Source organism: Mus musculus, chromosome 15 (genome assembly GCF_000001635.26).
Source record: "Mus musculus strain C57BL/6J chromosome 15, GRCm38.p6 C57BL/6J".
Classification (NCBI taxonomy): domain Eukaryota; kingdom Metazoa; phylum Chordata; class Mammalia; order Rodentia; family Muridae; genus Mus; species Mus musculus.
Genome location: NC_000081.6, coordinates 38,188,064 through 38,248,950, shown reverse-complemented (window position 1 = coordinate 38,248,950; position 60,887 = coordinate 38,188,064). Strand labels below are relative to the sequence as shown.

General features: G+C 45.9%; 1 protein-coding gene, 1 long non-coding RNA gene and 2 pseudogenes across 2 annotated transcripts in view; 2 read left to right on the top strand and 2 right to left on the bottom strand.

Annotated features, from left to right (window-relative positions):
- Gm8705 (predicted gene 8705) lies at window positions 4,704-5,663 on the top strand (annotated as a pseudogene).
- Window positions 10,128-11,049, bottom strand: Gm5213 (predicted gene 5213; annotated as a pseudogene).
- Window positions 22,216-29,748, bottom strand: Odf1 (outer dense fiber of sperm tails 1). The gene is made up of 2 exons (NM_008757.3): window positions 29,244-29,748; window positions 22,216-22,815 (listed from the first exon to the last, which is right to left on the bottom strand). The coding sequence occupies exons 1-2, from the start codon at window positions 29,519-29,521 to the stop codon at window positions 22,347-22,349; spliced, it is 747 nt and encodes a 248-aa protein (NP_032783.2). The 5' UTR covers window positions 29,522-29,748; the 3' UTR covers window positions 22,216-22,346.
- A 19,521-nt stretch (window positions 29,749-49,269) lies between these two features.
- The window catches only part of Gm35167, a 15,673-nt gene continuing 4,055 nt past the window's right edge, over window positions 49,270-60,887 (top strand). The window contains exon 1 of the long non-coding RNA XR_383954.2: window positions 49,270-49,467. This is a non-coding gene — a long non-coding RNA (predicted gene, 35167). The remainder of the gene's footprint in view (window positions 49,468-60,887) is intronic.

Here is a 60,887-nt window from a genome sequence, read left to right as displayed (position 1 = left end):
TACGTGCCGTCACTTAGCTGCAGTAGTCAACAATAGCAAAAAGTAGGCACTGGAAAGTCTCCAGAGCTGGGAGAGGTTTATGGTCACCGCATACGGCAACTACGTTGGATGGCACAGACTGGGGTGGCTTCATAGGAATGGTCCTGATTGACGTGTCTGAATGCTTGACAATAAACGAGGGGTACTGTTAGGAGGTGTGGCCTTGTTGGCAGAAGTGTGTCTCTGTGGAGGCAGGCTTTGAGGTCATATATACTCAAGCTACATCCAGTGTGGGCCACAATGCCCTTTTGATACCTGTGGATCAAGATGTAGAACTCTCGGCTCTTCCCAAGCATCATACCTGCCTGGACGCTGCCGTGCTGCCCACCAAGACGATAAGGAACTAAATCTCTGAAACTGTAAACCAGCCCCAAACACATTTTTCTTTGGAAGAGTTGCCTTGGTCATGGTGTCTCTTCACAGCAGTAAGACCCTAAGACACAGATTGTTTCTGTCACTGTAACAAATTCCATTTCATGGTGGCCTTCAAAATAAGCATGGTGGCTCACACATCTAATATGAATACTCTGGAGGCTGAGGCAGGAGAATCACTGGGAGTTCCTAGCTTACTTGGACTACAAAGAACAAAACAAAAGCAACCAAGCAAAATACACTAACTACAGTTGTTGTAGCCGTTTCCATGAGAAGTATGTAGGGGGTGGCCTGTGGAAGGATTTAGATAGCTGGGGACAATATTCCTTCTGCTCTCAACGGGACCCATCCCTCTCTTGCACAGTGACCTCCTTCCCTAACCAAGGCCTCCTGGGTTCTTTCTTGAACCAGAGGTTGGGGTGCAGATAACCTGCCTGCTGTCTGTCCCCGGGTGTTGCAGCACACCTCCCGTTCGCCAGCGTGGTGCCTGGCCCGAAGGAGACCTGGGCTCACCGCTAGGGGGTGATGGAGCCCTCCTTTAAATTCTAAATAAAGCCAGAGAGGCTGAGAGCTCCCAGGTCTCTCTTTGCTCCATCCCCCACAGCGTCAAAAACAACACAAGAAACATTCAAGAAGGAAAGCAAACCATGCAGACAGCATTGCCTCTCCAGATAGCAGGGTTTGCACCCATTTCCAGGTAGGGTGAACCAAAAAACCAAAAAAATCAAAGCAGAACTCCCACCGCAAAGGTGAGAAATGGCGCCTCTGTTATAGTCTGTTCTGCATTACTCTGCATTAAAATACTCCTCTAATAATGGGCCCGCTATTCTCTAGGAGGCATTTGACAAAACAAAACAAAAACCTGCGGCCTTTTCTAACTCCACTTGACAGTCTCTTTTTTATTGTATTTGTCACATGCTTTAAGGTCTAAATTAAGAAATAGAAATGCAGTCACGGGGGCTGGTGAGATGGCTCAGTGGGTAGGAGCACCCGACTGCTCCTCCAAAGGTCCAGAGTTCAAATCCCAGCAACCACATGGTGGCTCACAACCACCCGTAACGAGATCTGACCCCCTCTTCTGGAGTGTCTGAAGACAGCTACAGTGTACTTACATATAATAAATAAATAAATAAATCTAAAAAAAAAAAAAAAAAAAAAGAAATGCAGTCACTGGCTTACTTCTTGACAATTAGCATGGCTTCCTGCTCTCGGAAGCCCTCTGCGTTCCCGCACAGTGGTGCCCCCTAGTGGCGGAGCCACTGCCTGCGCTATGACAGCTCCTTTACCCCTTTGGCAATGCTTTATCGGAATCAAAAATGTCCCCATTTTCCTTGGATCTCTCAGATCTTTCCGTTCACTGCTCGATGCATTCGGTTTATCTCGTCTTCAAAAACTAAAATATTCCGTGTGTCTTCATATCGAGCCAGGAATGGTGGTGGTTCATTTAAAAAAAATCAAAAAACAAAACAAACAAAAAAACTCGCCGGGCCGTGCTGGCGCACCCTTTTAATCCCAGCACTTGGGAGGCAGAGGCAGGCGGATTTCTGAGTTCGAGGCCAGCCTGGTCTACAGAGTGAGTTCCAGGACAGCCAGGACTACACAGAGAAACCCTGTCTCGAAAAAAATAAAATAAAATAAAATAAAAAAACAAAAAACTCTTCCTGTCTCTATGAGGGCCTGCCTGGACACAGGCAATCCGAGTCCTGTCTTACCTTTCCCCTCGCACCTCTCTGTCTTATACCACACTCTGCTTCTATGTGCAGGGAGAAGGTGATGATGGGTGATAGGTGGGCAGAAAAGGCCTTGCTTGAATCCTATGGTTCTGGCTTGCTTGGCAGACACACTACCTAACCCCTCTGGCCCCTGGTAGAAAGGAGGCACTCTCAGGCACTCTTGCCTGTTGGAAATGGGGCTGTTTGAAAGCAGCGCCATTCTCCTACAGTGCAGGCCCTCAGAGCATTCCCTGAAAGCTTCCTTGGCCTGCTGATGTGCTGACAAGGGAGTGTTTCAGATTGCCACTAGCCACTTCTACCAGAGTCCTCCTTGCATGAGGGCTATGGGCAGACGTGGTTCCTTGGTCTTTCAGCCACATGTGTGTCACCGCTCCAGCTTGAAACAAACAAACAAACAAAAAACAACAACAATGTCCTGGGGAATTCAGGTCCTTTTGCTTGAGTGGCAAATGCTTCATTGACTATGCCCCACCCTCTCAGAGTTTTACCAAGTTCTCTTCTGCTAGTCCCCCGCTTTATCCTAGGCTGTTGCTTACAGTCTTAGTTTTGTGTGATTATGAAATGAATTATACCTCACCCCATCTCACATATTCAAATCCAAACTCCTAATATTTCAAAATATAACTGGTTTTGAAGATAAGCTCTACCCCCACCCCACCCCTGCTCTTTGAGACAAGATCTCATGTAGCCCAGGTTGTCCTGGAATTCCCTGCCAAGCTGAGCCTGGCCTTGAATTATTTATTATTTTTTATTTAAAAAGTGTTTATTATTTTATGTATGTGGATGTTTTGCCTGCATACATTTCTGTGTAGCACCTATGTGTAATGGTCTGGGAGGCCAGAAGAAGGCACGAGATAACCTGGGACCAGAATTACAGAAAAGTAATTCATGTACTTTTAGCCTCTGCTTCTGTCCCAGACTCCCTCCCAAAACTAATGTCAAGTTGTCTTGTGGACTGCGGTCATCTAGAAATCCTCCTGAAGAGAATCTACTCCCAAGCTCACTCTGTGGCTGTCATTGGTGGCCCCTACTGATGGGTGGGTAGAGGTGATGTCAATTCCTCACCATTGAGTGTCTCCATGGGGCAATTCTTGGTGGGGTGGCTGACTTCACAGTGAGCAAGGAACGGATGGGCTCAGTGGAACACAGCCTTTAAAATTTTTATTCCTTATTTATTTTATGAGATGAGTATGGACTTGTGCATGCTGGGAAAATACTACCGAGCTACAGAACCAACCACAGCCCAATCTTCTTATAACCCAGCCATGACATTTGGGGTATTCCATTCAGTAGAGGCAAATCAAGAGGCTCAGCCTACACACGAGGGGAGGGAACTGCACACACACACCCATGCCCGTTCGTGCACACACAACTTTTAGACAACTCTGATCCCTGGGTGCTGGCCAGAGGGGCTCCCCAGCAGAGCAGTCTAGCATCCTTCTTAGGGGCTCCTTAGCTTGCTTAGCGCTAAGCTTAGTTTTGACATCTTCAATCAAAACAGAGGATTAAGAAGGAGCCTGTAACATTCCATTGCACTAGCAAGAGAGAAGAAAGAGTGTGGGCTCACAGCTTGACAGATTTGGCAGGGAAAAGATAACAGGATGTCTCAATGGCTCTGTTTTCCAGTGAACCAGGAATTGTGGTTGCTAGCTAGAATTGAGTCATCGAGGGTGTGGCAAAGATTGCAAACTGAAACACAAAGCCACATTTCCTGGGGTTCCTTTTCCAGTTTATAGAGTGGCCCGGCCAGGAACTACATTTCCCAGAATTCCTCAAACCTGGGGCACCACGTGAGTAGTTCTTGCCAATAGGGTAGGGGAGAAGCAAACCAAGGCATTTCCTAGGCAGGGAGCCTAGCAAGAGGCTTCTCTTTCTGAGCATAAAGCATTTCGAGACTCCAGGAAGGAGTCACAAGATTAAAAGGCACCTGGACCACAGAAAGACAACAATTAGGAAGACCTGCTCTGGGTTTGTGCATGAGCAAGGAACACGAATTATTTCTCAAGCCACTGAAAATATAGTTTGATGACGGCAACAGGTAGGGGTTACCATAACAATCCGACCTCATGGGCTCGAAACTTGACAAATAGCACACGACTGTCAATGAGTGGACACAGGGCAGCTGGTAGTGGGCCCGGCCTGAAGAGTCTCCCTGACCTTGGCAGGACACTGGATGGTGGTGACCCATTATATAGTTCCATTGCCCGGGTTGGGCAGAGCTGCCTAACTGTGACCCCAGAATCTTAATACGACCCCAAGAGAAAGGTACCCTGAAAATGGCTGAAATCGTTCTTACTGCCACACTCTCACAACTGGGTTTGAAATAAATGACTGTGGCTCGGTAGGAATGCCGACAGCAGCATTTATTTGTACTTGTTGAAGATTACGCTAGTCTCCAACTCTCCACCCTGACAAGTCAATAGGATGTTAGTCTCAGAATTAAGGGTGCTGCGAGTTTCTTCCTGCTGTGAACATCGGGGGTGGGGGTGGGGTGGGGGTGGGGGTGGGGTGGGGGTGGGGGGGACTGGCCTCTGCCTCCCGGCCACCTCCCTCACTCCATGGCCCTGAAGCAGTAATCTGCGATCCTGCCTCAGCCCAAGAAACCCATACTGGCTGCTGCCCCGAAGCTGAAGGACAAGTCGGCCTCTCCCGGCCTGCCAAAAGGAGAAAAGGAACAGCAAGAAGCAACTGAACGTATTGATGAAGTACAAAATAAAATAGACAGACTTAATGAACAAGCCAGCGAGGGAATGTTGAAAGTAGAACAAAAATATAACAAACTCCGCCAACCATTTTTTCAGAAGAGGTCAGAATGGATCTCCAAAATCTCAAATTTTTGGTAACAACATTCGTCAACCATCCACAAGTGTCTGCACCGCTTGGGGAGGAGGACGAGGAGGAGGACGAGGAGGAGGACGAGGAGGAGGACGAGGAGGAGGACGAGGAGGAGGACGAGGAGGAGGACGAGGAGGCTCTGCATTATTTGACCAGAGTTGAAGTGACAGAATTTGAAGACATTAAATCAGGTTACAGAATAGATTTTTATTTTGATGAAAATCCTTACTCTGAAAACAAGGTTCTCTCCAAAGAATTTCATCTGAATGACTTTGTCCGTCTTCAAAGTCCACCGAAATCAAATGGCAATCTGGAAAGGATTTGACAAAGCGCTCAAGTCGAATGCAGCGTAAGGCCAGCAGGAAGAGGCAGCACGAAGAGCCAGAGAGCTGCTTTACCTGGTTTACTGACCATCCTGACGCAGGTGCTGACGAGCTAGCAGAGGTCATCAAAGATGACATTTGGCCAAATCCCTTGCAGGACTATTTGGTTCCTAATAGGGATGATGAAGAAGGAGAGGCAGGTGATGATGATGAGAGGAAGGGTTGGAAGATATCGATGAAGGAGTTGAGGATGAAGGTGAAGATGATGAGGGTGAAGGGGAGGAGAGGATGACTAGCACTGATGGACTCCAACCTTCCTTTTTCTTTTTATTTATTTTTAAAATTTTCTCCAGTCCCTAGGAGCAAGTTACAGCTCTTTTCTCCCTGCCCCTCTATGGTCAGTCACCCTGTTTTTGAGGTCTCAACATCATGATTCTCAACTAATTTTGGGGAAAATATCTTGAGCAAAATACAACAGGAGAAGAATCTAAAAAAAAAAAAAAAAAAAAAAAAGAGTGCAGCCTCCTGTCCTCTATGTCTTATGTTTCAAATGCAAGCAGGCCTGACTTGTGATCAGGACAGACGGGCAGACCGACCACCTGAAGGAGCCAACACGGTTCTTCACTCTGCTTTATTTTAGGTCAATGCTAAGAATCTGTCCAGTTCCTGACTACTTGGGAAACCTACCACTTTAGGACAAACACACACACACACACACACATACACACACACACACCCCTCCTGCCCAGTCTGAGCATTGGTCAGAGAGCATCCCACATCTTTTGGAATAACAAAGGATGGTAAAGCAACCTTGGTAAACAGCTTCTACTCTAGCAGCATAAGGCTCTTTTGGAACAAAGGGTGAGAGCAAGTGACCTGTTCCAGGGGTAATAAACAGCCGTGTGGGTAGCAAAGACCAGCAAGCCTGTTTGGTTACTGTTACCTGTGAAGATCTTGCCACGCAATGAAGTTTATTCTCTATCTTCCTCATGCCTTGACCTCATCACACAGAAACTGAGAGGAGTTTAGTCCAACTTTCTGAAGAGTGCTAGAGAAACTGTAACACCTGTCCTGTTTACTCTCCACCCCACCCCCAACTCCACCCCCACTTACTTCTTATCCTCTCACCAGATAAGAGATGTCTCTAGTTTCCAGACAGTTGGCAGAGCTGAGAGTTATAGCATCTACACCACCCCACCGCACCCCCACCCCCACTGGCTGACACTTTTACACTGAGGCCACATGCAGAGTTATGGAGGTGACAGAGGATGAGGAACTTCCTGACAGATACGGGTCCTGCCCAGCATCCTCACTCAGCCTTGCCTGCCTCCCAGGCTCCACTCTGAATGCCCTGCTCATGCATGTCACACCTGCATCTAGGTCTGATCTGCTCTCTATTCCATGTCTCCTAAAAGTAACATAAATGATAGCTAACTGCTTGCTCCCTGTATGTAAACACCAGATAAGAAATGTTTCTTTTTTTTGTACAATTTATTTTGGCCGGTCGTAAACACATCAGTGTAACCAATGATAACGTCCATGATCTTTCTTCCTCCACTTCCAAAGTTCTGTGGTTCCGGCTTGAGCTGCCACACCTGGTTTATGCTATGCTGGGGTTGAACTCTGAGCAGGTTAGGGAAACTCTACCAACTGAGCTACACCCTGACCTTGTTATAAGAATATCTTAGGAAATGATAACTCAGCCAGGCGGTGGTGGAGCACACACCTTTATTCACAGCACTCGAGAGGCAGAGGCAGGTGGATCTCTGTGAGTTCAAGACCAGCCTGGTCTTGAATATCAGGTAATAGAGGACTACAACGAGAAATGCTGTCTCCAAAACCCAACTCAACCCAACCCAACCCAAAAAGAAAACCCAACAAAAACAAAATAACAATGAACTCTTATGGGGTATGGTACCACCATGCCCAGGTGAGAAGGTTGGTTAATATCTGTCAGTGATAGGCCTGAGGCACTGGCTCTCAGCCTTGATGTGTCACCTTCTGAGGATTTAAAAACATCTGAGTTCCCAACCTGAGTGATGCATGTTTTTGGCTGGAGAGTTGGCTCAGTTGTTAAGAGCACTGGCTGTTCTTGCAGAGGACCCAGGTTCAGTTCCCAGTACCCACATGGGGGGTCGTAACCATAATACCAGGTAACCAGACACCCTCTTCTGACCTCTGCAGGCACCAGGCACGAATGTGGTTTGTATACACATAATTAGGCAAAACACTTATACACATAGAGAAACACATCTTTCCTTTTGGTGAAGCCACCAGAACTGCGTGGCTCAGATTTCTGGAATGTGATGCCCAGGACTTTTGCAGTGCCTGGCTCCTTACTTTACGGATTATATTCCACCCCCCTTCTCCCCCCCACCCCCCGAGACAGGGTTTCTCTGTGTAGCCCTGGCTGTCCTGGAACTCACTTTGTAGACCAGGCTGGCCTGGAACTCAGAAATCCTCTGCCTCTGCCTCCTGAGTGCTGGGATTAAAGGCATGTGCCACCATGCCCAGCTTCTCTCTCTTTTGTCCTCATCTTCACTCTTAGTCCTCCGCTGTGGGGAGCTCCATGGATTTGATACATATCTGAGATATGCATTGATCCTTTTTCCTTTCTTCTTCTCCTCTTGGTCCCAAGCCTGGGAAACCTAAACCCCACCTATGTCTCTTCTCCCCAGCTATTGGCTGCTGGCGTCTTTATTTACCAATCAGAATTAACTGGGGGCAGGGTCCCTCAGTGTCCTACATATGGACTCTCTCATCTTTGGGGCAAACAATTTTGGGGGACCCAAATTAGCATTGGAATACAAGCCGCATTAGGCCAACCTACTACACAAGCCTGTTAGTGTTCCACAATGCTCTCCATCATGAGAATCACAGGCAAACCCTCTGAAACGATAAGCAACCTCCTAACTAAATGTTTTCTTCTAAAGGGCGTCTTGATCACGGTCTCTCTTCACAGCAGTAGAACAGTGACTGAGACAGTCACCATTCCTGGTTTTAGGCTGGGGAGCTAACCCAGGCAGAGAGACATGCTGGGAAAGCACTGTTCCTTGTTTCTTACCCCTTTCTCCCTCATGTTTGCTTAAGCTTCCTTCATTGTGGGTGAATAATTCTCTTCTGGTCATCTAATGTCACTTCCCACTCTAGTAACAATGCTGCCCCTGGGCCTGCAGCTCTGCCCAGCTGTGATGCTTGTGCAGTGAGCACCCAGTCTCATGAGACCCCAGGCGGGGTGGGGCAGGGGACGACTGGTTATAGCAGTCCTTGGTTGTTCAGGACACAGAATCAGTGTTATAGATCGTGTCCTTCAAGAGGTGTATGATATTTAAAATTTTTCACAGACTTCGCAGTGGGACTGGCCCCTGCCTAGCTGAAATCTGAAGTTCTCTTAAAGTGGAAATTTCTGACTTCTTTGAAGACTTGGTTGTGTTCTGTGATATTTTTCTGGAAATTGTCTTATGAAAGGTTGTTTTGCTGAGGCAGACACTTGAGAGGGTGTGTGATGTTTGGAAAGGGTGTAAGTAGGACCGAACAGACAGTGAATAACGCCCTTGCATTGGTTCACCTTGAAACCCTTTGCTGGTCTTCACTGATCTTCGCTTGTAGTGACTTTGTAGAGACAGACATGCCGAAGAACTTCTCATGGTATTCTGGCTGCTTCTTCCACTTCCGCAGATTCGTGCTGATTCTGAGTTGCCGCTGCTACTGATTTGTGTTTGGCATTTGCTGATTGGACTGGACTGCCTCAACTGATTCATGGTCGATGTCTTGGACTGGACTGTGGATATCCTGACAATGAAGCTTAATATTGCCCCAAAGAACTACTTCTAAACAGGTCCACATCCCCTTGTCCTATTAACCATCTTTCTCTCCTACAGTCGGAGGGCTGGAAGGAGGTTTGAAGTGTTTAAGAACCCCTATTAAAGTAGGTTGTGAAAGATCTAAGCCTACAGTCTCTGATTGCTTCTACCTCACACAGATCTCCCTTCTAAGGCTCAGAGCTGCTAAAGAAGAAATGAGGTCCTATTGCAAGAAATATTAAATATGAGTCTTTTCTATCTAGTACTGTAAAACTTGTATTTAGGAAAAATAATTCAAACCTATTTATCTCCCCACCTAGTAAGATTTCCATGCAAATGTGTTAGCCCATCCCATCCTAGTAAAACTTTGGTTTATACAAAGGCCGCGTCTGTACTCCTGGAATTTGATAGCCTAAGACAGACTCTTCCTGCTTCATCTCTATCTTGTCAGACAGGCCGGCTGAATTTGATTGTGAGATTGGACCCCAGCCAGTGGGGAAAAGATACAGCTACCACCTAAGTTAGAATAAAAACCAAGTGTGCTTCCAATCTTCCAAGCATACCCTCTGGATCAAGAGTAAAGTTTGCCTTGTCTAAGGCATTTCCACTGGAGTGGTGGTCTTTTCTCTTTTCAGTTTTGAATGTATTTGCTTTACTGTGACTGTGTCTTAAATGATGCCTTGTATTCATTTTCTGTTGTTACTGTTACAAAATGCCACAAACTTAGCTTAAAATGACACTAATCATTTTCTTCTATTTCCAGACATTAGGAGTTCTAAATCAATAAGCCCACAGGCCTGGGTTCCTTTGCAGATTCTTGGTGGTGGGGTGCATTTTCTTGCTTTTACCGGATGCTAGACTCCACCTCTGGTTGGCGAAACTTTGGCTGGTATTGCTTCAATCTCTGCTTGTTGTCACATCCCTGCCTCTAAATGTGACCCTTCATCTCCCTTCCTTTAAGGGAGTAGCTCTACTCGAATCATCCCCGGTAGCCCTGTCTTTTATTTATTTTTTTTTCTTTTCTGTCTCAAAAAGCTTTATTTTAACTTGGTCCAAGACTTGAGAGAGGCTCCAGAGCGGTTACAAAGCTGTCTAGTGGCTTGAGAGATTCATTCAGGTGGAGGTCCCAAGGCGGGCTGGTGCAGAGCAGAGTGGGGAGCCCCTTGGAAGGCACAGAGGCCTCCTAGTCGTGCTTGAGAGTGAGGCGCTCAGAGAGATACTCACTCAGAGATCCCTGGGGCGCGCCAGTCTGCGCTGGTTGTGGTCCTGCCAGCCTACGGAGGTTGGTCAGGTGGTTACCCATCTTCTTGATGCGCTTCACCCCCATATCCAGGAAGTGGCTTTCCAAGAAGTAGCAGAGATGAGGGTCTGTGCGGGCAGAGCCCAGGGCATGCAGATCCAAGAAGGCCTGGTTCAGGTTCTTCTCCAGGGCCAAGGCAGCTTCCATGCCTCCTGGGTTTTACCCCATTCACCTTGAGCCGGCTTCTGCACTTCCTGAAGAGTGCACGCCCCTCCTCCCATCCCGCGATCTTTCTGCAACTTGAGAAGCCGCTAGGTACCCTCACTCTTCTCAGCCAATTCACAGAAGTGGCCTACGCCCTCCAGAGCCACGTCATCCAGATCAAAAATGAAGCCCAGAGATCTGTAGGTGGAGGAGGCCCGCAGGTGCAGGTTGACCAGGCGGTTCAAGGCAGCTTCCACTTAGGTGGAATAATTCTGACGAATCTGAGAGGTCATGGCAGATCTGGGAGTATGAGCTAACCGTGAATAGATGGTTGCAGACTGGTCCTAGGAGCTGAAGGCAGCAAGGAGATGGTCCCGGGGACTGCGACTGGAGACACTTGTAAGGCGGCTGGAAGCCAGTACCTTAGGAATCCCCGGGTCTGTTCCTTCCAAACACTGTTGACAAGACACAGATCCACGGGACCTCCAAGGCGCTGCTCTGCCCTCAGTCTTAAAATCCGTCAACTAGTATGTGGGCATCTTGGAGGAGGGACTTGGGTCTGTCTGTAAACTGGATCAGCACCTGGTGTTTCTCGCCTTTGCTCCTGTGAGTCTGTCCATTCAGTGAGGCATTTTGATAATTTGTAATGTAGACTTTATCTTGACAGCCCTGCGAGGGAGTCATACAGACCCTCTGACAGGCAGATAGGGCGCATTTACACAACACTTACAGGCCAATGAGCCATCCTGTCTTTCTTCAAACTGACCAACTCTAAATTAGGGAAGGAAGACCCTTGAGAGACTTAAAAACCCCATCCCTCAAGAAGACTTCAGCTTCCCAAGTCCCCACCTGCCTTGTGGAGACTCTATCTCTGTGTGCCTACTGCGCGTGTTCCCTCACCTCAACAAAAGGTTTTCTTCAACTGCTCATTCTGTTGGCCCCTCTTGGCTGTGTTCTCCATCTCCCAGAAGCTGCCCGTCACACTTTTTCCTGCCTTTTAATTTTCACTGGCAGAGAAAACAAACCCAACCAAGAATCCTTCATGGTGGTACCCGAACCCCCTAAAATGACTGTGTGTGCACTGTGTATGCAAATGTATATTTATGTGGGTACATGTATGCATGTGTGCATATCGAGACACTGAGTGTCTCTGTCAATCACTCTATAATTAATGAGTCATAATTTCTTATTAAATCTGGACTTACTGATTCTGTTAGTATAGCTACCCAGCTTTCTTCAGGAATGCCCCCCCCCATCCCCACCCCCATCTCGCTTTCTGAACACTGAGAATTCAGGCTGGCTACCACACAGCCTTGGCGTCTCTGTGGTACTAGAGATCCAGATTCTGGTGTTCATCTTTGAATGGCAAGCTCTTTAACCACAGAGCCATCTTGCCCATCTCTAAATGACTTTTTAAAAGTTTATACATGGTAAGTTAGTCTATGCTATAAAGTGTGTGTGCATGTATACTTGTGCATGTTTATTCTTATCTATGTATTTAGAGGCCAGAGGAGGGTCTCAGGCATCCTGAGCTATCACTCTCCACCTTATTCCCTGGGACCTTCTTGTCTCTCCCTACTCTCCAGAGTTGGGGTTGCAGACTCGTGCAGATTTTCCATATTGACACTGGGAATTCCAACTCAGGTCCTCTCGCTTTGGAGCACATGTCCCTACCCGACCGAGCCATCTCTACAGTCCCTGTATGGGTTTTGATAAATGCTGTATCCTATAGAAAAGCTTCGTTACCCTAAAAGTATACTGTCTTTACAGTTTAGCCCTTCCCAGAATGCCATACCATTGACATCATAGGCCACCACCCTTCAGATCAGCATCTTTCATTTAACAGCATGGCTTTTGGTGGCTTGGCATCTCATTTCCTTGTCATATTGCCCTACCTAGTAATATGACCATTTTGTTAACCATTCAGCCAATGAAGGACATCGTGTTTGCCTCGAGTTTCTGGAGAATGACAGAAACGCAGTGGACAATCTTCTGATCCATTGTAAAGTTGGTTTGTTTGTTTTTTTTCCCCCCTTCAAATGGCCTACTAATGGTATAGACTGAAATGTCAGCTGTCTTTGTTCGTAATATAAGATTATTCTATTGACTTTATGAGCTCATGGTATAAGCAAGGTGCAACAAGACCACTGACCCTCCCCGCCTCCGGGCGTATCTGGCTGATACCGGTCCGTGGACGAGGGGATCAGAATCCCTGTGAGTATGTGTGGTAAATGATGATAACAGGAAACGGCTGCCGAGAGGCAGATAAACTTTACTTGGGATCATTCAGGGCTTATATAATTTTGGGGACTGGGGGTCGGAACATCCAAGATGGGCAAAGGTCATTGGCTGAAGGCATAGGAACCAAAGTGCCTCTTTAGCTTGGGGAAGCAGTTAACATATCTCAAGTTTTAACTGAATGGGTTCTTATCAGGAGAAAGGAAGCTAAACAAGAAATTTGTTTGTTTGTTTGTTTCCTCGAGACAAGGGTTTTTCTGTATAGCCCTGGCTGTTCTGGAACTCACTCCGTAGACCAGGCTGGCCTTGAACTCGGAACTCTGCCTGGCTCTGCCTACTAAGTGCTGGGATTAAAGGCGTGCACCACCACTGCCCAGCATGAGTAATCTTAACCAAGGCTACATGACATTCTGCAGGTAGAGACATGTGTGTGTGTGTGTGTGTGTGTGTGTGTGTGTGTGTGTGTGTGTGTTGGAGGGGAGTGTCCCCATATTGTCCTCCATATTGCACTGAGCCCCAGAAGGCTATCTGGACAATGGCAGACTTCAACCTTAGCAGGACAGCACTGGACAGCTCAGTGGGTAGAAAGAAAAGTTTCTTTGGGGAATCAAACTGCCAGGCTCTCTCTCAGGGGAGCACAGAGCACCAATCGGGTAGCATGGAAAGTCTTGTTAGTTTTAAGAGGACGGGTAAGTTAGGCGGAAGGGGTGTGAAGGAGGGGGTGCAGGCCAGAACAGCCTGGGATTTATCATGGGCGCTTTGGTCTGTAGTAGGCTGTTCAAGGACTAGATGCCCTGGCCAAGGTAGTTGGTCACTGTGGGTGGATAAAGGAAGTGGTGGTTTTTCTGGTAAACAGAAATTTGACTTCCTTCTGTTTACTCAGTAACCATCCTTCTGCTTACCTGGTCAGGCTCTTTCTGTTTAGGATACTGTCCCAAGCACTGCCATTTGGGGGGCCTGCTTTGGACCTAACATATGGCAGGAAGAAATGAAATTTTCTCCCACAGATGAGTTGTCTGTGCCTGCCCTTTTAGAATCCATATTCTTATTAGGATACAGAACCTCCTCAGAGGCCCACAGTGAGGCCATAGAGGCTAGCAGGTCCTTGACACTGACGATACAGGAAGGTAGGGACGCAAGGAGACTTCTTCACTGGGTATAATGGATGGTATACACCTATAATTGCAACTACTTGGGATGTTGAGACAGGAGAACAGTGAATTAGAGCCCAGTTTGAGCTATATACTGACACACACACACACACACCTTAAAGCAAAACAAAAACCAAGCTATTGTGGCTAACATTAACTGGACAGAATCTAGACTTACCCAGGAAGGAGCTAAGCCTCTGAGCATCTGTGTGAGCGAGTGCATCACCTAGGTTAGTTGAGGTGGAAAGAGCTCCCTTCACTGTAAGTGGCACCGTTCTGTGGGCTGCAGGCCTGAGCTGATTGAAAAGGAGAAAACGAATCCACCATTCACTGCTTCAACCATGGACACAGCATAAACAGCTGCTTCAGGCTCCTGCTTTACACGGCCCCACCAGGACTGACTGCACACTCAACTGTGAGATAAAACTTCTTCCTTCACTTGCTTTTATCAGGGAATTTATTGTAGCAACAAGTAACCGATGCAGAGCATCAAACAGGGGAAACAACCTTCGGAACCACCCTCAAGTAGTTTTGCTTTGATGTTTCTGACAGTTACTTTCTATTATGTGGTCTTCCTTAGGCTGCCGGTGGATCTCAAGTGTCTTTTGTCCAAATGGGGACTACCCTTCCTCCTGTTGCTCTCAGAACTCAATAATGGATCTATGCTAGCTCCTTACTACCTCCCTCAAACAATCCTGACCTCACACAGTTGACATATGGACCCCAGGTTCTTTTGTTTGTTTGTTTTTGTTTGTATTTTTTTTGAGACAGGGTTTCTCTGTATAGCCCTGGCTGTCCTGGAACTCACTTGGTAGACCTGGCTGGCCTCGAACTCAGAAATCTGCCTGCCTCTGCCTCCCAAGTGCTGGGATTAAAGGTGTGCATCACCACTGCCCGGCGGACCCCAGGTTCTTGTCCCTAATCACCATGCCACAGAAATCTGAGTCATTCCAGAAAATCTGGGATGTTCATTATATCTATAAAACCATCTCAATGAAAATGGATTTAATAACTATAAACGTAGTTTTAAAGAACAAACTTTGTAATTATTTCCACAAGCCTGGTAGCCATTTTCCTTCTAAAGAGATATTAACTTTGAAGATTGTTAGTGAAAGTGGTTTTAATACTGAGTGTTTGTTGTGATTCTTTCTATTTTCTCTCTTAAATAAAAATGCACTCTCTCTCTGTGTCTCTCTCTCTTTCTCAATAGGACTTTGTAGACCAGGTTGGCCTTGAAGTTGAATTCTCCTGCTTCAGGTTTCCCAAGTATAGGTTTACACACACAAACCCCTATACCCAGCAAAAGTCAGTGTTTGTGTACACAATGCAGTCTGTGGTTGTTGCTTGTTTTTGTACCATGGTTAGATTTTTTTCATTGAAAGTCTCAAGCCAAAGGACATCTCAGATACAAGCAGGGGCCAGATAGTGAAGATGTTGCCTTAAGAATCTAGGTACCCAAATCTACCTTTAAAGGATACAAAGTAACTGACCAGAGTAAAATGCTGTTTATCTGGCTCTACTAAGCTTGATGTGTGAAAGTGCAGTTTCTACTCGAATTTAACAGGGTGCTTCCCAGAACCATAACATTACAGCTTGGTGGTCCCCAGTCCAAGAGTGGAACTTGTTCCGACCACAGGGGCTGCTCTCTGCTGTGTACGGAAAGGGGACCCCGTAGAAGAGGACCCACCCAGGGGATCACTTACTTGCTTGAGGAACAGGGACAGATGGATTTCAAGCATCATTCCTGGCATCTTGGCTCCAGGACCCTCTGACACAGACACTTTGAAGCACACTTGAGGACTTGTGCTGATCACAGGCATTGCCCTGGCTGAAGGCCAGGCTTCTGAGCTGCCAGTGTGTGGTGGGATGTGAGCCATGTTTGCTGGTGTTTGTGCACCTAATGCTAGCATAAGGGCTTGTTGTAGCTTAGAGGGAAGAATATTTAAAACTGATAAATTGTGCATATTGTTTAGACACCTATGAAATAGATGTGTTCTGGCTTTGTGTTGTATATTGTTTTGTTTATTGAATGGGTTTCCATATATAGCTCAGGCTGATCATGAAAGCTGGATCTTCAGCCTTAGCTCTTTAATGGCTGGTGCACTGGCTAGTTTTGTGTCAACTTGACACAGCTGGAGTTTTCACAGAGAAAGGAGCTTCAGTTGAGGAAATGCCTCCATCAGATACAACTGTAAGGCATTTTCTCAATTAGTGATCAGGGGAAAAGGCTTCTTGTGGGTGGAACCATCTCTGGGCTGGTAGTCTTGGGTTCGATAAGAGAGCAGGCTGAGCAAGCCAGGAGAAGCAAGCCAGTAATGACCATCCCTCCATGGCCTCTGCATCAGCTCCTGCTTCCTGACCTGCTTGAGTTCCAGTCCTGACTTCCCTGGTGACAAACAGCAGTATGGAAGTGTAAGCTGAATAAACCCTTTCCTCCCCAACTTGTTTCTTGGTCATGATGTTTGTGCAGGAATAGAAACCCTGACTAAGACAGCTGGGTTTGTTGGGAGTACCCCATGTCTCGCTTGTACTTACCAAAGTTCTTCAAACTGGAAAGATGTATTTCCAGCATAGGCATGCAGTTATGCCCTAAGGGTCATGTTCATTCTTCTCATGACCACAGTCATGTAACAACAAGCCTCTGAAGGCCCAGGGGAGTCATGGAGTTAATCTGGGTCATCTACAGCACCTTCTCCCATACACACTTCTCTTAAAAATTACACCTTTATGATTTTAGTATGAACTTTTGACATAATTTCCTTAGGTAAAGGGTTAAATCAGACTCAAAAACTTAGTTTGTGACTATCATGTGCAGAAGAGAGGAAGACAGACAGAGAAATGGAGGCAAAAAAAAAAAAAAAGAAAGGAAAAGAAATTTTGTGTAGAGCGCTACATCCCCAGCCCCAGAATTTAGATAATTTTTTTCTTCACTAAGTTCACTAATCCTAGATAGAAGAACACTTTCACTAAATCCAACTATTTTAGGAGTGGAGAATAGTCAACTAATAAGGATTGTTGATATTTATTTTAGATCTATTCTTGTGTATATAATTGGTTACTTCATGTATGTATGTGCATACCTGTGCAATGCTTTGAGAGACCAGAAAAGGCTGATGGACCTCATGCAACTGGAGTTAATTGTAAACTGCCCATGTGAGTGCTGGGAATTGAACCCGTCTTCTGAATGAGCAGAAAGTGTTCTAAATGGCTAAGCCATCCTCTGGCCCTTTGATATTTAAGACATTTTATAAAACTATGTAAGTTCTGAAAGAAATCAAGCAGTCCCTGATGGTCACTGGTTTCCTTCAGTACCATGCCTGTGAAAATTCTTATGATTCAGTTAAACAAAAGTTAAAAAACCTCTTTTGGCTCTAGAATATATTCCATGGACACCGAGCAGTTCAAGCAACTTTATCTCTAACCTTGACGATATTTAGTGAGTGTGGTGGTAGTCTTCCCATAGTCTGACCATCAAGAACAGCAGCAGCCGTGGAGTCGACCAGACCATGGAGTGCTACAGAGGGCAGAGCTGAAGATGTGACCTTTACAACCCCTTTGGAAGCTCAGAAGGTCATGCATGGATCCCAGACATTGGAACAAGAAGCTGTAATGTTGAGGTTGCCTTGGGGACCCCAAGATGTTAGAGATGCCAGAGCCATGGGATACCTGCTGAGGAAAGCTACTAAAACAAAGTAGAACTGTCCTAAGAGAAAGAATCGGTTTGCAGTCAGCAAAGCTGAAAGCAGCTGGACATTAGACAGGGGTGACACAGAGTTTGGAGTTTGCCAGCTGATTTTTGGTCTTGCTTTGGTTCAGTATTTCTTAACTATGACATTTTGGAATGATAACATACATCCTTTGATGTTGGAAGAATGTGATCTGCTTTTTTTATTTTGATTTTATAGGGAATACAATTAAAATATTGCATGAACCTCAGAAGTCTTAAACATTGTTGAGACTGTGATAGACTACAGGGACTTTTGAAGTTGAACTAAATGTGTTTTGTACTATGTGATGGCTAGGTATGGCTTCCAGAGTGTTCCTTATAGGGGCCAGGAAGTAGAGTGTGGTGGTTTGAATATGCTTGGTCCATGGGAAGTGGCATTATTAGGAGGGGTAGCCTTGTTGGAGGAAGTGCATCACTATGGGTTGGACTTTGAAGCTCTGCCCAGTCCAGAAGAGTTTCTCCTGGCTGCAGTCAGATCAAGATGCAGAGCTCTCAGCTTCTGCTCCAGCACCATGTCTGCTTGGATGCTGCCATGCACCCTGCCATGATGATAATGGACTAAACCTCTGAAACTGAAAGCCAGCTCCAATGAAATGTTTGCCTTTATAAGAGTTGCTTGGGTCATGGTGTCTCTTCACAACAGTAAAACCCTAGCTAAGACAGAGACCTTTGTTTATTAAAACATAAAATAGCATGTTTCCCTGATTCATACATCCACTCATTGCACACACATGGAACTAGCACCTCTCTCTTTCACTTTCATCTGTGACCATTCCTGTAGTGAATTTGACAGAATCTTGAGTCATCTGGAAGATGGGCCTCTTGGCCATGCCTGTGGGGAGTTGTGCTCATTGAGATGGGAAAATATGTCCACTGTGGGCACCACCATTCCCTGGCTGGGATCCTGGGCTGTGTAAGTGGAGAAAGGGAACCTACCCGGAAGCATGCATTCATCTTTCTCTACTTCCTGATTGTGAGTGTGATATGACCAGAGGTTTTAAGCTCCTATTGCCTGGAGTTTTCATCTATGATGAACTGTATCCTTGAAGTTTGAGTTGAAACAAACCTTTTCCCCTTAAGGTACCTCTATCTGAGTACTTTATCACAGCAACAACAACAACAAAAAGAAACTAACATACTGTCCATGCTTCTTTCTTCCTCTGTCCATAAGAGTCTTCTTTGTTCTCATCTCCCCTCCAGGTATAGGAGGAGTCGAGTATTTAAGATTGCACTCTCATCTTCAGAACTTCATTCAAGGCCATGGTAGAGCTGTCCAAGCACAGGGATTCATGCAACATCCAAATACAACTTTGGAAGTGGCAAGTGTTTTTCTTCTTTTCTCCATTAGTCATTTCCTCTCTGGTCTCCACTAATTAGTGGAAAAGACCCCACTGTATGCCTTTCCCTGAAGCCCCAGATGAGGCTCATACTTTTCTCCTCCTCCTCCTCTTCCTCCTCCTCCTCTTCCTCCTCCTCTGACTTCACCTCATACATTCTTCTCTGATATCAGAGGTACAGAGATAATGAATTTCTGACTATACACAGTCAAGCAATTTAAAATTATACTGTGAGCATCAGTCTTGCCTTTCTCCACAGAAATTTCTGGAAAGTTCTCTATTGACAGTAGCTCCTGACAATGTACCTATGCATAGGGCAAGTACTCAGTCAATAAACACTTGTCATTTTAACAATTTGTTTCATTACACTCATTTAGTATGCGTGCACTCCATGGTACATGTGTCTCTCAGGGATTGAACTCAGGTTGTCAGACTTGGTGGTAAATTTCTCATGAACCATCATGCCTGACTCAGCCTTGTTTATCAGGTTATTTCCCCTTGCATGTGGTAGGCAAACAAAAGCGTCCTACCTGACCACGGCAATGTGGAGGACCAGTCTGGATGGCCACTCTGGCCTTTCCTACTCACCAGAAGTTTAATTTCGTTGCCATCTCCCCCATTCTCCTCTGTGCATTCTTCCTTATCAGCCCTCTTTGAGTTGAATTTAACAGACCCATGAAAGAGTCTCCATTCACTGTGGAGCAGTACCTCGTGTTTCAATATGAATGTCCAGCTGTTGGGTTGGTGGATGCATGGGTGGACTACTACACTAGTAGAGGGATGAAAACATGACTGGTACCTAGGGGCTCTGGAAATGGTGCCCTTGGGAGGCCCAAGGTCCCTAATTGTTCAAGAGTCCATGGGGTAGGCTTGATAGGGTTAATCTCTTTTCAAAGTCATTTTCTAAGTTTATAACTTAGAAACTAGAATGTAGTGAAAACTTGGCCAGACAAAAAGGTGAGAAATGTAGGGTTTTGGGGGACCCACTTGAGCTCAAAAATGAAGACATGGAAGCACCTGTATAATTTGCTGGAGCAGTTCCTCAGCTGGACCAGCTAATCTTTTTTTTTTTTTTTTTTTTTGAGACAGGGTTTCTCTGTATAGCCTTGGCTGTCCTGGAACTCACTTTGTAGACCAGGCCAGCCTCAAACTCAGAAATCTGCCTGCCTCTGCCTCCCGAGTGCTGGGATCAAAGGCATGTGCCACCATGCCCGGCTAAAAAAAAAAAATTTTTTTTCAGCCACACTCTGAACTCCTGCAGTTGGCCTTGGGGTTTACACCACCCTCCCCCTGACAGCTTACCTTTCTCTCTGAGCAGGTGAGGAAGACACAAACATTTGCATATCCTGCAAGCCTGTTGCCACCAACCCAGCAATTAACAACTGAGAACACAGGGACATACCTTACAACTTGTGTCAGGGTGGGTTATCCGTATAGGTGAAGCTACAGTTTGGTGTAAGACCCAAATAGCTAGATGCTAGGTAATTCATTTTGGAAAGGGCTCAATGCTTTTACTTGGCATCTCTATTAGAGGGTCAATACTTCCCTCAATTAAAAGCCAAGTGTGTCTGCCATCACTGATAGCACTATCAGTATTCTCAAACCTTGAACTTGAAGCACCCTATTTCTACCCTGGAGTACATATAGCTGCAGTGTGTGTGTGTGTGTGGACTGTGGTGCTGCATATGGTATGATGTGGTGTGTATTGTGCACACATATGGGTGTAGGGATGGGTGTCTATATATACAGAAGCCAGAGGAAGATGATGGGCATCTTATCACTTGAAAAGCGTGTGTCTGGGCTCACTCGCAAGGGCTTTTCTTGATCTGTTATATGAAATGGGAGCCCTCCCTACATGGTGCAATCCAGATGGTGGTGCAGCCCAGATGAAAGGTCCAACAAAGATGCTCTGCTTTCACATGCTCGCTTTTGCTCTGGGCAGCAAAGTCATTTGGTGGCTGCTGTCATTGCTGTGCTCCATCACACGTCAGAATCCAGCCCTGGGGACCTTCCAACCCGGACTAAAGACAAGTGGAGCCCTCCTGGCCTTTGGCATCAGACTGGGACTACTGACACACCAAATCGTGTGGACTGAGAAACTACCGGGTGTTCTGCCTTTCTGGTGTGAGGTAGTCACTGTTAGACAACCCAGACTGTATTGTGTCTTTAAATGTTTCGACTAGGCTAGCTGGCCAGCAAGGCCCAGGACCCACCATCTCCATCTTCAACGCTGGGGCTACAAATATGAGCAGTCATGCCCGACTTCTACTGGTACAGGGAATTTGAAGTTGAGTCCTCACACTTGCACAGACATCATCATTTCTACCCACTGAACTGTCCTCTCAGCCTGGCATCCATATGTATACAGTTCCTCAATTCCCAAATGCTGCCCATACTGAGAAAACTAATCCACACATAGCTAAGACCAAAGAAAGGACTTAACTGTGCAAACAAGAGTTCTGTTCTCAAAGAGTCTGAGACCAGCTGCAGCCGGTCAGTTCCCAGCATCCCTTCATTTTGCCTGTATACCTCCTTGCTTTTTTCCCTGGCAATCAAGAGCCATTCTGGAGGACAGGCATGGTGGCATATGCCTTGCCTTTAATCTCAGCACTCTGGAGGCAGAGGACATAGATTTCTGTGAGTTTGAGGCCAGCCTTATGTACATAGTGAGACCCAACCTCAAAAACAAACAGGAAAATCCAAACTCAAGTGAACTACACTATCACTTTGTGGAAGCTGCAGTTTCCTACACTATATCTCACTGACCTTCTGTGCAGAAAACCTGTTTCAAGAGTTGGGAAAGGGGAGATAGTTGCAAAAAACAAAACAAAACAAAACACCCAAGAAGCTGCAAAGTACCCTGGGCCAGAGATGGAGAGTCAAAATCACAGGAATGCTGTCCTGTTCTTCATGGCTGTCCCGTCCTTGGGGCTGTGAACACAGTCACTGCCCCATTCTTTTAAGAATTTTCTGATCCCCCAGTAAAATCCACAGTCCTCTTGGATCGGCATCGCCACTACAGTATTATCTTCCTAAACTCCTCTGACAGAGTGGTTTCTAGGCTGGGCCATTTCACAGAGTCACTTAGTGTCCTGGAATGCTTCTGGGGGCTTGGAGATGGTTCGTATGAAGGACATCTAATATCCCACCCCTATCCCTTAATTCTTAAATTAGCTAACTCTGTAGGGAGTCAAACCAAAGGACACAATGTCATCAGATGCAATTCTGTATTAAGTTTCCTACACACTGGAACTACACGGGCTCTGGGAAGGGGACGAGAAATGCTGAAGAGCTGCCTGGCTGGAGTACTGACTTCTGCTAAGACATAAGTTCTTACATACACCTTATAAGATCATCTTCCTACAGGAGAATCGGCTTCCACAGGGATAGCAGGGGTTGCAAGGGTCGCAGGGGCCGCAGGGACCACAGGGGCCACAGGGGCCACAGGGGCCGCAAGGGCCGCAGGGGGCACAGGGGCTGCAGGGGCTACATGGGTTGCAAGGATTACAGGGAGACGTGCAAGGGTAACATGGAGACTCGATCTTGACACAGCTGCCGAGCCCGTAGGAGTACGTCACGTCCTTCTCATCCACACATGGCGGCAGACTGAACTCTTTGCAGATGTTCATGTAACTGTACTTTTTGGATCCGAGGCAGTCGTACCTGTTTTCCCTCTCGGCCGACACGCAGACCTTCCCATCTTTCACGCGCACTTTGACTTGATCAGGTTCAAAGCCGCACACATTCACCGATCCCAGTATGTTACTGCTGCAGCAAGACGAGGCCAGAATTCTATTTGTCGTCCTTCTGAGTCTGTAGTAGAAAAGAGAGGAAGGGAGAAAAGAGATTAGACTTTAGCAAGACTAAAAGAGCCCCGCCCCCACTCCACCCCGTGTCAGTCACGGTGCCTCAACGGATCAAAGTCTGCTGGCCTTTCAAATCTTTCTCAGGTTTAAGTCCAGCAGCTCCTGTTTAGTTATGGAAACTTGGCATGTTCCTTAACCTGTGACTCAGTTTCCTTACCTGTGATGATGGTGATACATCATAGCACTGGTGGATGGTTAAATGAGACGATGTTTTACTCAATACTATGTTGGTTCATTATAAATCTTGCTAAATTACTACCATTAGCATTACTTTTACGATCATCATATGGAGACAGTTTTGTTTTCGTTTATTTTCTGATGTTGACGTTTGAACCTAGAGCCTCAGGAACTCAGGGAAGTACATGACTAGGTTACAGTCCCTTCTCGAGGCTTCTCTTCTTTTTTAACTCAGACACAACCAACGAGCTAGCATTTGAACTCTGCATCTTAAAGACAGGTACCAAAGCCAGGGATAATTTCGAGTAGCCTGAAATGGGTGCTGGGAACAGAACTCCAGGAGGACAGCGAGTGTTCTTACTGCCGAGTTATCTCGTTAGCAGAGTCATCTCTTTATGCTGAATTTTATTGAAACATGTTCTTAAGTTACCCAAGTACATTGCAGAAGATATGAGGTTTTTTTTTTTATTCTGTGTGTGTGTGTGTGTGTGTGTGTGTGTGTGTGATTTCCTCATACATGTAGGTAGACCTATAACATGTTTATCATGCTATATATGGTACTTTTAATTTGTATTTCTCACTTGATAAGACTTTATGGGACTAGCTTTAAAATGTGAATTATTACCCTTGTATTAAAAATTACAAACTATGAGTTGGCCAATTAAACAATGGCCAGTAGAACTCACTCCTAGAAGACACTGAGGCAAACAAAGACAACTTGAGCAATGGATCAGATGATGTGGTAAGAGATCTTCAGCCTTGTTATACCCTAGCCCTGGGGAAACAGAGTAGTGGGGTAGTCCTCCTTTCTCTGTTTGTGCTGGGGTACCTTAGGTCATACCAAAAAGAAAGAAAGAGAACTGGCGTCTTTAAAAACACTGGCTCTGTTGGAAGTAGACTTAGCCCTGTCTCAAAGAGTGTGGGCAGAGAAGAACTCACAAAGGGGTGGAGAAGTAGACACCAGCTCACTCTAGCTGGATCATGACTTGAAGAAGCAGACAAAGGCATGTGTGAAAGACCTCCCAAAACTCCCTTATGGTGTGTGTGTGTGTGGGGGGGGGGGTTGTGAGTACAGACACACAACACGGGAGAGTCAAAATCTTGTTCGCATGAGAAACATTAAATCCTGATATCAAAGATAGTAAGGATGGACGGAAACTAGCAAAAGGCACAGACGCTCAAGCAGGATGCCTGCTGCTGATTCTTCCGGGGAAAGCTTAGACTGTTCTCCACAGGAGCTAGAGACTAGCCTGGGAACCTGATTTATCAATCAAAGCCATCTTTCAAATCCACTTTCTCTTAGACACCTGAGTCTCAGGTACAGTCAAATGTATTCTATTGCTAGCCCCTCCTCATCTTCCTCTGTTCCTGTCATCTTGGCTCCTTGGGCCCTGCATTAGCTCATTTAAGGGTCTTCACACTGCTCAGGGGTCCCACTCTGTCCAGGGGTCCCACACTGTTTGAGAATCCCATACTGTCCAGTGGTTCCACACTGTCCAGAGGGCCCACACTGTCCAGGGACCCACACTGTCCAGGGACCCACACTGTCCAGGGACCCACACTGTCCAGGGACCCACACTGTCCAGGGACCCACGCCATGAATCTTCAGAAGATTCATGCCTAAAGCTCTCATCCAGGTCAGATTTCTTATCCCTTCTACATTAATAGCTATGAGCAAGAATATGTAGTTGTAGAAGAACTTGTTGGGACCATATTTGGCTCATCCAACAACTCTGAACTTGGAACTTGCCTTTTGCCTGATGGGTTACCCACAACCCCAAATGGGTTTCTCCATGGCTACAAGGTTCTGAGCCAAGAAAAATGGCTTCCTGTGTCTCAGTCCCTTAGAGTGAGGGAAGCTGGCCAGCTATGGTGGAGACTGTGCCCGTGCCCAGTTTCCCATTTCTCTCCTGGACAGAGCTGTGCTCACTCTCATGTCCAAGCACCCTGCCTGCCCTGTAACAAGTTATAGATCCAGCTGTTTTCACAAAGATAAAGTTCAAGCTGTGAGGAAGAAAGCTGTGAGGAACACAGACAAGACTCTGAGCTGCAGACAGGTGGAGCTCCCTCTAGACTTCATGGGGATAGTCTTTTTCTCTTCATTTCAATTTCAAAGAGCTGGCTAAACTTCACTGCTCACCAACACATATTTATCTTCATCTACTGCCTTCTGCCCTGCTCAGTGTATGTTTGTGTAGCTATACACGTATGAGTGAATGGAGGATACATCAGGCAACCTTAGCTCCTGAGACTGGGTCACTCTCTGAACCTGGACCTCATCAATTAGACTACACCAGCTGCCAGCAAACCCGAGATCCCCCATCGCCACCTGATAAATGCCACAGCACCCAACTTCTTTATGTGGGTGCCGGGATCTAAACTCAGATCTTCATGCTTGTGGGGTAAGCACTTAAGCAACCAAGCCAACTCCTCAGCCCCCTTCCTGCCTTCTTTTCTTGCTCTCTCTTTTCCTCAGACTTTTAGAGTAGACAAATGTCACTCTGCAACAGGGACCAGGTTGTGGGGTGTGTAGGTGCATCTGATATCCTTCTCTCAGTGGGGTTCAGGAGACACAGGCATCTGGTTCCCATTTCTAGATTCACTAGGTTGGTGTAAAGCTGAGACTTTGCCTTTCTAGTAAGTGCCAGGTGATGCTACTACACTGGTTCAGGGGCCACACTGGGAACTACACGGATGTGCACATGTCCTTTAGACTCAGGCAAATGTTGCTTTGCTCTTCATCTCCTAGTCAACAGGAACATTGCTCTTTAATGCTTCACTGTCATAAATGACTAAGATAGGTTACTGGGATATTCGATGGGGATTGCTAGATGTCTAGTTTTTACTCTACGAGCGGCAAGTCATCTTTATAAGGCTATGTAGGCTCTACCTTAAACAGGCTTACCCTAAGTTTGAGACCTTTAGTGAACAAGTGTAAAGTCATTAAACAAAAAGGTTAAACCAATTAACAAACACACACCTGAGACCAGAGGTGTAATTTGGTGACAGAGTACTTATTCAGCATAACAAGGACCTGAGTTTTATTTCTAGCACTAAAAATAAAATAAAAATGCATTTGAGCATTTTCATTGAGCCTCTTGCCTAGGCAGACGGATCTGTTTGAGTTCCAGGGCAGCTAAGGCTACCCTGCCTCTAAAACAAAAACAAACAAACAAAAAACAAAAATTCAATTGAAATACTTGGGCACATCAACTGTGTACAGTGATGGTGGACCCTAAGACCCATGGGTTTGAATGGGTATAAAAGACATCAAAGAGGCAGCTTACTTCTACCATTCTGTGGATCCAGAAGAAGCTAGGAGTTCTCATCTGTGGGAAAAAATAGCTTTTTTGGTAGCCATTAAAAACCTCTGCTCTACATCAGCCTGGTTGATTGAGTAGATTCACTGAAAACCTCAGACTCATAGCATGAAAAGTAAATGAGAAGAGACATTTTAGGTTTTAAGATGGCGTCTTTGTGTGTGTGTGTGTGTGTGTGTGTGTGTGTGTGTGTGTGAAAGAGAGAGAGAGAGAGAGAGAGAGAGAGAGAGAGAGAGAGAGAGAGAGAGAAGGAGAGAGGGAGGGAGAGAGAGAGAGATTTCCCAGGGAATTTCTTATTAAGAGTCAAGCTAACCACAGACTCTTGGGTGAGAGGATGGAAGCCAGTCTTGAGATTGGTTTCTAGGTACCAGTAAAAGGTACAGAGGTTGAGCTCAGTGCAGCTCACGGGTATAATTGCAAACTAAGATGCAGCTGGTTGCAAGGAGTCGAGCAGAAGTCAATGTCGCCATGGGCATCCATTACGTAGACAGGACTGAGGAAGGACAGAGTTTTGTTGGTTTCTCTAGCTTTAGTACAAGAGTCAAGGAAGCCTGTGAAGTGTGGGTGAATGAGCGTAACTTGGACTGGTTGTGTGGCTTCATGAGAGAAAACAGATTCTACCCTCTCCATCCCTTTGAATCCAAAAGTAAGGGAAAAGTCAAGCGACTGCTGGAGCTTGCAGCTGCAAAGGTAAGAAGAAAAGGAGAAAACTGAAGCAGCTAAGGAAACAGAAGAGCTAAGTCTGGCACCACTAAGGAAGACTCAGGCTTAGCTTTTTGAAGCAGCTACTTAAGCAAAATGCTAGTGGGTCGGACTTTTTAATCCGAGTCTAAAGAAGCCCAGTGTGCACACATATCAATCAGTCAAACCACAGACACTCGTGGAGGGGATTTAAAATTTGTTACTAAAGTCTGGGCAACACTTGAAAAGACCAGTGCCCAGACATTCTTTAAAGGAATGAAAGGTCATAAAGATAGGAATTTGAAACTCAGAAAGCCTTGAGTACAGTTTCATTCTAAAGATGGTGTTAAAAAAAAAAAAAACCTGAATGGAGATTATTTCTAGATCTATTCAGTCATGTGTCAGATGCTAGATTAAAGATAAGAAAAAAAGAAAGCATTTAATTGAAAGAAAAAATTAGTCATGAGTCCTTTGGGATTAGAGCTCAGATCTGGGCTTAGCATTTTCCTATTCAGGAAAACTAAAGCTGTAGTTTTACACATGACACTGAGCCCTTTCAGACAGTGACAGTGTCAGGCTGTTGGCAATAGAGTGCAGACACTTGGTAAGGTGGTATGAATTGGAAGAAAAGTGCTGGGGGAGAGATAAAGAGCAGGCAGGTCTGAGATTCGCAGATGCAGAAATTAAGGACACTGTTCGCCTCACACACTAAGGCTGGGACTGAGGAGACCTAGACACTACCAGGAAAGGTGCCACAGACCAGAGACAGCAGTGCTCTTTCTGAACTTATATGGGAATAAGGCATGAAGTCGAGTCTACTGTGGCCTTGTGGCAGGAGGCAGGAGGATACAGACAGAGAGAAAAACATCTTCCCTGCGAAGTGGAGAAGTGGGAGGCACCAGGTGACCATGTTAGAATTTAGAGCCACGGAGAGAGGACACAGACCCGCTCCCAAAGACACTTAATATTTGAACCAAGTATTAATTGTTATTTCACAATGTAAGTTAGATAAACTTGACATCCTAAGGAGTAAAAATAAACATTGGTTCAAAATATAGATAAATTCGTAGGTGACTATTCCATTCCAGACTGTCAGGTAGGTCTGATCCTGACCCTTAGTGACATCGTCAGTAATTGTCCCATTATCCTTCTCAGTGAAACATCACTGTTGTCAAGGGACTTTGCCCATCAACCCTCTCACCCAATAATTCTTCCATTCATCCATCTATCTGCCTGGCCATCCTCCCATCCATCGAATTTGTGTCTGGCTTATCTGCTGCTGATCTTTTCATTGAACATATCATACATAAAAACTTTCCAACTTTTCAATCCCCTTTTAAAACCTTTTGAGACAGTCTCACAGAGCACAAGCTGGCCTCAGACTCATTCTGTATCAGAACCTGTGAGCCTCCTGCCTCCACCTCAGAGTCGGCTACTACACTCAGTTCTTTAATCCACTGGATGGGTGTACAGTCATTTATATAACCAGGGGACAATGCCCACTTCCACCATTTCTCCCCTGTATACAGACTGTATATGTTAAAGTGAGGAAAGGATAGGAAAAGAAACTAAAGAAATATTACCCTCCCCCCAATTATATTATCCAATTCCATTGAGATCCCAATCTACTATGCTGGCTGCAACCTGTGATGTCGCAAATCCCTTCTGAGGTTGGAGGGGAGGCCAGCACAGCAGCCCTAGCTATAGATCAACTCTGCCTGAGACTCGGTGGGAGAACGATTCCCACACACTGGGGAAACGCCTCCAGTGTTCAGCCTCTGCTGTGGAGGCTTCTGGCCCACAGTAAGGATTTGACTGATTTTGACTTTCTTCTCCTGCAGTCATTTCTGCAAGCCCAAATACACTCAGATCACCTCAGTCATTCCCAGATTTGTTGAGTTTGCTGTTTCCAACAGCTTTTTAATGACACCCCTATTTTACCTTCATTAAGGCTACCCTATTTACCACACTGCCCCTCTAGACCTCTCTATTCCCACTGCTGGCCCACCTACCCTTCTCTTCTTAAGCCTCTCCTGGTCACCCTGAGTCACTATCTAGATCCCTTTTCACATCCATTCATCTGTCACTTTCCCCATGTCCCCGCCTCTTCCCACCGATGTGGCAGCTACACTGATTCTCAGGTCACACCCTCTCCCTTGGCCAACACTCTTTCTTATCAATGGCGCAGATTGCTTTCCTCTCTAAACTGCGGAGCGATGGGCGAAGGCAGTACAGCTTGTAGTCACACAGGCAGCACGGGTAGTAGAGGTCACACAGGCCACAGGAGCGGGATCGCTTGGAGTAGCAGAGGCAGTAGGGATAGGGATGCAGGTCGCAGCAGCAGTACGGGTGCATGTATAAGTCACACAGGCAGCGGGAGCTGATTTCGTCGATACATCTCAATTGTCTTAATTCTCTGTCCACCTTCTTTATGTCCCTCCTAACACTGTCCAAAAGACAACTCAGTGCGGCCATTATGGTCACACCTTATTGTTCTGTGAGTACCTTTGGGAAATGGCACTCAGAGGAAAAAATTGTTCTAAGCTCTTCTCAGAGGCCTCCTTTAAAATTAAATGAGCCACACATGATTCACTTACTTTAAAGCTTGTGTTCTGTGACCTCACCCACCCTTTAAGTATGTCATAGTCTCTTGGTTACCATGCCAACCACAAACAGTTATGGTCCCCTGAGACCCTCCTCAGGGTTTCTCCCAGGAAGGTATTCCTACCAAGAGCTCGCTCACCCTGGGTGCTGGTGGACCTTGAGGGCTTCCCTTTAGTGTCCTTGACTTGTAGGAGTTAAGACAGTCATGGCTGTCATTGTGGAAAGGGCAGGAGCCACTTGGCTCTAGTCTCTGTGTCCCCATTAAAGGCCTGAGCCTCGTTGTAAGATTCTTTTTGGCTGTTGGCCCTTCTTTCCCACCAAGTCAGTCTCAAGTCTGCCTTTGTCATTGGCTTTCTCAGTCGCACATCTCTGAGTCCCACCCATTATTATTATTATTTCCTGGTGCCAGGGATCAAACCCAGGGTCTCATACATCACAGACAACTGCCCGTCCTCTACCAGCTAGGGTTCTAGCTAGCCAGGAACATCAGTTCTCCACTAGCTGGAGCCCAGAAGCTCTTGGCTTCTACTGCTCAGGGTTTCTGTCTACAGTCATCGCCCCACAACAAGGACCTGAGGTCTTGTTTCTAAGCCTCCAAGTGTCCCCGAGTGGCCCTAAACATTGGTCCCTGACCCTCTTCCACTCTCCGGAACCTTTTGCTTCAGCCATGCCCCATTCTCTAACATGGATCAACCTCTAAGACTGCAAACTCACCTCAGATTTGACTTGTACTTCTTAATCTGCTTCTATCTCTCAAACCTCTAGTCCCTTCTTCCTAGACTAAGTCCTAGGGAGGACACATGAGGACAAATGGATGCGACACCAGAGAGGCAACTAAGAGCTGGGCTTGAAGGCCACAGTTAGGGGTTTGACCTTTTATTTTCATTTCAATAAAGGATCATCGATTATCCCTCCTCCCCTATTGATAAGTGTTAAATGTGGGCCAGACCCAGTGAAGAGGCAAGGAGGGTCCAGGCTGGCGGTCACAGCTCAAGGGAGCATAAAAGGGAAGCTGGCAAGATGGTTCAGAGATAAGAGCTTTTGTGCTCTTACAGAGGAGGGCTGGATACTCAATCCTGATGAGGTGGTTCACAGCCACTGTAACTCCAGTTCCACTGTAACATCAGATCCATGGACAGGGATCTGATACCCTCTTTTGACCACCACAGGCCCCAAGCACGAACATCTTGCACATACATACATGCAGGCAACACACACATAAGATAAATCAAAACTTAAAAAGCAAAGAAACCAATGGGCTCATTGTCCCACACTCAAGCTCCACCCACTCTGTCCTTTCCACAAGGTAGCCAAAGTGATTTCAGATATAAATTTCTCCTACCTACTTCTCACCTTAAACATCGGTCTTCCCTAATTTTTTTTTGTTCTTGTTTTTGGAGACATGGTTTCACAAGGTAGCCCTAGCTGGCCTGGAACTTACTGTGTACAGCTGGCTAGCTTTGAACTCAAAGAAATTTGCCTGCCTCTGTCTCCCGAGTGCTGAGTTGAAAGGCAGACAGCACCACACCCAGTTTGCTTTAGCCTGTTGAAAGAAGTATTAAGCTTCTTTGAAGGGTCTGACAACAGGATCTCTGCCTACTCTTCCTGCCCATATTACCACTGGCATTTGTCCCCCCTTGGCCACAATGGCCTTCCCAAAGAGAAGTGGCCTTCTCACTCACTCTGGGGGCGGGGGCCAGGGGGCATGCCTCATTCTTTCCATCTCATTTGGAGGTAAACCCAGTTGTTTTGCCTACTTAGAAGTTGATATCTCTGACCTAGTCTTGGATCTAGTTCATTACTGGGCTATCTCACATGGCTCTCCTTGGGGAAGCCTTCTCTGTCCCATCACCAAACATTTATAACATGCCCCCCTCCCCTCTCTCCTGACAAGGTCTCATATAGCTCAGGTTAGCCTTCAACTCACTGCACAGCTGAGAAGGACCTTGATTTTCTGATCCTCCTGTCTCTGCCTCCTGAGTCTGAGATTACAGATGTGTACCACCATGCCTCAGTACTGAGGTGCTAGGATCTGAGCTAGCCACATGCATGCCTGACAAGCTCTATTCAGCCCCGACACATTGCTTATATGACATAGGTTTTCTATTTCCAATATTAGACTAAACGGCATAGTGACTGGTTTTGCTCCCCAGTAACTACCCAACTTGATGACTGGTACATTGTTAGCATTTACACATTGAACTACCCAATGAACAGACTAAGCAGAACTCAGAGGACAGAATGAAAACGGAAGACAGGAGGAGTCAGTAATGACTCCCAAGTCTGCAGCTGGGCATGCTCAAATGGGGTCACTGAGACGTGAAACATGGGAATGGGAAAGAGCTAGGGGTGGAATGTAGAAAACAGGAGAGTAGTGGCAACCTCTGGGAGGAGCTGTGGAGGAGGCCTGTGCATAGTGACCTAAAACTCAGAGAGACAAAGGAGATGCAAACCAGGGAAACAGATGCCATGAACAGCTCACGGGAGAACAGGGTGGAGACAAACTATGGTGGTAAAAGCAGCAGAAGTAGAGTGAGGGAGCCCATCAAAGTCTCTCACCAGAAAGGCCATAGCCCCTAGGCCCAAGGTGCTGTGTGTTATCAGCCTGGCTTTCCCAATTAATGCTCAGCACTCCCCAGCCTTGACCTACAAGGGCCCCCTCTGTGAAGATGAAGTGGTGGGGATGCTTAGCCAGAATCCACAGAGGCTGGAGGAGAAGCTGGCCACCTGGGTCATGTGGGATGAATCAAACAGCAAGGTTGAGCTATCCTTTTCTAGGGACACAAGCTAATGCCCTTCAAAGATGGCTCTGTACATTTCTGAGGGGTAGGTGGCCTCCATCACCAGGGCCGAGGCCTGTGGAAGTGTCTGGATTTCTCTAGCTCCAAGTGAAAGACTACTGAGTGCGCATACCCCTATGAACTCCTTGCTTAGCAAATGTCAGCAGAGGTTTGATCAGGCAGCTGGCAGTTTTAACTTATTAAATACACATTTTTCAGAGCTTAAACACACGTCTAAATCTCTATAGCATGTTATTAAGATAGTCCTGGCTTCGTTTCAACTAGGATTTCCTCATTTTCCCACCTTCCCTAGTAATTTTACTCTTCCATCGCAAAATACAGTTTTTACATGCTGTCAGAGACTGGATATGTATATTTAACAGTTTGATGGAGCAGTCATGCTGGCAGTACTGGTAGAATATGTTGAAGAGGATGTATGTAGAAGGATCATGAGTTCAAGGCCAACTTGGGCTACATTTTTGCTGGGTGTGGTGATACAAATCTCTAAGCCCAGTAGCTGGGAGGCAGAGATAGGTAGATATTTGGTGGAATTGTGGTCCATTCACACCAGAAGGCTGAAAATCATTAGAGTCTTCTAAAATCCCTTAATGACAAGCTGCAGGCACAACCCCTTGACCCATTAACACAAGCATACATTGGCTCTCGCAGAGGTGGGGTCATTCCTTACCCAAGATTACAGTCATGGGAATACCTACTCACCTTGGCTGGTGCCCAGACAGAAACTCTTCTGACAGAAGTCAGGAGGTAGCAACTTCCCAAGCCACACAGTCCCTACCTGGTCCCCAGTGTTAGCAGTAATATATGCCAGAGGCAGTCTCTGTGGCTTCCTCCACCAACTGAGACAGGTACAGGACAAGTCCATTCACTAAGCCAGTGTGTTACAAAGGTATCCATCTAGAGGATACCTTTGGGATCAACACCCAGTGAGTAAATATTAAACCCAAAATTATGCCCTCAGCATGGCTTTAATTCATTTGAAAAGAATCCTTTGAAGGAGAGAATGAACTTTATAAATGACTGTGGTTATCTCTGAGATGTAGACTTTTAAAAGTCTCTCTTCTAGGGCTGGGAGTATAACCCAGCAATAGACTCATGAAAGGCCCTGGGATCTTTCCCATACAAACAAACATAAATGCATTTATTATTACTATTACTATTATCATCATCATCATTATATGTGTGTGTACATGATGTAATGTGTATGTGTGTGATTATGTTACACACATGGAGAGGTCAGAAGACAACTTTGTGAAGTCAGTTCTCTCTTTCCACCTTTAAGTGTGTTCTGGGAATTGAACTCACATCACCAGGCTTACACGGCAAGTGCTTTTACCCACTGAGCCATCTCACCAGTCCTGAAATACTTCTGCTATCTTATAACTAGCATTCTTTATCTACTCAAGGCTCACCTCTGGCCCCATCTGAAAAATCCAGGTAAAAGGCTATGGGGATGGCACCTGGATAAAGTGCTTCTGTCAAAGCTTGAGGTTCAAGGCTGGAACTTCAGCTCACACATAAAGCCAATGAGGAGGACGAGGATGATGGGGAGGACGGGGATGATGGAAATGACAGGGATGACGGAGATGACAGGGATGACGGAGATGATGAGGCTGATGGGAATGAAGGGGATGAGGGCACACTTGTTATCCTGCTGTTTAGAAGGCAGAGTCAGTGAACTCCCTGAGAAGCTAGCTAGATTAGTCAAATGAATGAGTTCCAGGTTCAGTGGCAGACCCTGCCTCAGAACAGGGGAGAGTGAGTGAGGAGGTTACACAGTGTCACACATATATAGATAACTACATCCCTCTGGGCAGGCCACTGGAAAGTCTAGTAAGACACATCTTTAGCCTGACCATCACCCAGGAAACCTTCTTTTAGGTGGAAAACTCTCTCCCACTCCCACTATTAGGTACAATCAATGAAGTTGCCTAGCCAAAGGATGGGCGCCTCAGCTGGCCAAACCACTGTCCTCCTGAAAATAGCTCATATTCCTAAATTGGTCCTCAGCTGCTCTTTGGGTCTGCCATCTCCTCAGCTATTTCCAATAACCTTGTCCTTTTTTTCTCTTCTTTTTTCCTGCTTTTGTTTTTTAAGACAGGATTTCACTATATAGCTCAGGCTGTCCCAGAACTTACTATATGTGTTGCCCAGGCTGATCTTGACCTCTATGCAATTCTCCTGGTTCAGCTGAAGTCTCCCGTGCTGGGAAGACAGCATGTGCCACAAAGCCTGCCTCAAAACCCTCTGATTCTTCTATTTAAAGAGGGCAACTGAAGTGCTGGGCATGAATGGTGATATGTACTGGGATTATAGCTCTTAACAGGCAAGTGTAGAAGGATGTCAAGTCTTAACAGGCAACTGTAGAAGGATCTCAAGTCTGAGACCAGCCTGGGCTACATAGAAGATTGAAAAACAAAACAAAACAACAACAATAATAACAACAAAAAGACCAAGACAAGCCTACAGCTCAATGGCTTCGGCCTGTGATTGTAGCTACTCAGGAGGAGGGCCAAGTCCAAGGGCAACTGAAAAAATAAAGAGCTGGGGCACAGCTCATTAGTAGAGCACTTGCTTATCTATCGTGGAGGTCCTGATTGAATTCTATCCCCAGGACCAGAAAAATAAAGAGCTGGAAGAGAAAAACAACAACAACCAAAAGCAGACCCGCCTTTGACCTACTCTCAGAGACCACTCCTGAGCTTGGAGGTGAGGTAGCTGCTGTCCCAGAGGACATGATCTCATGTGAGCCGTGATGTTCCCCCAGAATAGATCCTGGTGCATCAAGAGCAGCTGTCATACTGAAGGCGTTTGGGTGTGGAACAAAGATGGTGACTCATGTTAAGGGAAAATGATCAGAAATGCCAGGAAGACTATCCAAGAACAGCATCCCTAGGGCAAGAATCATTTCCATGGGGCTGGAATCTCAGCACTTAAACTCTGGAAAAGCTCTCATCCACATCTGCATTTGGCAGAAAATCTTGGGGCAAGTGAGCCTGCACAACGGGCACATAGGTGCTCAGATGCCCTCGATTGGCTTGGATGACGGCGTTCTTATGAATACATTAGCTCACGTGCTTTACCTTCCTTTAATATTTCAGCCCCATGAGGACTTGATAAAAGAGAGATTTATTTACTTAAAGCCTGAATTACAGGGAGTAGGTCTCAAAACACAGAACAAAGAAGGGCTAGAGAGATGACTCAGCAGTTAAGAGGCACACTGCTCCTGTACAGTTTGGTTCCAGCGCCCTTATCCAAGGTCTCAGGACCACCTGAATTCCAGCTCAGAGGATGTGACATTCTGACATCTTAGGGTGACTACACGAACTGTTCATGCACACACACACACACTCTTAAAGATGAAAGAAATTGAGAGAGAGAGAGAGAGAGAGAGAGAGAGAGAGAGAGAGAGAGAGAGAAGCTCTAACAATAGTAACCCAACTACATGTTGAGAAGTCTAGGCTGATTCCTTGACAGGCTTCAAATGAACAGTTCAGATGAGGCAAATCTCTGTCTCCAAGAACTGGGCAATTCCAAGCAAGTCCAGGCCTGGAAGTTGCCCTGCCACCTGCCCTGAGACAAGGACGTAGGGTCAGCATTAGTTTCTAGACTTCCTCAGCTACTTCCTCAGTAAGTTTCCAGACCTCCCCAGCAAGTTTCCAGCCCCAACACCCTGGTAATGAAATGTCCCTAGAGTTGGACCCAACAGATTAATATAGAGGTCACCTACCCAGGAATTCCCAACTGTGCTTTCAATCGGGCCTGCAGGCTCACTTGGGTGTCTCTCTATTCTGGTAATGAGACCCCAGCATGCTGGACTTCTGCAGAATAAAACACTCTTTGCATTTACATACTGTTTGAGTCTAGGGTATCATTCTTTGGTGAATAAAGGACCCTTGCAATGTTAGTGCCAACTGTATTTTAATTCTTTCTCTTTGTACATTTTTTCAGTTCTGGGGGTTGAACCTGGAGTCTGTCCCATGTTGAGCAGCTCTGTGCTCTGTGTGTATGTTCATGTATGCATATGCACATGTATTGGTTGGGTGCTGTCCCTCAGGAAAGCTCTCCAGCTTGGTTTTTGAGCTGACACCTCCCACAGGAACCCTGGATCAATGCTTTGACTGGGAAGCTGATCTCCTGATCCCACCCCACCCCCTGCACTGGATTTACAGCTATATACCACTGCACCCAGTTTTTACATGAGTGATAAGGGTTCCAAACTTAGATCTAAGCCACCCCATTTGGCCACAAAAGACATTTTTAATAGGTTTTATTTTATTTTAATAGGTTTTGTTTTATTTTAATAGTTTTATTTTATTTTAATAGGTTTTATTTTATTTTATTTTATTTTATTTTATTTTATGTAGCAAAAGAGACCAGCAAACACCTTTAATTCCAACACATGGGAGGCAGAGGCAAGAGGATCTCTGTGAGTTTGAGGCTAGCCTGGTCTATATAATAAGTTCTGGGACAGCCAAGACAAAAACAACAACTAAAACCATTAGCACACAAGGGCACTGACTTACAAATCTCATTTCCTAACGTCTGGAATAATGCAGAATAGCTTAAGTCGCTCCCCTTCCTCCAATCCATTGCAAAGCATTATTTAAATGGAGAAGAAAACCCAGGTGTGCTCAGATGTGAATTTTACAAAGGAAGGACTTCTCAGACTCCTGATGGTCATGGCCATTTAATGTCAAAGATGGCTGCTTTAGTTCAACGTTCTGGAAACTTCCAGTAGCATGATAGTCATACTGTGATGGTTTGTATATGCTTGACCCAGGGAGTGGCAATATTAGGAGGTATGGCTTTGTTGGAATAGGTGTGTCACTGTGGGCTGTCAGCTTTAATAACCTCATCCTAGCTGACTGAAAGCCAGTCTTCTCCTGTTTGCCTTTGGAACAAGATGTTGAACTCTCAGATCCTCCTGCACCATGCCAGCCTGGATGCTGCCATGTTCCTACCTTGATGATAATGGACTGAACCTCTGTGGGTGTAAGCCAGCCTCAATTAAATGTTGTCCTTATAAGAGTTGCCTCCGTCACAGTGTCTGTTCACAGCAGTAAAACCCTAAGACATATATCATTTCAGGAACATGGAAATAAGCCTCACATCTTGGTTATAGAACTTTTGGGAAGTCTGTTCACTGACTGATCCCTTTCTCTGAAAACTGAGCCTCAGGAAGAACTCTCCCAGAACCTCTTCTAAGACATGACCTGCCCCCCACTAGGAGTGTAAGAAGACTCCAAGCACAACTGGGTCTGCTGGGTTCTCCCCTGTAGGAATTTGACATGGAGTGTGGGGGTGGAGTTACAGGGACGGACCACCTCCCAGCTACTGAGGCTGCTGTATGTGGGAGCAAGTTCTTTGGCTGGGCAACCCCTGGCTTTAAAGTCCAAGATGAAGACTCTATTGCTTGAGCAGTCTACTCATGAATGCCTCCATCCATTCTCTGGCTTAGCAAATGCCTCAAAGGTTGATACCAAAGTATGAATCTGAAAAGAAAAGGAAATAGAAGCTGTAACTAGGGCTGGGGGTGTGACTCAGTAGGTACAGTGCTTGACCAGCATGTATAAAGTCCTAGGTTCAAGCCCTGCATAAGTCAACTTGTGTGTGTCTACAACACTCAGGATATAGAGGTAGGAGGACCAGAATTTCAAAGTCATCCTCAAATATTCACCAACGTTGAGAACCTGGGCTGTATGAAACCCTGTCTCAAAAAGGGGTGAAGGCTGGAGCCGTGGCCCAGGAGTGAGGAACACTGACTACTGCTTTTCCAGAAGACCTGAGTTTGAGTCCCAGAATCCACATGATTCTGGAGGATAGGAGGCTAAGTGCTTATGTTTATGGCTGGGGATGTAGCTCAGTTAGTGGAGTCTTTATCTACCAGGCCCAAAGTCCTGGGTTTGATCTTTAGCTTTGCATAAAGGGTATGACAACAACCGACTGTAATCACAGCATTTAAGAGGAAGATCCGGAGTTCAAGGTCCTGCTCTGCTACAAAGTGAGTTCAAGGCCAACTTGACCTACTTGTGACTCTGACTCAAAAACGAACAAGTAAAACTGCAAGAGTCAATGGCAGGACATGTGACTTGTTCTATGACTATACATCAATCATCAAATAGCAATAAAAACCATGAGGTAGCAAGGTCCCATTCCCAGCCAAGCAGTGACCCCTTTGTGACTGATCTGAACCTGACCCATTATGTGAACTGGACTGGTGGTTCTAGCTAAGGAGGTTCTAGGAAGAAGGGCAAAGTATGGGTGGAAGGCCATTTGGACTCTGGGTATAGTACACCTTTTGTGGCTTGGTGTTTATTCTCAATCCTAAAAAATGCTCCCATGGTAGGATTGCTTTTTGCTTTGCTTTGTTTGTTTGTTTTAATCTAAACTTTATTGAGGAATAGTATATCTGCAGAAAAGAGGAAAACATTATAGCCTGGTGACTTGTCATTCATAGCAAAAGACACCAGAAGCCCTTTTACCCCCAAAGGCCTTGACCTCTCCACAGGGGTCCACTGACATGTTTTCTAGAGCCTCAGACAGGTCCCCAGCTTTTTTTTTTTAATGCCAATATATAGAAATCTCTATGTTGGTGTCTTGATCCCGTACTCAGCAGCAGGATTCTGAGATCCATCTGTGTTGTAGAATCTGACTCTTTCATCTTGCTGAGTAAAGTCCACTGTACTCCAAGCACGGTATTTACACAGATGGCATGGGGGATGGGTCCCACCACAGGGGATGGGTCCCACTAGAGGATATGGTAAAGACTGAGGCTATTAGGGTCTTCCTGGTACAAGTCTTGGTGGATAATCACAGCATTTTCTGGCCTGGAGTCACATAGTCATTGGGTGTGAGTTTCTTCAGCTTCACTGGACTCTGCTAAGCAGCCTTCCACATATATAATTGGCAGTGTGTAGTTGAGCCAATTTAAACTTATCACCGTCTAGTTTACAAATGAATGAACCTCAGACTATGGTTATTTTACTAGGCTTTGACAATTTCCGGGGGATGGGGCCGGAAGGTAACCCCAATCTACTTTTCTAACTGCTGGCCTGGCTATTACTGTACCCCAAATACTTGCTGTTTCTCCTGGCCATGTGCTCATAGTCCATCTCCTCTCATGGTGGCTTCTCTCTCCTTCCTCTGCAACCCCAACCAGTTAATTCAAAACCCGCCTACCAAAATCCCTCCAGTAGTTGACTGTAGCCATTTTTATTTAACCAATAGTTTTAAGGAATAAGATTTACACAACAGAAACTGGTAGATGAATTCATTTGTAGGCAACTAGACCTTTGGAGAACAGAATTTAGCATTATAATACATAGTAACAGATTAAACCTCCACAGCATGAATTGCTATCTGAATGAGGTCTAGTCTTATTTTGAGTTTATGCTCCTATGATAGGACCTTCCATATTCCATGCTCAGCAGCATCCCTTACAGATCACCTACATCACCTACATCAACTAAGAAATTAGTTAAGAGACATGAAAGAATGAGAGGAAGTTCTCGGCATGCAAAAGAATAGCACATGGGCAGTGTCCAGTGGCAATGAACAGAGAGCTAAGGTAGTCTCAGTGGAAGGAAGACAGAGCTCTGGCCTCCTCCTGCAGGGATCTCAGTAAGGCCCTGGAGCCTGGGAAGGCTCTGCCTTGGAGTGGCCAGGGCCTAGGACACTCTAGCCAATGCTGGGCTGCATGGAATGAGGGAAGAAATTGTCTCCCTACTCCAGTTGGAAACTTGGTTTTCCAAAGGCTCCCAAGAGCACCCCATAGCTCCTTCCCTCTGCCCCTCAGCACCCAGGTGCCCTGTGGCCTGGGGATATCCAGGAGTTTGGAGCAAGGACATCATCAAAATCAGCCAGGGGAGATGTACTGGGAAAGGGGGGCTCTCAGGGGAGAGCAGCAGGGAGAGGCAGGAGCACTGGGGACCCCCAGCAGAACACTGGAGCTCTCAACCCTCATGTAAAGAATGTGACTTATTACATTAGAGTCCCCTCAGAGGTCCCTCTGAGAATGTCAGAGATGTGAGGCCTTGCAAGTGTCTTGCTCTTGCTTCTCTTAAAATCTCATTTGCTCCTAATTTTGCAAACCAATGTCTATCTTTTACATTAAGAAAACTGGAGTGCTGTTTTCCAGAAGTGTCTCAGAGCTGCCCTTAAATGAAGAATAGATCCTAGCCGGAGAAGCCACCCATAAGATGATATCAGGTGGGGGGCCGGGTCTAGGACACAGTCTTTCAGTGATTCTGTCTCTCTCCCTGCTGACTCCTGCCAATCACCAGGCTGATGTCTCTGTAAGCTCTCAGCCTCTTGAATGGCTAGCCTTTAATTGTCTTCATCCTGGCACCCACCTGAGGTCACCCAGTTTCTGTTACCTCTGGGAACTGCTTCCGTCCCCTATCTTAGGTTTGGGAATTCTGCCAACCCCCAGCTTTCTCCCCCCTTGATAAAACACTGGAGACCTGTTTCTGATAGAGGGTGCTGGCCTCAGAACAAGGCCAGTACTTCTCTCAGGTCACCCACCTCCCTCCAAGCCAGAACTCCAGATTCTAGTGGGAGGAAACACACCCAGGGGGAGAGCCTATGTGCACCCAGCTCCCTCACCCCAGAGCTTTCTTGGCCTCATGCTCAGTCCTCTTGATTTAGCCACTTCTACTCATTGCTCAGTCTCAGTTGAAATGCCACATCTCTGGGGACGGCCTCTTCAATAAGCCTGAAAGATGCTCTGGAGTGGACCATACCTATGTCCCAGGGTCCCTGTCATGGTGTTAATGGTTTGTCTACATGGACAACCTACCATAGAGAGCGACTGGGCTTGTGCTATTAGTCCCTGGATCATCCACAGTGCCCATGGCAAAATGATAGGGACAGGACAGCCAGTGGCCATGCTGCTGGATGGAAAATGGGTGCCAGGGAAGCAGAGCCTTGGAGTCTCTGTCAGGATGTGACCAGCTTCCTGAGTGTCTCCTCCTGCCCACAGCCCACCCTGTGTTCTCAGCAGCTGCCTGGTATCTCACTTGGAATTGCTCCACGCTTGCTGTCCCAGCTTGGTTTGTGTTGCTGCTGTGATAAACATCATGACCAGAAGCAACTTGGGAAGGAAAGGCTTTACCCGGCTCAGACGTTCCAATCACAGCCAATCACTGAGAGAAGTGAGGGCAGAGGCAGGCGGGAACCATGGAGGAGTGCTGCTTACGGTTGTCTTCCATGGCCTGCTCAGCTCCCTTTCTTTATGACCCAGGTCCTGCTGGGGGAGGGCAGCACTGTTCACAGTGGGCTAGGCACCCCTGAATTAACCATCAATCAAAAAACAAAACAAAACAAAGCAAAGCAAACCCTGAAGACCAACCAATGCAGGCAGTTCCTCAATTGAGGTTTCTTCTTCACAGGTGACTCTAGTTTGTCTCAAGGTGACAGATGCTAATCAGTACACCTGCCACAGTCTGAGATCCTTCCTCATAGGCCTTGCCTGTGAGAGCGAATCCTGTGGAGATCTCCAGGGTCCTTCACAAGCCAGTGGAGGAGGCCATTCTCCAGTCCTGTGACCACAGCCAAGATTTCCTGGTCCCTACACTCCCACCCTTTGGCAGGCCTTCATACATGATTGTAAATGAAGAAACAGGAACGGGGGACTACGCAGATGTGTGGATGACAGCAGCGGCACACACAGCCCATGCACACCAGCAGATGTGTGATGTGATGACAGCAGCGGCACACACAGCCTGTGCACACCAGCAGATGTGTGATGTGATGACAGCAGCGGCACACACAGCCTGTGCACACCAGCAGATGTGTGATGTGATGACAGCAGCGGCACACACAGCCTGTGCACACCAGCAGATGTGTGATGTGATGACAGCAGCGGCACACACAGCCCGTGCACACCACAATGTTCACACATCTGCTGCCTTCCCCATCAAGATGACCTTCCTGCCCTTCTTTTCTCCCTCCTTTTCTTTCCTTTTCTTTTTCCAGTTTGATGGGGCTGGAGAGGTGGTTCAGCTGTTAAAAGTACCTGTTCTTCTAGAAGACCTAGGTTCAATTCCCAGTACTCACATAGTATCTCATGACCATTCATAACTCCAGTACCAGGGGATCTGATAGCCTCTGACTTCCAAATGCCCTGGACACACATGTCAGGCACAGGTATACATGTTAGCAAACACTCATACTCATAACATAAAATAGATCTAAAAATAAAATTCAGTTTGACACAAGGTCTTGTTATATAATGAATTATATAACCCAGCTGCTCTAGAAGTCACTATGTAGACCAAGTTCCCTTCAAACTTATAGCAATCCTCCTGCCTCTGCATCTTCTGAGCGTTGTGGGTTTAGGCATATATCAAAAAGCCTGGTTATAGGATTTTCATTATAAAGAAAGCCAGTGCAAAATGGACTATACAACAAAATGAACTCACTAACTATTAATAATAGTCCATTTTCTATTGCTAAAGCTCAATATGACAGACTGGACACACAGACTCATAAATACACTCACACGCATGCTCACTTACACACACATTCACACATACACTCACACACGAGCATACACTTACTTATATTCACACACATTTGTACATATATTCACACACACACATACACTCAAACACACATACACACACACATATGCTCACTCACACACATTCACACATACACTCATACACAAGCATACACTCACTCATATTCATATACATACGCACACGCACACACACACCATACACACAATTTATTTTGGGTGTAGGGTCACAGGGGAAGGTGGAAGGCCAGAATCTAGTGGTGTTTTCTTTCCTGTCAGAATCCCAAGGTGGCATGAAGCATGACAGGTAAATGACAGGCAGAATACATACACAGGCTTTCTGCACTTTTTTCAAGCCAAGAAGATTTGACCAAAGAGGCCCCATCTTTGACCTGATGACCCATCTGATCCTAAAGGTCCCACCTCTGATCTTCAGCATTAGATCAAGTTTCCACCCTCTTAGAGTCTCCCTCACAAGGAGTAGAATTTCAACACAGGGAGTTTCAAGGGATCTACACCCAAACCATATCCCAGCTGCACTGACACATAGTCCTGACCACAGACCGGGGCTGTGGGCAGGGTTTTGTGGAGACTCAAGCTTCGTTTCCCTGCCTTCCTCAGGGTTGTCTCTGTTCAGGTTTGTTTCCCTCATCCTGTGGATGGGTACCAGTGGTCACCATGGTTACCTATATCCTAAATGACATCTGGACAAGAGGCAACTTCTTTTTTTTTTTTTTTTTTCAAGACAGGATTTCTCTGTGTAGCCCTGGCTGTCCTGGAACTCACTCTGTAGACCAGGCTGGCCTTGAACTCAGAAATCCGCCTGCCTCTGCCTCCCAAGTGCTGGGATTAAAGGTGTGCGCCACCATGCCCGACTAAGAGGCAACTTCTATCAAGCTTATCTTTCTGGGTGTGATGGTGGTACAATGGGTGAAGAGGAGGATCAAGAGTTGGAGGCTAGCCTGGGCTACATAACTATATAACAAGATCCCATCCCCCCCCCCCAAAAAAAAAGTAAGGGAGAAAGAAAGAAAGAAAAAGAAGAGAAAAGAAAAGAGAAGAAAAGGGAAAGAAGAAGAGGAGGAGGAAGAGAAAAAGGAAACAGAGAGAGTGCTGATCTCGAAATCTTTCCTGATTGCTGTAAAAGGTCATTGCTATTATCATGGGGCTCAGCAGGTCCTGAGAAAATATGTGAGCAGAATATTTCAGAGCCCCAGTCTCCCTGTGGTGTTGTCTCTGTGGACGAGTCAGGTGACTGTGGCCCCTCATCTTCTATAGTGCTTCACAATGTTGTAGTTGGTGTGAGATGAAGCCCCACATGTCTTCAGGGCTCCCTGGGAGATGACAGCCATGATGCTAACAGTACCCATGAACCAAGACTTCATTACTTCACAGAATTACAGCCTACCCGTTTTCCATTGTGTTAGGGTGACCTGGACTTCCTTGAAATCTCTCTTCCTTGGGAGCTGAAATATCAATACATCCGAAAGTAAAAAATGCATCTTCCCAGGTGCCTGCCGCACTGAGGACTGCTGTTATCGATGCTCTAAGAAAGGAGCAATGGAAGTGAATTAAAGGGTGGGGAGCTTTTGTGGCTTGTGATTTAATGGGTGTCTAGTTCTATCATGTGGCTGAGGTGGACTCTTCACTGTGGCAGAATCTTACGCGGAGTGGTTTGTTTTATTGTGGTACCCGAGAGGCAGAGGACTCAGCTGGGAAACACAGTAAAGCCTCTAACTCTCAAAGGCTCATTCCTAAGGACCCACCTCCAACAACAGCGCCACCAGCTGGGGACCAAGTGTTCAGATGCATGAACCTGTGAGAGACATTTCTCCTTGAAATCGTCGCGCATGGTACACAGCCCAGATTGCATTCCTCCAAATTCTGATACAGAAACCCTAACCCAGTGTGATTTGAGCTATTTGAGGATTGTGCCCTTAAAAAAAAACCATAATTAATGTTGAATGGGGTTGTAATAGATCTGGCAGAAGTGAAGATATTCTTGTTTATTTATTTGTTGAGAAAGGGTCCCTCTGTGTAGCCCTGCTTGTCTTTGAACTCACTATGTAGACCAGTGCCCTTGAACTCATAGCCAATGCCTCTCAAGTGATGGGATTAAAGGTATGTACCACTATGCCTGGTTTAAAAATAAAGATATAATAAAAAGAGACCTTTTCTGTGTCTCTTGGTCTGACTATCAGACGATAGAAACAATGGACCCCAAAGAAATAGGAATTTCCATTAGAATCTCATACTGGGCTAACCAAAAGGACGGCCAGAGATCGAGTGTGTCTCCTGGAAAGAGACTTCGCACAGTGCCAGCAAGTTGTCTGACTGCCTTTCATGAGGGGCTGAAGCCCAGACAACAGTGGTGGCTCAGTGGTGCACAGGGCCACAGTATGACTGGGGCTGCTTAGATGCTCACATCCTTGGCCTCTGATTAAACTGTGATCACACATCAGAGACCCTGTCACAAGACTGACCTGAAGGGTTTGCTGGGTCTCCTTGCTCCTGTTCCCAACACGACCACATTGAATAAACTTCCTCTTTTTTACTTTCCACTTTTAATTTGATTCTTTTAATTGTCTTAGTGAGATGGCCAGACCTGACTTGGGGGCACAGGCTGTGCCTCAAGTTTGATAACAAGGTCATTTCGGTTAAGTCACGGATCCAATATGATTGGTATCATTTAAGAAGAGGAAAGCACCCAAGGATACATGTGTGTAAAGTAAGGACCACCTGCTACTGTGAGAAGGTGGACACATAAGCCAAGGAGACTTGCTGACACCTCCATGATAATCTTTAAGCCTACAGGACTGTCAGCAATGGATTCCTATTGCTTCAGCCACCCAGTTCATGGTGTTTCACTATGGTGGCCAAGTAGGTGAATGCTCTTGGTTGGTCTTGATCCATTGATTGGCAAGAAAACTTGCCCATGGTTAGGTGGTAAGAGATTGCTAACAAGTAGCTCTCTAGAGCCAGAGTTTGATCAGCTGGAATTGCCAATTTCTGTGGTATCGCCACTTCCATCAGGGCCAGCATCAAGCACCTGGTATGATCTCATCCAACACCCAGTTGAGAACCTACCATAGGCTTTTGCCATTGAAAGCAAGCTGGCTCCAACCCACTCTGCTCATCTGTCAATGCCAGCAGCAAATCATTTTTAGTAGCACATTACATGGTGGTATTTTTCATACTAAAATCGCATTTTCCTAACTTGCCCTTCCCATCCTCTGCATGCATGCATGTGCTTGCACATGCATGCAGCCAAGTCACTTGAAAATAGAGTAGTTCATGGGTTCTGATGTCCTTATTTTTCTGTCCTAAATCTATGTGACATACTAATAAAACATAGAAAACAATAGTGCAGCCGGGGGTGGTGGTACACGCCTTTAATCCCAGCACTCGGGAGGCAGAGGCAGGCGGATTTCTGAGTTCGAGGCCAGCCTGGTCTACAGAGTGAGTTCCAGGACAGCGAGGACTATACAGAGAAACCCTGTCTCGAAAAAACCCAAACCAAACCAAACCAAACCAAACCAAAACAATAGTGCAAATGTCTGGCTTTTCTTTCACAGGCAAAGAGTTCCCCATGAGGGCCACTAAGAGGAAGAAAGGTGTTTCCCACCACACTGGGGCATCTACTTTTTTCAGGTCGACAGCTGCTCCCATTTCTTCACTCATGCAAATGAGCTATTTCCCAGCAACCCTTGCTTTCATTTCTATTATTTACCTATCACACTGTAATCTACTTAGGCAAATATGTGTTAATTTCATATCTATCACAGGTTTCACATCCTAGAGCAGTTTTAAGTTTTTGAAATTTGTATCTGAGCATCCTGGTTCCTCAGGAACAAATTTGAATGATTAATTGGATATATTCCACTCCACTCTACCTCAAGGGGTAAGTGTTACCACACTCTAGCCGTGTTGTGTGCGCACTCTTTCTCCCTGTGGTATCTAGCTGTGTCTTGTTGTGTCCGCCCCCCCTTTCTTTCTGGCTGCAGCTGGCTCAGCACTCAGCTCCCTGCATTCTGAGGCAGCAGGCAGCATCTCCATTTCCTTTTCTCTGAACTCCATCTTCGCTGCGTTACCAGGGGCAGAATTCACAAACACCCTTTCTCCCTCTTTCAGTTCTGTTGTTTGTTCTCATCCAAGCCTTCTATGTGGCTCTTGTCAGGCTGCTCTCACTACAGAGCCTGGGTTGCCTTGGACCTCGGAAGCAACCCTCCTCCTTCTGCATCACAAGTGCAGGGCTCATAGGTGTGTGTCCTCATGTCTACCTTCACTGCCATAAGCTCTTAGCTCCTGCTCCTTCTGCATACCCTGCTTGCTAAGGAGTTGGCCATAACAGTGCCCCTGGGGCAGAGCTCTCCTCACAGCAAACCTAGAGAGAGGGTTTGGGAGCGCTCAGCCCATGGTACCACAGTGACACACAGATGACTGTCTGCAGGATGATCTTCTGGGAGTATGGAACTATCCAGAGTTGTGAGGGAGCAGAGGCACCAGAGTCAAACAATGCCACCTCAAACTGTGGTCATGAACCTGTCAAGGTGGGGCTGGTGGGGACTGTTTAGAGAGCTGGAGGCCTCAACACTCACACAAAGGAAGAAGACAGAGAAGAAAGAAAGAAAAGGGACAGGAGGGAAGGAAGAAGAAGAGAGGAAATCTACCACACAAGGAGTATCCATCCCAAAGAAACCAAAACCAGTACAAACCTGGGCTGTTTCTTTTCCTCTCTGATTGCACACCTGAGTATTCACCTAACCAAACACAAAAACATCTCTGTAAGAGTAGGCACCTCTCCTACTCTCTAAAGCTCTTTCTCACTTCTCCTTAATAGACCTACGTTCTCTCTGCTTAGGAGAATAAAAAAAGAAAAAAGAAATCTGCTTTAAAAATCTTTTCCAATGGAGCTGGACCTGGTGGTGGACATCTGTAATTTAGAAGCATGGGGATTATTATGAGTTCGAGGCTAGCCTGAATTACAGCTTCTGCTCAGGTGAGACTCCATCCACCCTGCCCCCAAATATAAGAGATAGCAGCCTATGAAATTAGGATCAAGAAGTTGCCAGTGCTAAATAGAGGACAGGTGTTGCACGGCCTCTCCTTAGAGCGAATCTTTGAGCTCTCATTGGTAAGGATATCCTATGGGTACAGCTGGTTGACCTCACCGGGGTCAGGTCCCGCCTGCTGACATGGAAGTCTCCTTTTGCTTCACAACATTTCTCTGTGAAATTATTTCTAATAACACCATGACCTAACAAGTACTCTCAGCTCACAGCAGTTCCCAAGTGCCAAGCCTGGCACCAGATTTCAGAGTGCAGCTTCCAAGCCATTTAACAATAGTGCAGGTATCCATATTTTTAATTGGCTCCCGGGAGGCTGATAGGCTCAGCCCAGCCCAGGTCTCCCTTGAGCTGGCATTTGGAATCTACTGAAGGGGAAAAAAGATTTAAAAATAGAATAAAAAAAGAACCACCAGCAAACGTGACAGACTCTTTCTCTGTAGTTTCTAAGAGTCTGAACACAGCAGGGGGTGAGACTAAGAGACCCGAGGGGTCTGCTCTACTCTGGGGCTGGCTACAAAATGTCGGGGCTTTTGCACGCCCTCCCTCCAGCCCACACAATATGGAGTCTTACTGACTTTCCTAACTATCCAGGGACAGGAAGGCTGGCTCTGTGGTACTGGAAGGGATGAGATGATTAGCTGCTTTGTGAAAAGCTTAATTGCACCTCATTTTCTACTTTGTCATTTCCAAACAAAGCAGTCTTCCAGGTAGATAAGCTCAGCTGCCCCTAATCAAAGGTGAAACACCACCATTCCCTAAGTGACTCAGGGTGACACCCTAACTGCTGATCTGTAGATGCCTCCCGTGTCTGTGGCCCCCGAACTACAGGGAACAAATGAATCGATAAGGGAGCTTGTTAAGTAGCCAGAGTTCCGAGTATCTGCCAGCTCCCCGCCCGCCCCTCCCCCCCGCGCTCCCCCTCACCCCCTCTCTCTATCCCCCATCTCTCTCTCCCCCCACCCACCCCGCCGCCATCCCCAAGCCAGGCTCTTGCAGGCTCAGCGGGTATTAGGGTGGGGTCTAAGTATCCCTTCATCTAACAAGCTTCCTGGGTGAATTTACCTCAGGGCACTAGTTTTATTTAAGTGCAAAAGCGGTTCTATGCAATGTCTATCCTCCTTCTGGGTATGATCCTCCCAGAAGGGATTCCCTTGGAGGTACAATGAATCAGCTTTTTCCTTACCTCTTGGTAAAAAATAGATACTATGTCTCAGAAACCAACTATGCATGTCAGCAGAGGAAAATAATAGTGTTGGGGCTATCTGGTTAGACATACTTCCTCTCAGAAAACCCCGGATGTGGTGAGTGGCCCCAGGACATCATCCCAAGCAGGTGGGCTGTTCTCATAAAGGGAAGAGCCCCCCAGCTGTAACAGCTGGATGGAACATTCCCCTACCGAGACAATTCCAGCAGTTTCTTTTTGTGAAGGTAATCACCAAATTAAATGTTTTAATTACTAAAATCGCATATGCATTTCTTTTGAGAATAGAACGTCATCAGAACCCACTCCCCCAGAGGGCTAAGCTGCTGGCTTCCAGGGAAGGGATGTCAGGAGGAGTCCATTTTAATTTCATTATAAAATCGGCTTAAGAAATAAAGGCGCAGGACTGCCGCGAGTTCCCAGCCAGCTGTGATTTAATGAGAGCAATTCAAAGCTTGGAGCCTGCTAGCCACATCCATATTAATATGTCTCTGGTAGAAAAAAATAATGACAGAGAACGTGCCGAACTGCTCTTCTGATTTGCAATGCTTTTAAAATAACTGATGAAATGGCTACCATGGATGAACCTCAAGTCCAGACAGTCCATGGCTCCCTGCCTGTCACTCGGGTCCCTGCTAGGAAGAAGCAGTTGACCAGCAAGTCCCCTGTAGGAGCTTGGTCAGTGGCTTTGGAAGCTGAAGTACAGCTGGGTTTATTCTTGTTGGCAGCCAGATCCCTCCCCCACGGCCGGAGCCAGGAGGAGCCTCTCCTCCGGTACTTTATCTTGAGCTCTTTGTTGCATAATCACTGGAGTCATTATGCTCATAATAGTCTGTGATTTCCATTTTCCAAGTCATGAACACAAGACAATAAGAAAAAAAAATGTCTTGTTCTGAACATTTTGAGGTCCTAAAAATAAAAGGTGCTGGGTAAGCCTGCAGTGTGGCGGAGGCGGAGTACCGGAGGCAGAGGCGGGGGTAAACAAAGGGAAGCAGAGGAGGACCTTTGTTGGTTGCTTTGATGGTCAGTGAGCAATGAGCCAAACCTGTGGTACCACTCGGGAGAGGCAAGGTTCCTGGAGAGCAAAGGGGCGCTCTCTCAAGGTGAAGGCCATTGCACTATTTTGAGCTTAAGCGCTGCTGAGTGAGTGAGGGTCTCTCTCTCTCTCTCTCTCTCTCTCTCTCTCTCTCTCTCTCTCTCTCTCTCTCTCTCTCTCTCTCTCTCTCTCTCTCCCCCCCCTCCCCTCTCCCCTCTGTGTGTCTGCGCGTGCTGGGAGACTGTAGTGTCTTGCAGCAGGGACTTTACCATCACTTCCTTGATAGCCATGGGCTTCAGCTCTTTTAAATGGAAACAGAGTGGAAATACTAAAATCTATTAAACATTGTCTGGGAGTTAACTGAGAAAGCTGGAGCCCATGCCTAGACTGGGGTCCTAATGTGTAGGGCTGGGGGGCAGGCGATTGCCATCTTTGACACAGGGCTCCCTAGTGTGGTTTCCAGATCATTCCTCAATTGACCATGGTATTCATCACAAAACCCAAGGACTGTAACAGTCTGACCAGGGGGAGAAACATTTCACTCCTGTTTTCCTGTGATGACGATAGTTAAGGCTGAGTGAGCCACGTGACCCACGGAGACTGGACTGTCACCATACCCAACCACTGATTGGCTGGTTCTTACCTAGCTACAGGACAGGGAGGACCAACAGGGGTGGCAGTGACGCAGACAAGTCCCACCTTTCAGAACCGTTGGAGTCCTCGGGGGATCTAATCTTTGTCTGCTGACCTCACCAGGCCATTAGGCCTGTTTCCGCTCTGTGAAGCAAACAGTAACAAGTGTCCTACAATGTGTCTGCTATGTCTGGGGCCCACCTCAGGGATTACAAACACCACATGCCAGAACAGGAAAGAGGAGAGAGATGTCTCATCTACAGCCAGTAAGGACTGAAACGGGGCTATTTTCCCAAACGCTGCTCTCACTGAAGAGGAGAAGCTTGAAGGGTCCATTCAGAGTAACGTAAAAGAGCATGCATAGGCACGAGGGGCACAGTTCTGGGCATGCGCAGTTTCAGGCGTACATCTTTGAGCATGCTCATTTTGAGGTCATAGGTCAAAAGGAAAGTACAGGGGCGGAGGGTGGGGGAAGACACGTATTTTAGATATGTGTAATTCGGTATTATAATGAGCCAACTTTACTCTAACCAGACTAAAACGATATGAGTCAGAGTATCTTAGTAATGTTGACTAGCTCATTATAAGTTCCTCCAAAGAGTTTCAGCTGAAAAAGAAATAACGAAGGTACAGTGAACTGCCTTTCAGAGGGCGGGACGCTTCCTACACTGTGAAGTGGAGGCTTGCAAGCTCCTAAGGGCACCTGCTTCCCTTATTAGCTAACAAATTCACACTACTACAGCAGCTGTTTCCTGGGTTCTCCTGCAGCTAAGTGCAGGGACTGAAACGATGCAAACCCCGCGTCCTAGTCAGGGTTTCAATTACTGTCATAATACACCATGACCAAACTAATTTGCGGAGGAAAGGGCGAATTTCTGCTTTTACATCTCAAGGCACACTCCATCACTGAAGGTAGGCAGGATCCTGGAGGAGGGAGAACTGGGTACCTGCTTGCTCCTTGTGGTTTGCTCAACCCACTTCCTAATAGCACAGCAGGGCCATCACCTCGGTTCTGGTACTACCCCAGGAGGGTGCCCTTTCCTATCAGTTAGCAATCAAGAAAATCCTCCACAGACTTGTCTATAAGCATTATAATGGAACCTCCCCCTTTATTTTTCATGTGCATTCTCTGTGAAAATGTCAGGTGACCTAGAACTGAAGTTACAAACAGTTGTGAGCTGCCATGTGGGTGCTGGGAATTGAACCTGGGTTCTCTGAAAGAGCAGTTAGTGTTCTTAACTACTGAGCTGTCTCTCTAGCCCTGACATTTCTGAATTGAAGTTTTTCTACCCAGATAATTCTAGCTTCTGTCAAGTTGAAAAATAAACAAACAAACAAATAAACAAAAAACAAAAGCAAAATATAAGTCTCACCACACCCCAGAGGGTCCTTTGGCTCGGCTGAGGCAGCACCACTTCAAGGCCACTCAGACTTAGATGGTAGCTCAATGCTATCTCTCTGGGTTAAATTGTGCTCCCACAAAAGATATGTTGAAATTCATACCGGTGAAATTCCAAATGTGATCTATTCGTAAGCAGGGTCTCTGATACAGGCAAATCTAGTTATAAGACCATCCAAAGGGACTGTCACCCATTCTGTTTGGTGTCCTTTTTAAAGAGGGAAAATTGGAGTCAACTCAACTGGTAAAGGTGCCTGCCATCAAGCCACAATCTGAGCTCAGTTCCCAGAGTCCACATGGTAGAAGGAGAACCAATTCCTGAAAGTTGTTCTCTGACCAGTCCAAGCCTGCTAGGGCATGTGGATGCCTACATATACATATACATATACATACACATACACATACACATACACATACACATACACATACATATATATTACATACATACAAACATATACACACAAAATACATACACATATGCATAAATGTAATTTTAAAAATAAAAGTAAGGAGGGCTGGAGATGGCTCAGTGGTTAAGAGCGCTGACTGCTCTCACAGAGGTCCTGAGTTCAATTCCCAGCAACCATATGGTGGCTCACAACCATCTGCAATGAGATCCAATGCCTTCTTCCGGTGTGTCTGAAGACAGCTACAGTGTATTCATATAAATAAAATAAATACATCTTAAAAAATAAAATAAACGTACTTAAGAGCACTCGCTACTTTTACCAAGGACCCAGATTCAGTTCCCAGAGCCCACGTGGTAGCTCACAACGACCTGTAACTACAGTTCCAGGGGATCTGCTGACTTCTGGTCTTCCTGGGCACCAGGCACACACATGCTTGCAAACATACAGCAAACATACACATAAAATAAAAATAACCTTCTTAAAAAATAAAATTAAAGAGGGGAAAGTTTGTGAAGAGAAGGAAGCTGCCGATGAAGACGGAAGGCTGTGTGGACACAGAGTTGGGACTGGGAGATGCAGCTCATGGGGCCAGCTGCAGCAGCCTCTTGCATAGACTCACCGGTTACCATTGTGGTGGCTTGAATAAGTATGCCCCCATAGACTCATGTGTTTGAATGCTTGGCTCATAGGGACTCTTAGAAGTTGTGGCCTTATTAAAGTGAGTGTGGCCTTGTTGGAAGAAGTAAGTCACTGTGGGGGTGGGCTTTGAAGTCTCCTATGCTCAAGCTACGCCTTCAGATCAAGATGCAGAACTCTCAGCTGCTTCTCTAGCACTATGTCTTCTGGCATGCTGCCGTGTTTTCTGTCATGATGATCATGAACTAAATTAAACCTCTGAACCTGTAAGTCAGCCCCAGTTAAATGTCGTCCTTTATAAGAGCTGCCATGGTCATGGTGTCTCTTCACAGCAATGAAATCTTAACCTAGACAAAGACCAAAATCCCAGATCCAATCCTGAGTGTTAGCATGCTTTCCTTTGAACCCACTAGCATGATGAGGTCTCCACACAGAGGGACTTCTAACACAAGGGCAGGCACATTCTGAGCAAAGTGGCATGTGGCCCATGATAGTGAAAGTCTTCTCCCTTTCCAGGAAACCTTGTAGGTAAATGGGCCTGGGAGAGAGACCTAACCTGCTGCCCCTCTTTTCTGTAATAAACCAGCTCTAGAGTTTTTGTTTGTTTGTTTCTTTTGGGGGAGGCATTTTAAAAATATTTTATTATATTTTGTGTATGAATGTTTGTCTGTGCACCATTTGCATGCAGTGCCCACAGAGGCCAAAGGAAGGCGACTAATTTCAGATGGTTGTGAGCCATCTCTCCAGCCCAGGAGGAGTCATCCTCTGAGAGCTAGATTGCTTATAAAACACCTTTGAAAAGTTCTCAACTGCCAGGTGTGGAGGTGCGCGCCTTTAATCCCAGCACTTGGGAGGCAGAGGCAGGCGGATCTCTGAGTTCGAGGCCAGCCTGGTCTACAAAGTGAGTTCCAGGACAGCCAGAGCTACACAGAGAAACCCTGTCTCGAAAAAACCAAAAAAAAAAAAAAAAAAAAAAAAAAAAATATATATATATATATATATATATATATATAGTAATGTAAATATCTGCATTTTCCAATAGTCTTAGTTAACCCTGTGTAAAGGTCACGTGACCTGCACAGGGGTCACGACCCACAGGTTGAGAACCACTTCAGTGCTTTGCCCACTTTGCTGAAGCAGAGCTGAGGAATGGCCACTGAGAGCTGACCTTGACAGAACTGCTCAGTTCTGCACAGCTCTCGCCCACTGCTCGCTCCGGTCCCTCCTCTATTTAAGCCTAATGCTCGCCTCAGTATACCAAAGATGGATGTGGATCATTAGACCTCTCCCCAATGTGACCGCACTGAACTTCCACCCACCTCCTTGGTTGGCATTGGGGATGGGTGACTGAGCCTAGCAGGTGAGACCGCTGGACCCCAGGCTTTCCCTTCAGAATTGACTATAGTGTCATGTGCTTGTGTGTATTTGCATCTATGTACTTAAACCTAGATTTTCAGTATAAGAGAAGACGTTTGCTATTTTTCTCTCTTTCCCCTTTCTCCCCCTTCTTACATCCACCTATAATTTCTGCCCTAGAAAACAAAGGAGGCTTCTTCAAGTCAGGGAATGTCAAAGAGAGGCAGTAAGCCAAAAGCTGCGGAGGCAGGATGCTAGGGGAGTGTCCTCTGGTTTCTGACCTCCAGCTCTGTAATAAACCACAGTTCTGTTGTCTCCAGCCACCTGATCAGCGCAGTCTTAGGAAGTCCCACTTTATGGGTAACCCATCAGCCAATCACAGAAGGGGCATGAATTGCCCAGACTTTCAGCTGAAATCCCAGGGTACCTTACAGAATTTTGTACTATTTTTTTCCAATTTACATTTCTTTTGTAGATGTTAATTATTGTGCCAACTTTCATTTTGTTTTGTTTTGTTTTGTTTTTCAAGACAGGGTTTCTCTGTATAGCCCTGGCTGTCCTGGAACTCACTTTGTAGACCAGGCTGGCCTTGAACTCAGAAATCTGCCTCCCTCTGCCTCCCAAGTGCTGGGATTAAAGGTGTGCACCACCACTGCCTGGCTGTGCCAGCTTTAAATAACAAGCTTTTGTCAAGTCAGATTGTTATCCACCCCTCCCCCAATTTGCTCTTAAGGCTTCTCTTGAGCCTTTAGACTTTCCTGTGATTAAGCACCGTGTGCATGTTAGGTCTTAGGTCAGTGGGACAGAGAACAAGAGGGTTGTTTCACAAGATGACCATTCTAGCAGAGTCTTGGTGATGTGTATGTGGTGGCATGGTATGACCTTAGGTTCAGGTGTGTGTGTCAGGTTACATACAGAGAACAGATGGTAAATTCCAAAGTGGTGAACAAGGCCTCTAAAGGAAGGGTAGCCTGGTGGCAGCTCTAAGCTCAGACATCAGGGGAGGAAGGTGGGGTGGGCATACGCCCCCTTTCTCTTCCTTTCAGCCGTCCACAGGGCTGGGTAGGCTAGTCAGAGAAAGCAAATGTACAGGTGTGTGCCACCTTTCGGGGTGGTTTAAGCACTGTGGAATGTGTTGTGTCAGTGAATTAAGAAACAAAACAAACAAAACCCACACCACACAGGGAACAGAGATGACAGATGATGGGATTCAATTGTATGTTAAATAACTTACATCAGGTCTAAAAATAGAACTAATATAAAACTTACAGGCATACCCACAAAACCAGTGCTGCCATGATCCTCAAAGCATTACAATTACATAGTTTCCCTGAAGCCACATAGCTGGTACGTGGTAGAGCTGAGGTTCAAAATTCAAGAATCTGAGTCCTGAAACCACATTGTCTCTGAAACTCCAAAACACACATGCACGCTCTTGAGCTCTGGGTGAGACTTCAGCACAGTGGAGGCTATGATAGCACACACTTGTGCACAGCGTGGCCCTGACTCATTTCCTCCATTGGCAAGAGTTTATTGAGCACATACTTTATTCTTCTATGTCTTTCCTGGAACATGGTCAAATAGGAACATCACAGTTCCACTCTTTAAAAAAAGAATCCATGTCTGTGCACATGCAGTCCCTTCATATTAAATACAACACAGAAATTAAAAAAAAATGGGGCTGGAGAGATGGCTCACTGGTAAAGAGCACTTGTTGCTCTTACAGAGGATCAGGGTTTGGTTCCCAGATCCCATATGATGGCTATGCCTAGTTCCAGTTCCAACAGATCAGACACCAGATTCTGAGCTTTGTGGGCACCGGGCATAGTCCACATACACGTGCAGGGAAATGTTCACACATATAAACTAAAAATAAGAGAAAATCTTCCATACCCTTTAAACCCACTGGTACTATGTGGTACATCTGACTGCTATGATAAGGCAGCCTGACAAACACTGAGGTGAGCTTGTAATTCCAGGTGACAGTCGGTCATACTAGGGAAGCCAAGGCAGGCATTCAGTGCTTGCCTCAAGGTCTTATCTATACAAAGCCTGCACAAAAGTAAGGCTGTGACAAAGTAGTCATACAACAGATCATATCGCTGCTTACATTTGGGTGTCCTGGTCATTTTGTGCTGACTAGTAGGCTATCCTGTACATCCAATGTCAATGTCATAGCCCATGCTAGATATCTATATAAAACACGTTGTTCTAACCATAAACAATAACATCACAGCTATAGTTTGCTGAACAGCCTTTAGGTCCACACTCTGTTAAGCGCCAGGTAGAAAATATCAGAGCTTCGTTGACTAAAGGTAAAGCTGAGTTTATTCTGTACATGCTTATAAGACAAAAAAATATATCCCCACAAAATTTATGCTGACAAAATTCCAGATGTAATTAGCATAATATAAAAATTACTTTTTGTCTACTAATAGGAAAAATAAAATTCTTGGAGAGGAAAGCTAACTGGCTCAGTCAGTACCTTCCATCACCAAAATCTATGCCACATTAGCCATTTCTTTTTTTAAATCTTTTTTTTTCATTTGTTTACTTTTATTTTATGTGCATTGGTGTTTTCCTTGTACGTGTGTATATGTGAGAGTCTCAGATCTTGGAGTTACAGACAGTTGTGAGATACCATATGGGTGATAGGATTTGAACCCAAGGCCTCTCTGGAAGAGCAGTCAGTGCCCCCAACCACTGAGCCATCTCTCCAGCCTGAATTAGCCATTTCTTAGTAATGACCTGCGATGAAAGTCTATGTACTTTGTCTCTGAAAATGCCTCTTCACACTAAAGGGCACAGTGAAAGTGAGCACAAAGTGGGCCTCTGTATCCATGGTTTCTGCATCTATGGATTCAACCAAACAAAGATCAGAAACATTTTAGAGGTTGGGGATGTATTTTGGTGATGAGGCGATTACCTACAAAGAAGTACGAGGCTTCAGGTTTCTCTGTATAGCCCTGGTTGTCCTGGAACTTGCTCTATAGACCAGGCTGGCTCTATAGGCCAGAGATCCCCATGCCTCTGCCTTCCAAGTGCTGGGATTAAAGGTGTGCGCCACCACTGCCCAGTGAATCTATAGTTTTATAAGTGCTGTGGGGGGAAGGGTGCAAGGCTGGAGAGATGGCTCTGCTGTTCAGAGCACTGGCTATATCTCTAAAGAGCTAGGATTTGGTTTCCAGAATCCAAATGGCAGCTCACAACTGTCTGCCAACTCCAGTTCCAAGGGATCCAACACCCTCTTCTGGCTTCTGAAGAAAAGTAAGAAAAAAATTTGACCATACTGAACATGTACAGATTTCTTTTTTCTTGTCAGTATTCCAAATGACACGATGTAGCAACAATTGACATAACATTCATATTGCCTTGGATAGAATGAGCAATCCAGATGATTTAAAGTATATGGGGTATGTACATGGGTTACACACAAACGCCCTGCGGGATGTGTGTGTGTGGTGTGTGTGTGTGTGTGTGTGTGTGCTTTGTTGTTGTTGTTGTTGTTTTTTCAAGGCAGGGTTTCTCTGGCTGTCCTGGAACTCACTTTGTAGACCAGGCTGACCTCGAACTCAGAAATCTGCCTGTCTCTGCCTCCGAAGTGCTGGGATTAAAGGAGTGTGCCACCACTGCCCGGTGTGTGTGTGTTCTTTAGCATGTACATTTGTGCTCATGTATGTGAAGGCCAGAGGGAGGAAGTCATATGACTTCTCTTGGCCTTCCTTATTATTATTTTTTTTGAAATAAGTTCTCTGAACTAAAAGCTGTCCAGACAGCACAGAGGGTCTACCTGTCTCTATATCCCCAACACTGGGTGCTGGGGGTCCAAGCTCAAGTCTTCATGTTTGGATGGCAAGAACTTTACCTATAGAGCCACTGATGTGCCATCTTTATCCAGGACTTGTGCATCCTTGGATTTGACTACTTCAGTGATCTTGGAACAGCTATCCCTTAAACTGCCTAAGGTTTTTTTTTTTTGTTTGTTTTGTTTTTTTTAAATGGAATCTCTGACTTATTGATTGCGGGGGCAGAAGTACCAGAGGCCCAGATTGTAACTGGCATCTGAAGTTGAGGTGTCCTGTGGCACTGAGGACTTAGCCTCTGGGCTCTGACTTTATGTACAGGCAGCAGTGTCAGAACCAAACTCAGTAAAGTAACAATGACTGTCACCCTGGTACTGGGGCTGTAGCTCCATGCTGCAGTACTTGCTGACCATCACCCCGGTACTGGGGCTGTAGCACCATGCTACAGTACTTGCTGACCATCACCCCGGTACTGGGGCTGTAGCTCCATGCTGCAGTTCTTGCTGATCATGTACAAGGCTTTGGTTTCAATTGTCAGCACCAAGAAAAGGCAGAGTCATACTTTCTAACTTCAGGTCAAGAAATGCAATGATTCATGCTGACAACTTGCGTTTGAAAAATTCAAAGTATTTTATAGGAAGAAGAGACAAATGCAGTCTTATTCAGGCTTAGCATAAATATTAATTCACTAGAAAAGCCATAACTCTAGCTTTGATTAAGAAGATACACTTTAAGGTCCAGAAGGCAATTCTAAAATAGACAACTCCTGCCATTATAGTCTTTCTGGAACTGGCATCTGTGGCAGTTACTTTTTTGTTGCTATGGTAAAACTTCATGATCAAAGGCAACTTAATGCGTAGTTTATTTTGGCTTATGGTTCCAGAGGCTAGCTATCCGTAAGGGTGTGAAGGCATGGAGGCAGGCAGCTGGAGCAGGAAGTGACTGATTACATTTCAACTACAAACAAAAGGCAGAGCTTGAGTTAGACATGGGGAGAGGCTACCCACTCTGAAAGCCTGTTCTCATCGACATACTTGCCGCCACAAGACTTTCATCCTAAAGTTTCACAGCCTCCCAAGCAGCACCACCAACTAGAGACCAGATGTTCTAATACATGGGTCTATGGGGAATGTTTCTCATTCCAACCTCCAGAGCATCTTTCTAAACGATAGATGAAGATGAATAGACAGGACCACTATTCTAGACGCCTGTGTATCAAAACAGCAAGAACTACCTAGAAGAAAAGTATAAATCTACTGTGGTGGTTTGACTAGGAATGGCCCCCAGAGACTCATGTGTGTGAGTGAATGTTAGGCCCCTAGGAATGACACTACTAGGAGGTGTGGCCTCATTGGAGTGGGTGTAGCCTTGTTGGATGAAGTGTGTCACTAGAGGGTAGCATTAAGGTCTCCTGTGCTCAAGCTATGCCCAGTCTGGGACACAGTCTCTTCTGCTACCTGCAGCTCAAGATGTAAAACTCTCAGCTGCTTCTCTAGCACCATGTCTGCCTACATTTCACCGCCTTTCTGCCATGATGATGAACGAACTAAACCTCTGAAATTGTGAGCCAGCCCCAATTCAACATTTTCCTTTATAAGGGTTGCTGTTGTTGCCCTGTTTCTTCACAGCAAGAAAACCCTAACTAAGAAAATTTTGGGACAACAGAGCAAAAGTGATATTTTTTTACATTTTTACAAAGTAAAAATGTTCCAGGAATCAAACAGAAAACAAGCCTCCCAGAGAGGACCGCAAGCTCCAGAAGGAACAACTATACAGATACAAAGTATTAGACTCTTGGCAGTAAGAGCAGCCAATGGAGATAATGGACTATTGTGGGCATAGAGGCATGCTGAGGCACTGTTTCCCGTCTCTAGCTGGTTTCCTTATGTCCAGCCTACACCTTCACACCCCTCCCTTTGTTGACGCTCTTTGCTCTCTCAGCTTTGCTGTACTACATGTTTCTGTCAGGCCCTCATCAGTGACAGCAGCGTGTAGCAAACCAGAGATCTGCTTACAGATTTTATACACAAACTCATACAGAAGGTAGAACTTAAAAAAACCAAATTACCCAAACAAGATACCTGTCAAGCAAATTATTGCAGTTTGGCTGATGTTATTAAAACATATTAGTCCTTCTTGCAATGGGCAAAGAGACACCTTGGTGCTGGTGGTGTTCATATATCTGTCAGTCATGGGCAGAGCAGATGCCAGGCCTTTGATCATCCCAGTTTGATGCCTGGCATGGTGGCCAAAGTTGTCTTATGCCTAGGACACCCAAAAATCAAAGCAAAGCAAATGCAGACAGCAGAGTGAGAGAGGAGGAAGACAGAGACCTGCGGACCACCATGCCACTCACAGACCTGCCCTCCAGTGC

Bases quoted from the DNA above. Each gene is read 5' to 3' on its own strand.
- Odf1 (NM_008757.3), bottom strand. From the start codon at position 29,521: ATGGCCGCACTGAGTTGTCTTTTGGACAGTGTTAGGAGGGACATAAAG. The intron at 22,816-29,243 runs GAAAGCAATCTG...TTTCTACTACAG, and splicing joins TCGCTCCGCAGTTTAGAGAG to ACTCAGAAGGACGACAAATA.